At 54.5% G+C, this 69,745-nt stretch overlaps 1 protein-coding gene across 6 annotated transcripts; it reads left to right on the top strand.

Moving 5' to 3' along the window:
• Positions 1-11,029: 11,029 nt before the first annotated feature.
• Positions 11,030-57,100, top strand: CAPN8 (calpain 8). Of its 6 annotated transcripts, none has more exons than XM_072732649.1 (21): positions 11,030-13,029; positions 13,664-13,911; positions 18,982-19,051; positions 28,481-28,599; positions 29,541-29,674; positions 30,340-30,508; positions 31,692-31,781; positions 33,798-33,883; positions 35,992-36,066; positions 36,624-36,784; positions 39,177-39,352; positions 44,006-44,217; positions 45,250-45,286; positions 48,650-48,718; positions 50,187-50,244; positions 51,011-51,075; positions 54,235-54,303; positions 54,620-54,698; positions 55,140-55,256; positions 55,970-56,028; positions 56,832-57,100. In XM_072732649.1, the coding sequence occupies exons 2-21, from the start codon at positions 13,675-13,677 to the stop codon at positions 56,853-56,855; spliced, it is 2,106 nt and encodes a 701-aa protein (XP_072588750.1). In that variant the 5' UTR covers positions 11,030-13,029; positions 13,664-13,674; the 3' UTR covers positions 56,856-57,100. The 6 variants fall into 6 exon arrangements, 3 of the variants coding, with proteins under 3 accessions (XP_072588750.1, XP_025859252.2, XP_072588751.1); XR_011996293.1 differs by lacking the exon at positions 11,030-13,029 and adding an exon at positions 54,401-54,526 and having other exon boundaries at positions 13,550-13,911; XR_011996292.1 differs by lacking the exon at positions 11,030-13,029 and having other exon boundaries at positions 13,550-13,911; positions 54,235-54,526.
• The last annotated feature ends 12,645 nt before the right edge of the window (positions 57,101-69,745 follow it).

The raw sequence follows: 69,745 nt of genomic DNA, 5'->3' as shown, positions 1-69,745 counted from the left end.
TCCCATGGGAGCCCTGGACCATCTGTGGTTTACCAGAGATGCAGGATAGGCATGAACGTCTTTGCAGTTTTGTCTCTGTCAGGCCCTGGGTGCGGGCTGCCGCCTCTGTAGGGACTTCTCAGCCTCAGGTCCTTTGGGGGTCTACTTGGGGCAGAACCACTGCCCTGAGGACACACCCCTCTCAGGTTGACCCACATCTCTCCTTGACTTCTGGAGAGAATGCTAGCTAACTGACTCCAGCTGTATACACATGGTAATGCTCACAACCAAGAATACAAGGTTGGGGGAGGGATGGCACCTGGAGGGATCACTTGGTGGAGAATCTGACTCTTGGTCTGGGGTTGTGGGTTTGAGCATCACATTGCATACAGAGATTATTTTATTTTTTATTTTTATTTTTTAATAATAAATTTATTTTTTATTGGTGTTCAGTTTACCAACATACAGAATAACACCCCAGAGATTATTTTAAAAGGAGAACAGGAGATTGGTTTAACATCAGGGTATCAGGGACTCAGTCGGTGAATCACTGATCTACATGAACAGAATGATGGATATAGTATAGGAAGATTGAAAAAAAATAACGGGAAAAGATTATGCAAAGGTTAAAGAGAAGGAAGCTGGCAAAACTATATTAATAATGTAAAAAATAAACTCTAGGGCAAAAAAGCATTATTAGAATAAAAGAGTCATCTTGTAATGAGAAAGGCTCAAATCACAAGAATATTCAAGGGAGAGGAAGTAACCCTGCATTTTTTTTTTTGGCTTGAATGTTTTGTTTTGTTTTTAAGATTTATTTATTTATTCTCTCCAGACTAAGCCGTGGGCAGAGCAGCTCCCAGGCCCAGGGAGGCCTGCCCCCAGACACTGGGAAGCCGAGAGAAGGAAACTCAGCCAAGATGAGAAGACTGAGGTTTACAGAAGTTAAGCATCTTGTCCAAGGTCAGAGCAATGGACCCCATCTTCCGTGAATTTCAGTGGGTTGTACCAGTATTTCAACTAAATTGGCCCAGTTGAGAGGAGTGGGAGCATCTCTCCCTTCAGCTTCCCTTCCTACCATTGCATCTTGTCTGGAATGCAAGAGAAACAAAGGCTCAGAGAGGCAATTCTACTCTCCTTGTGGGGGCGAGACCTTCACGAGCCCATTTTTGTGATACAATCCCTTTTGACCGGCTCAACTCCTGTTGGAATCCAGGCACTCCCATAACCTTCTCTGGCTTATTTTGGCAAGAAGGTGGCTGTTGAGATGAAGATGGAATGTTTTCCGTTTGAGGAGAGGCAGTAGACACCATGCCTTAATCGGTAGATGGTCAGAAGTTTTGGCACTGAAAAAAGCAATGAGGTTTGGAGTGGAAGCAAGTGGCACAGCAGAGAAAGCCTTCCTGTGAGCATTGGGATACCAAGTCTGGTTTCAGATCTGATCCTTAATGAATGACCTTGGGCAAGTCCCTGTTCACTCGGTTGACAACATTCTGCGCGCCAGGCATTGTGCTAAGTGACCTAACAACACCGTAAGCCAAACTGGTGAGAGTCCCTTCACCTCTCGAGCTTAATGTTTCATTAGTAACCACGAACAAATATATGATCAGAAACTGGGTGAGGAAAAAATGCAAAGAAAAAATGCAAATGCAAAAAATGCAAAGCACTAAACTGGTGCTTGGTGACCTGAGCTGTCACGGGAGGCGGTGTGGGGCTCAAGGAGGGCATTCCTGAGGGAATAGTTTTCACTGATATGAAGAAGGAATGGAGTGCAACAAAAGCAAAAATAGAGAACATTACACTAAAAAGCTGCACAGCAAAGGAAAAGACAGAATAAAAAGGCCTCCTCTGGAGTGAGAGAAAATATTTGCAAACTATAATATCTGCCGAGGAGCTCATTTCCAAAATCTATAAGGGACTCCTAAAACTCAAGAGCAGAAACAACATATAACCCAAGTAAAATATGGGCAGAGGGGATACCTGGGTGGCTCAGTGGTTGGGCATCTGCCTTTGGCTGGGGGCATGATCCCAGGGTCCTGGAATCAAGTCCCATATCGGCTCCCCACTCTGCCTGTGTCTCTGCCTCTCTATGTCTCTCATGAATAAATAAGTAAAATATTTTTTTAAGTGGGAAAAAAAAGATTTATTTATTTATTCATGAGAGACAGAGAGAGAGAGAGGCAGAGACATAGGCAGAGGGAGAAGCAGGCTCCCCACAAGGAGCCTGATGCGGGACTCGATCCCAGACTCTGGGATCACACCCTGAGTCGAAGGCAGACGCTCAACCACTGAGCCACCCAGGTGTCCCTGGCCTGAATGTTTCAAATCAAAGGGCAGAAAAATATCATTTTATTTTTTTATTTTTATTATTTTTTTAAATTTATGATAGTCACACAGAGAGAGAGAGAGAGGCAGAGACACAGGCAGAGGGAGAAGCAGGCTCCATGCACCGGGAGCCCGACGTGGGACTCGATCCCGGGTCTCCAGGATCGCGCCCTGGGCCAAAGGCAGGCGCCAAACCGCTGTGCCACCCAGGGATCCCAAAATATCATTTTAATTGAAAATACTTTAGTGTGTTTTTCAGATAAAGATGTGACAAATATATCTATATAAAAACTACAATATTTTAATTCAATAAAATTAATAATTTCTTTTTAAAAAAGATTTTATTTATTTATTCATAGAGATGTAGAGAGAGAGAGAGAGAGAGAGAGGCAGAGACACAGGCAGAGGGAGAAGCAGGCTCCATGCAGAGAGCCCAATGCGGGGCTCGATCCAGGGTCTCCAGGATCAACCGCTATGCCACCGGGGCTGCCCAAAATTAATAATTTCTTAATATCATTTAATATCCACTAAAGAAGAAAGATTTTATTTATTTATTCATGAGAGACACACACAGAGAGAGGCAGAGACACAGGCAGAGGGAGAAGCAGGCTCCCTGTGGGGAACTGGATGTGAGACTCAATCCCAGGACCCCAGGATCATGACTTGAGCCAAAGGCAGATACTCAGCCTCTGAGGCCCCCCTGGCGCCCTGCCCATTTTTAAAAATTTAAATTCCAGTATAGTTGACATACAGTACTATATTACTTTTAAGTGTGCAATATTCAGCTCTTCTGTATGTCAGCTGGTGCTGGGCACAACAGGTACACTACTCAGTCCCTACCACCTGTTTTAACCATCATCCCACCTGGTGACCTCTGGTCATCAGTTTTCTGTAGTTAAGGTCTGTTTCTTGGTTTGCCTCTCCTTTCTCATCATCTTCATTTGTTTTGCTTCTTAAATTCCACATATCAGTGAAGTCATATGGTATTTGTCTTTCTCTGACTTACTTCACTTAGCATCCATGTTGTTGCAAATGGCATGTAATACCCACCTTAAGTTCAGTTTTCCCAAATTGTCTCCAAAATGTCCCAGTTTGTTCAAATTGGGATACATAGAGGGCTCATGCATTGTATTTTCTTTTAAAGATTTTATTTTTATACCCAGTGTGGGGCTCAACCTCACAACCCTGAGATCAAGAGTCACCCTCTCCACCAACTGAGCCAGTCAGGTGCCCCAGATAGTATTTGATTGATAGGTTTCTCAGCTACCTTTAGATCTATAACAACATTGCCCTCACCCTTTATCCCCCCATGACATTTATTTAAGGAAGAGACTGTATTGTTGTCCTGTAGAATTTCCACATTTGGGAGATAGCTGATGGAATCCTCATGGTGCCATTTAATTGTGTCTCTAGCCTAGTGACATGACTGGGGGAGGTCTGGCTGCCCAGAGTACATCTGGTGATGTCTAGGCATTTTCAGTTGCCATGATTACACAGCACAATTGGCATTGGTAAGCGGAGGCCAGAGATGCATCTAAACTGTAATGTACAGAACAGCTCCCCCAGCAAGGAATTATCTGGTCCAAAACATCAATGGTACAGATATATTTTTAAAGATTTTATTTATTTATTCATTAGAGACACATACAGAGAGAGGCAGAGACATAGGCAGAGGGAGAAGCAGGCTCCATGCAGGGAGCCCCATGAGGGACTCGATCCTGGGACTCCAGGATCATGTCCTGGGCTGAAGGCAGGTACTAAACCGCTGAGCCCCCCAGATGTCCCTCTTCTAAACCTTTTATTGTCTTTAAAACGGCAACTAGATTGAGGGGTTTGGTTAAATTCAAGTTCACTTTTGGGGGGATAACAGAATTCCTCCCTCACAGGTGGACCCGTGTTGCACATCCTGTTGTATCACACAAGAAGGCAATGGCGTCCGTGCTTAGCGATGTGCAGATCGGTAAGCAGGTCTCGATGTGCCAGCCTGGTCCACCCACTGTCAAGCTCCTCGTTAACTTTTCATCTTGAAGTTTTATCGTCCATTGGTGACAGCTGCTTAAATTTCATTAAGGGTTTAAGATGCTGATGCTTCCAATTCTCTCCCACTCCTCTCATCAGCTGCAATTCTTCTATAAAGAAAGCATCGCCTTTTCAGATATTTTCCCTAAAAGGGAGGACAATATATGCACGGTGCTTTCCCTTTATCAATTTTCAGAATGCGCTACTCACTTAAAAATAAGTTTCAATATTCTTTGTCAGGAGAATCAGCTAGCAGCCACCCTCTGAGGAGTGAAGCAGGCAAGTGTGAGTTACTATAGAGACAATGTTATCTCGAGTACTTGGTTCTAAAGGGATGCCTGAGGCCTGTGGAGATGAGAGGGGCTCTAGGGGGCAGCAGAGACCATCAGCTCCTGCAGCCAGCCCACCCTGGCTCTGGAACCTTCTGGGGTCCCTCACTCTGGAGCACTGCTGCTTGCAGCCGGCCGCTCTGCTAGCGAGAATCTCAGTTGCTGTGAGAGGATATGTGTGGGTCGTGGCTGCAGGGGGGACTAGACGCTGTTCCTGGTGTCCCTGACCCTTGTTCTCTGTGGCTGAAAGAGAAGAGTCTCACCTCCAGGCTAGCAGCAAGAGCCCAGCAGCCCTGTGGGGACTCGTGTTGAGGAACCAGCCGCCCTCAGTTCAACCCTCCAGGTGCATTCTCCGTGTTTTCAAGTGATCCTTCGTCTCTTTAAACCCAGCAATTGCACTGCTAGATATTTACTCAAGGGATACAAACATAGTGATCGGAAGGGGCACCTGCACCCCAACATTCATAGCAGCAATGTCCACAATAGCCAAACTGTGGAAGGAGCCCAGATGTCCATCGATGGATGAATGGATAAGGAAGATGTGGTATATATACGCAATGGAGTATTAGCCATCAGAAAGGATGAAATCTTGCCATTTGCAGTGACTTGGATGGAACTAGAGGATAGTTTGCCGAGTAAAATAAGTCAGAGAAAGATAATTACATGATCTCACTCAAGTGTGGAATTTAAGAAACAAAACAGAAGATCATAGGAGGAGAGAGGAAAAAATAAAACAAGACAAAATCAGAGAGGGAGACAAACCGTAAGACTCTTAATCATAGGAAACAAACTGAGGGTCGCTGGAGGGGAGGGGGAGACGGGGTCACTGGGTGAGGGCACGTGATGTGATGGGCACCGGGCATTATTTAAGACTGATGCATCACTGACCTCTACCTCTGAAACTAATAATACATTATATGTTAGTTAACTGATTTTTTAAAGTGTCAGTATAAAGTCTTAGGAAAACAAGTGGACTTTTAGGGAAGACAGACCGGGGTTCAAATCCTGATCTGCTACTTAGGAGCCAAGAGATGCATCTGCCTTTCCTCATTGATAACAGGCAGTTGTTGATGGCTGCTGTTGCACAGGGACGAAGGGCTCAGCGGGGGGCGGGGGTTCAGTGTGTGGTGTGAGTGTGCACATGCATGCATAACTGCGAGGGGCACCCCCTCACCCCCTCCCGGGGAGCTCAGCGGGCTGATGGTTACATTCAGCTCAGCAGAAGCCCATCTCCTCCAGACAAGTGTGGCTTGCTTAAGTGCATAGTGCAGCTATGTGCTGGGCTTCCCGTGTCCTCTGTGTCAGATGAGCAAAGGCCTGCGGGTAAAGTGATTTCTCCAGGTGACATGAGGATGGAGCAGAGAGAGGCTGAAATCTGGGTCTGCTCTGGGTCTGGGGCTCTCACAGGCTGCATTGAAGCTACTATGTCTAGATACTTCTAGTTTTCTCCAAGCCCTTGGTTTCAGTCATAAATGCAAACCTTTTCAGACCATCACCAGGAAGTAAGAGCCCTCTGGATGCACCTGCACTGAAATCTCTGTAATCTTACCCATGTGGGGGCTGGATCATATTCTGTCTCTCGCTAATCTAAGGGTGCAAGACCTGAAGCTTGAGTGCAACCCCTCTGTTTGGCGAGTTATTCGTTCATCACCCATTTATGGGACATCTGTCGTGGGCCCAGCCCTGGGCCACAGTGGAGGGGCAGAGACTCGGGGAGGAACAGTACAGTTTCCACATGCGAGGATTTAGCTCCGTGGGACAATGATTATGCTTCTGCGTGGGGCACAGGACGGCCTCTGCGCGGGAGCTCTTCTGCAGAGGTGCAGCTGAATCTGGACGGTGCGCCAGGGCGGGGTGGGCAGGGAGCAGGTGTCTGTTCTGGTCGGCAGGGGCACGGCGGGGCTTCCTCAGCGTCAGTTCTTCCCGAGGAGCCCGTGATGGGCCGTGCTGGACTCAGGTGGTGAGTGTCCTGACCCTGTCAGTGTTCAAAACTGGAGTAAAGATAATCCTTGATTCATGACACACTCTCATCATTAGTCCATGCATGGCTTTCTTTAATTATGTTATTTTTGATAGTATAATGAACTCCTCTGTGTCCCCTACCCCACCTAAGAACATAAAGAACCTACAGCTTACATTTCTATACACTTTTTCCCATCCCATCTCCCCCTCTTCAAGATGGAAAGGGCCACCATTGTGAGCTTTGTGTTTATCTTTCTTTTTTGGTGTATTTTATCATTTATTTATCTGTTTTTAAACAGTTTATTTTTGGGATCCCTGGGTGGCACAGCAGTTTGGCGCCTGCCTTTGGCCCAGGGCGCGATCCTGGAGACCCGGGATTGAATCCCACGTCAGGCTCCCGGTGTATGGAGCCTGCTTCTCCCTCTGCCTGTGTCTCTGCCTCTCTCTCTCTCTCTCTCTCTCTCTGTGACTATCATAAATAAATAAATAAAAAAAATTAAACAGTTTATTTTTAAGTCACCTCTATACTCAATGAGGGCTTGAACTCACAGCCCTGAGGTCGAGTTGTGTGCTCCATTGGCTGAGCCAGCTGGGCACCCCAGTGAGTTTTAATTCTTATCTTTGCATGGCCATGTTTTCCCCCCACATTCAAAGTTGTCCCACTAAATGGGAAGAAGCTTCCTACACGGCGGGGTTGGTGGGGAGAGCTAACACGCTTTCCTCGGGACTTGAGCCTGGCAGCTTCCTCAATATATTTCATGCTGAACATTTAAAAAATTCCTCTTACAAACGGATCTTTGAGTGAAGATGATAATTCAAGAAAGCACATCATGGGGACACCTGGGTGGCTCAGTGATTGAGAGTCTACCTTTAGCTTAGGGCATGATCCCGGGGTCCTGGGATTGGGTCCCACATCGGGCTCCCTGCATAGAGCCTGCTTCTCCCTCTGCCGATGTCTCTGACTCTCTCTCTGTGTTTCTCGCGAATAAATAAATAAAATCTTAAAAAAAAAAAAAGAATGCATGTCACATTTATCCTTCAGCATGTCATCACACCACCTGCAGGGTGCAGATCCCCAGTGCAGGCAGGCATGGGCACTGCCAGCTAGGTAGCAGCACAGCCTCCAGCCGGGAACGAGGGGGCTAGCTGCTGCACCCCAGGGGCCGAGCGTGAGAAGGCTGAGAGGCTTTGAGGGCGACAGGCCGAGCCCGGACCTCGTGCCCCAGCCGCCCATCCTCAGCCTGCTTGGTGACAGGACCAGCATGCCTGCCTCCAAAAGGTGAGCTGGGCCAATTCGATTCTCTCCCGGGACCCCTGCTGAGGACCACGAGGCATTGTCTGCTTGTTGGGGGTGGGAGCTGCCCTTGAGAGGCCAGGAGACGGAGTTGGAGCTGGAGAGGCCGAGGTGGGGAAGCCAAAGCCTGCCTGGAGCAAAGACAAGGAGCGCTCCGAGGTGGCCAGCCGAGAGCGGGGCAGAGGTGGGTGGTCGACCAAAGCGAAGACTTGCTCACAGAGGGCAGCGGGAGCAGGACCCACGAGTCCTGGTGCTCAGGCTGCTGCAGCCCCATGCGTGCAACCCTCAGCAGATTCCACGTCTGATCGGCAGCATCACGGCTCGGACCCAACTTTCCACCCAGCCTGAGCCCATATCCGAGCCTGCATGGCGGGACGTGACTCAAGCGTCCGACCTTCCTCCCTGTGAGAAGTGAAGGCTGATTGCCTTCCTCCCAGAGCGGCCTGGACCTCAGGCTTGTTGCTAGTGGCAGACGAACTGGAGGTGACAGTGTGCCACGTTGGAGACCAGGTCATACAAGGCACTGTGGTTTCCTCTGTGGTCGCTGTGGTCTCTGTGTCGCTCCCACTGGAGGAAGGCAGCCGCCATGTCATAAGGACACTCAGGCTCCCCGTGGAGAGCCCGCAGAGCGAGGGGGGCACCTCCTGCCAGCAGCCACCTGAGTGCACCATCTTGGAAGTGACCCTCTGCCTTTCAGGCCTTTGGTGGATGGCCACCCCAGCCAGCATCAGCTCCAAGGAAGACCCTCGGGCCGGAACTACTCAGCTAAGCTACCCCTGACTTCCTTGCACAGAAATCACAAGAAAATAAATATTTATTGTTCTAGGCCACTGAGTTTGGGGTAACTCGTTAGCAGCAATTGATGATGAATACACATGCTGATTTGTCTCACCTTCAGTGGACACTCCCTAGCGCAGCTGGGTTCTTATGCTGCCTGGTGGCCACACCGTGTCTCCTGGCCTTTTGCTGACCTGGGGTCACAGACACTATTTCATACCTTTCAAATCTCCAACACCTGCACCTCATTCTCACTCTCAGCGATGTTCTCAATTCCTAGTCCTGCAGGTAAATGCTACAGCCAGCAGAGGAGAACTTCCACGGTCCCAGGGTCACATCTACCCTCATGTGCACACCTGCCTTTGGCCCTGGGACAGGGATGGACTCTGTGCTCCCAGCTAAGACCAGCCTCCCCCTTGGGTCTAGATCTGAACACCTCTTGCCCACTCAAGGACACCCCTTGTGCAATTCTTTCTAGAAGGAAAGAGCATTGACCTGTGTCCAAATGCTACTGGTAGTCAAATAAGATGGGGATGAGGAGTAACCACTGGTTTTGGCAACATCAAGGTGGTGAGGACCATTGGCTCGTGGTCTCCATTGAGCATTGGACTGAGTGACAAGCAGAGAGGCCTGGAGGACAGAATTTGGCTCTGTGAGTGTCTCACATCTCTGGTGCAACTGTTGCAACAAGAAAGGGAGGGATGGGGCTGGGGTGAGGGTGCAGGACAGGTGAGGAACAGGAGACACTGAAGTGGTTTGTGGGCTGAAGGGAAGGGTTCAGCGGAGAAGGTGGATGATGCAGGGCATCCACAGCCACTCAGCAGCAGGAACTGAGGGCAGGCAGTGTGTGACATAGTGACGCGGTGACAACATGAGCAGCTCCAAAGTACGCAGTGCCCTGGATCTGGGTTGGTCGCTAGGTGACACTCTCAGTCGGTCCCCCAGCTGGGCTTAGTTGGGACCCTTCCGGCCAGGGCTGGGGGCTGGGGTGTGTGATCCCACAGAGATCCCACAGACCAGGAGAGGGGTGAACCCACACTCCTGACCCTGCCTTCTTGCTTGAGGCTGGTGCCCAGGGTTTCGCCTTCAGCCTGGCAATCCTGGGCATGAGGGGATACTCACTGTCCTGGGCAGGAGGGACCAGTGTTTGCGTTAGAGACCACAATTGAGCGTGTGGATCATAGCGGGTCTTCTCCGACATACCATTTTCTCTTATGTTTTCTATTGAAATGAAATTCACACACTATAAAACTCTCCAGCTGGAAGTATTATAATCCTGTGATCCTCAGCACACTTCTTGTGCTGTGCAACCATCCCTGGCATCTACTTCCGGAACATTTCCAGCACCCCAGAAAGAAACCTCATACCTCTTTGTAATCAACCCCAGTTACCCTGTGTGGCTAGTATGTGGCAACCAACACCTGCTCTCCGTTTCCATGGATTTGCCCATTCTGGACGTTCCTCATAACCGGAACCATACACCACGTGGCCTTTGGGAACCAGCTCCTCTCATGTGGCACGATGTTTTCAAGGGTCACACGTGTTGCCACTTGGCTTCGTACCTCATTGCTTTCTATGGCTTTTCATCCCTTGCCCGGATAGAGCATGAGTGTCCAGCCTTCCATCCCCTGATGGACACTGGGGTTGTTTCCGCTCTTGGCTGCTATGAATAATGCTGTTCAGGGCATTTAAGTCCAAGTTTTCGTGTGGCCCTGTGTTCACTGCTTCCATTTCCTGGGGTGGAAGGGTACCTGGAGTGACCGTGTAGTGCTAGGTGTGGCATTTGAGGATTGTCAGACTGTTTCCAAAGGGCTGCCCCACCTTACATTCCTGCCAGCAACACCTGATGTCAATTCATCCGTTGCTCACCTGGGAAATCCGCAGTGGGGGCGCCCAGGAGAGAGGATGCTGTCAGCTTATCCATCCCTTTCCCGAGTTATAGTTGTGAGTGCCATAAGCTTCATGAACTGCAACTGTCTGAAGAGCACATTCAGGCCCTTGGATGATTTATGGTCCTTGCCGAGAGGACGATGCAGCCTGGATCCTTCTGTGGCTCAAGCCCAGCGCCCTGGCTCATGGCTGGGCATGCCGAGGGAGCCACGTGACTCAGGTGCTACCAGGGGCCAACCTGCCAGCCTCCCGCCTCTGCGGGGGACCCTGGGCTTCCTGGACGGCGCCGGCGGTGGCTCCTGTAGGGGTGTGGGACGTGAGGCTGTGCAGACGTCTGTCCTGGATAACAGAGCTCCCAGCACAGGCTGTTTCCTCCCGGGCACCAGCCGGATCCCTGGGAGGTGGTCGCCGTCTGCGCAGGAGGGGCCGGTGAGCGGAGCGCTCCTGACTCTGCGCACTTGGCTTTCCTGCCTCGGAACTGAGGGCCCCGGGAGCAGCGGCGCAGATCTACCTGCCCGGACGGCGACTGGGCATCTGGATGTGACGGCAGGTAATTCAGGCGGGTGGGGGAAGGAGCCCCTCGTGGAGCTGGAAGCTGTGCTTCCTCTGCTGTGGGCAGGATGTGGGACTTGCTCTAACGGGAATGTGCCGGGAGGCTCAGGGAGAAGCAGAGCCAGGGAACCCAGCTGTGCCAGGGCCGTGGCGGTTCGCTGACCCCTGCACGAAGATGCCTGTCTGGCCTGCCCGCTGCACCGTGTCCAGCCGTGGGGTGTCTCACACCCCCGTGTGCTCATTTATTCACCAAGTATGTATTTGGTTCTCACGACACTCTGGGAGCTTTCCAGGCGCCAGCGATGTGGCGATGAGCAGGACACACACAGACAGCTGTCCTTGCAGAGGTCAGAGCCTGCTGGGTGCAGGGGCGGCAAGGAAATGATTGAGGGGCAGGGGTCGAAGTTCGCAGCGAGAGAGGGTAAGAAGGTGTGTTCGGGGGCATCCAGAGCACCTTCCCTGGGTCCCTCGGGGTCTGGAGGAGCCCATGTTCCTGGGCCTGAAGGAAAGTCAGGAGGGGGCAGGGCAGTGAGGAAAGGGCCTGTCCACTTGGGGTCAACAGGCCGCGGGGCCCCTCCCATCCTGTTTTCCTCGAACAACAGGCCACCCCTGGGGCTTTCAGCTCTGGAGCAGCAGGGCCAGACTCGTGTTAGAAATGACTGCTCATATTCCCTGTATGAGTGAAACCATATAATGTTTGCCCAGACCTGTCCCCTTGCTCGGGGCTTTGTGCAAAGACTGTCCCTGCTTAGAAGGTGGAGCGGGTGCCACAGCCGTCAGCTGCCCAGAGCCACCCCGGGTGTGGTCCCCGGCCCCTGCATGGCATCGTCTCTGCAGACTCCACACCCCACCTCCGGCCCACTGACTCAGAGCTTTCTTTGGAGGGGGTGGTGGGAGGGTCTCGGGGAATCAGAAGTTTAAGCAAGTGCCCTGAGGGATTCTTATACACATTATATGGGGTTTTGGGGATTGCTATAATGGATGATCATGAACACGGTGGTGTAGAACAACAGGAGGAAGTTCTGTCACAGTTTTGGAGACCAGAATTCTGAAATCTGTTTCACTAGGTGGAAACCCAGGCACCCGCAAGACCACGCTCGATGCAGAGGCTCTGGGGGAGCTTGTCTGTGGCTTCCCGCAGGTTCCTGTGGTTGCTGGCATCCATGGCCCATGGCTGTGTCACTCCAGCCTCTGTCCGCATGGACGCATCAGCATCTCCTTCTTGTTCTTGTCACATCCTCCTCGACCTGCGTCTCAGGAGGACACTCATGATTGCATTTAGGGTCACGATAACCTCCGTATTTCAGGAGCCTTAATGTAATCTTTTCTGTAAAGATCCTTTCAACCTTCTCTTTACAGGTTCCAGAGATCAGGTCCCACATTTTTAGGGGACCATTTCTCAGGCTGTCATGTGCACTAAAGTTCAAAAGTCCCCGATATGCTTGCTGATGGCTGCTGAGGGCACAGTGGGAGATGGGTGGAACAGGAGCAGCAATTGGGAGGCATAGACTTCCAGGTATGATGAGTGAGTCTGGGACAGAGGTGCAGCATGAGGACCATAGGCGACAGACCTGTAATAATCATATGTGGTGGCACAGGGTGACCACGTGTGGGAACATGTGTGATGTGTACCCTGGTGGAGTCCGTCCATCAGACCCCTGAAACCCATGTAACATTGTGTGTAAACTATACTTAAACAGCAAAAGTTAAAGGAAAGATCACTGATGGGATCCATGTGTTTAGAGAGGACCAGCCTGGGAAATTGGAGCTATGAGAGAAGTGACTAATCCTGGGCCACCTGTCCCTTCTGAGAGCAGAGCCCGTGACCACTGAGCCCCGGGCCTTCCCTCCTGGCCTGTTCCCAGGAGCAGCAGCTGATGCATCACTGCCCAGCCCTGTGAGGTGGGTCCTACTATTATCTTTCATTTTACAGATGAGAAAATTAAGGGGAAGTGAGGTTGAATGACCTGCTCAAAGCAACAGAGCTCATTGGGGTGGAGCTGGCCCAGAGACCCAGGCAAGGCCCTTGCTGGGCTTACTTTGGTTTGCTGGGTGATCTCTGGTGTTTCTGACTCCCTAGCACGTTTGGAAGTGAACTCACCTGGAAGGAAAGCGGACCCCCTGCCCGCTGCCAGCCCCTGGCCCTCATCCCACTCAGAGCCACCACCCCCGTGCTCGTGCCAATCCCTGTCTCAGCTGCAGGCCCTGTCTTCCCATCTCTTCCATCCTGGTGGCTGGGGCCAGGGGGCAGGGGAGCAGGCCCAGGGTGGGGATGGCTGTGAGCCCAGCAGGCTTCCACAGGCGGGGCCCTGCGAGGTCCCCAGCCTCCTCATTGTTTGCTGAAGTGCTGAAGGGGAAGGCGGATGAGATTCCTTAGCACCTGGGTACTATTTGCTCCTGCCGTGACTCACCGCCCAGTGGATTAGGCTCCCGGATAAAGGTTTGCCACTGCCTCCCAGCCCAGTGTCAGGTATCAGGTGTCAGGTGTCCAAGGGCTCCTCACGCTCTGCCTGCCTGTCTCCTGTCTCCCCTGCAGAGCCCACGGATATGTCAGCCCTGGCGGCCAGAATAGCCAAGCAGCGGGCAGCCGCTGGGGGTCTTGGCTCCCACCAGAAACCCATGAAATACTTGGGCCAGGACTTCGAGACACTGAGGCAGCAATGCTTGGATGCGGGGGTCCTATTTAAAGACCCGGAGTTCCCAGCATGTCCGTCAGCCTTGGGCCACAAGGACCTTGGACCACAGTCCCCGCAGACTCAAGGCATCGTCTGGAAGCGGCCCCCGGTAAGCAGACTGGCTGCTGAGTGTCATGTACGATGCAAGTCTTTGATTCTGGTGGCAAATGGTTGAGGGAGAACTCATGCCTCCAGATTGGAGTTCCTGGGTCCCCCCTTGAAGCTTTTTGAGAGGTGGTGAGAATGGAGGGAAAAGCACCCGGGGCTCTGGAAGGAGGCTAGCAAGGTCTGAGCCGGCTGTGCCTGTGGGGCCATCCTTGCTCAGGTGACCCCTGTGAGTCTCCACTTTCTCATCTGTGAAGGGGTGCTCTAGGCAGGGGTGGAGAACTGTCCTCCCCACACCTTGGCCCATGACCTCCTGCTCCAGGACCCTCGTCACCTGACTTGACCCATGGGATTGGAGCCCCTCTGTGGGGTGGGTATGAGACCAAGAGAATCAGGGGCTCCGTCTGGTGTCCAGCACACAAAATGAGTCACAAGGGCCCATACTCAGTGGTCTTCTTGACCACGATGGGAAAACCAAGCGCTGGGACCTGTGCCCTTGGTGACTGTGGAAGAGGGAGCATTAGGAAATGGGCTCTTTGGATGTGGTCAAAACCACCGGCCAGCTCCAGCTACCTCTGCCCCTTCAGTATTACACCACAGGAGTGACCCCTATCCCCTGATCCCTGTCCCACCACGGCCTACACTCCTGTCCCCTGAAACCCGTGGTGTGGGCACAATCAAGGCTGGGAATCAGTTTTATATTCTACAAGAATTGGTAGCCACATTCGGTTTGAGTGGACGGGTTTTCAGGCCTGCGTTTTGTGTGGGGTATTGGTTGCACCCTGTTGGGGAGGGTGGTTGGGGGACATGGGGAGTGGGCTGTGGTCTCAGCTCTGATGGACACAGAGAGGGGGCAGGCATGTGAATCAAGCAATGACACCTTGGGAAGAAAGGTGGGAGTATTCCACAGGGCCAACCTCAAGCCGTGGCCCTGGGGTGTGGGGAGGATGCACTTTCAAGGAATTGGGGGGCCCCGCAGGGCCTGAGTGGGGGAGACAGGGCTGGGGGCTTCCACCTGGCCCCACTGAGCCCTTGCTCCCTTGTCCCCTTCCTCCCCAGTCTGTCTCTCCTGCTCTTTTTCCTTCCTTTTCTTTCTTCTAATTGTGATAAAATACACATCATGGGACACTTACCCTTAACTGGTTGTAAGTTTGCATCGAGAACAGCTACGCAGCTGTGTGGCCATCATACCACTACCTCCAGAATATTTTCCATCTTGCAAAACGGAGCCTCTGTCGTCACTAACCACAAGTCCCTGCAGCCCCATCCCCAGCCCTGGTGACCACCGCCCAAATTCCCGTGCCCGAGAGCATGGCCGCTCCAGGGACCTCATGTGAGTCTCACAGCGTCTTTCTTTTGGTGACTGGTTTGTCTCATTTAGCAGGATGTCCCTGAGCTTCATCCGTGTGGTGGCAGGTGTCATTCCTTTTTAGGGCCGAATACTATTCCTTTGTGTGCATACAGCATATTTAAAAAAAAAATCCATTCGTTAACCGAGGGGTGTTTGGGTTGCTTCCACCATTTGGCTATTGTGGATCACACTTTTATGAATATGGTGCTCAAATATCTCTTTGAGACTATGCTTCCAATTCTTTTGGGTGTATATTTAGGAGTGGAATCGCTGGATCATTTGGTGACTCTGTTTTTGATTTGTTTTTTAAAGAAACAAAATGTATCTTTTAGTTTCCTTTTACAAAAGTTTTAATTTCCAGGGATCCCTGGGTGGCTCAGCAGTTTAGCGCCTGCCTTTGGCCCAGGGCACGATCCTGGAGTCCTGGGATCGAGTCCTGCGTTGGGCTCCCGGCATGGAGCCTGCTTCTCCCTCCTGTGTCTCTGCCTCTCTCTCTCTCTCTCTCTCTATATATATATATATATCATAAATAAATAAATCTTTAAAAAAAAGTTTTAATTTCCAGTTAACATGTTATACTAATTTCATTAGTTTCACGTGTACAATGTAATCATTCAGCAATGAGCCGGTGCTTGTCACAACAGGTGCACTCCTTCATCCCTGTCACCTGTTTCCCCGTCCCCCCACCCCTCTGGTGACCGGCAGTGTATTCTCTAGAGTTCAGAGTCTGTTCCTTGGTTCCTCTCTCTCTCTCTCCTACCCCCTTAGTGTGTCTGTTTTGTTTCTTAAATTCCATATGAGTGAGATCATGTGGTATTTGTCCTTCTCTGATTAACTTGTTTCACTTAGCATTATATACTGTAGCTCCATCCAGGTTGTTGCAAATGGCAAGGTTTCATTCTTCCTTATGGTTGAGTAACATTCCACTGAGTATTTATACCACCTCTTCTTTATCCATGCATCTATGGATGGACCTTTGGGCGGCTGTAGATAATGCTGCTCTAAACATTGGGATGCATGTAACCCTTCGAATCAGTATTTTTGTATCCTTTAGGTAAATCCCCAGCAGTGCAATAGCTGCATCATAGGGCAGGTCTATTTTTAACTTCTTGAGGAAACTCCACACAGTTTTCCAGAGTGGCTGCACCAGCTTGCATTCCCACCAACAGTGCAAGAGGGCTCCCCTTTCTCCATGTCCTTGCCAACATCTGTTTCTTACTGTGTTGTTGATTTTAGCCATTCTGACAGGTGTGAGGTGGTATCTCATTGTGGTTTTGATTTGTATTTCCCTGGTGATGAGTGATGTTGAGCATTTTTTCATAATCCATTGGCCATCTGCATGTCTTTTTTTGGAGAATTGTCGTTCGAGCCATGTGTTCTTGTTTAAATTGTGTTATTGGCTTTTTTAAATTTCACTTGCTGCATTTGAGGGTGATACCTGACCTGGCTGGACTCCAGGGCTTCACACCAGCTGCTCAGATGTGGTGCTACTGACTCTGCTTCCCACAAAGGTGTGAACTTTGACCTGTCCTTAGGGGAAGGCATATGGGATCGGCTAAATGTGTACTCATATATTTTCTGAAATCATAAAATTCCACATCCTGCCCCTTCCAGGTGTTTTTTTTTTTTTTTTTTTTTTTTTGCCTGTTTTTAAGCTGCTGAATGGAAGGTGTGGTTGGGCTCTTGTTACGGTTGAAGGCAGGCTTGGCCAGATTGAAGATCTCAGGGTCAAGCTTGGGCTCTCAGGACAAGCTGTTGGCTATTCGTGATTCTAAGGTGATCTTCTCCTAGCGTTGGGCAAGAGCAGCAGCTCTCTGACAGACACCATGTGGCCGGTGAGACTAGGGGAGCTCTCCGCAGAGCTTCCACTCTCCATCCTCGGCTTCCTCCTGGTGTTGGGTCCATGCCCAGCTGGGCCTGGGGTGTGAGGGATGCCCAGCATGTGTGATGTAGCCCTCAACGATACTCTTGTCTGCCCAGCATCTGGCAGTTGAGCAGTTTACTAATCTCAAGGAGAAATGCAGAGAGGGGAGTGAGGTGATGCCAGCTGCAGAGTAAGAACCCAGGAAGTGGCCAGCTTAGGTTAGGGGAGATGTGGAGGGTGTAGCGTGGCAAGTTAGGGGACCGGCCTCCTTTTGGGGCTGCAGTCCTTCCTCCAGCCGCTGCCTCTGGACTGATTTTGGGATTCTCAGTTCAGCTGTACTTGTCAGGGCAGAGCGTGTGCAGATGTGGGTGCAGAGGCCCCATGGAGCTCTCTGGCTGGGGGGACACAGCAGGACAGTGGGCAGGCGGCATGTGGTTAAATTGCTGCAAGAGCCAGAAACTAACAAACAGAGCTGAAGGTCACCACCAGATGGCTGGTGAAGTAGCTGGTGGGACATAGAGTGAAATCATGATGCTTGCTCTGTGCTGGGAATGGACATACTAGACACTCGTGATAAAAATGGATGCACATGTCAATGTGCTTTTACATGAACAATTTCTGGAAGAATATGTAGGAAATGTGAACAGTAAGGAATCTGAACACAAGGGATTTCCATGTTACCACATCATTTACTTAAACATTTTTTAAAAACCTACGTGCATATGTGACTTTTTCAACAAAACACAAGTGAATGAGTTTTTCTAATACTTGGAAGAAAAGAAAGGCAGCCCAAAGGAACTGTTCCCATCCATTTAGGCAGGAGCTGGAAGGTTTGTGCCACTATGGGGTCCACCACCCAGGCACAGCCCGGGGTCCTGGTGCCAGGCACCTCTCTGTGCCCTCTGGTGCACATGGTCAGCCACACCCAGGGGCCTCTTTGCCCCTCAAGGGTCCATGCTTGGCCCGACAGGCTGCCTGGGTGCTGGGCAGATGCCCCTGTCCTTTGGGAGCTGAGCTGGAGTCCTCTCTCCTCCAGGGAGCCTCCCAGACGTGCCCCCTCTTGGGCATTTTTCATGTTCCCCCTTTGCACTCGTTGCTATGACATCCTGTGAAGGTCAGTCCTGGTTTCCCACGTAGCTGGACGTGCCCGGAGTCTAAGGACTATTCCTTCCTTCCCTTCCCCACCTTGCCCTCCTGCCTGGCTGCCATGTGCAGTGGTGCCGTGTGCGGAGCCGATGCCTGACAAGTCCTGCTGGGGAAATGGGAAAGGAAGTGCCTCACAGGGCCCAGTGGTGCTCTGGGGTGATGCAACCTTGCCAGGCGTGGGTGGAGGAAGTGCAGGTCATGTGTATGAAAGCACCAACCTGGAGCTCTCCCCCTGGGGGCATCGGCACTGGGGACACCTCAGCATCTGGGGTCATCTTCATGTTGTTAATGAGGCAGTTAATGAGTGTGCACAGCATTTAAAGTGTGAAACATTGATCAAATCTCTGTGTAAATAGGGGCGTGGGCCTCTGCCTCTACCCTTCTCTCACCACTGTCCACACCCACACTCCAGGCAGCGTGCACAGTAACAGATGCTAGTGGGCAGTGAGGTGGTGGGCTGCGGCCGCTCCTCTGCACCTCTGGACTGCTCCCCTGCCCTGCACCCCTGCCCTGCGCCACTGCCCTGCACCCGTGCTCTGCACCCTGGCTGCCCTCCCTTCACTGGGCTGTGGAGTCCTCAGCAGCAGTGTGAGGGGTGCGCAGTAAGAGGCCTGGCCCCACCACAGGCTCAGTTCTGACCAGGAAGTTCCCTGACCCCTGTTACCACCAGTGCTGGGCGTCTTGTGACCTGTGTTTGTCCCACTTGCTTTCAGGAATTGTGTGCCAACCCCCAGTTTATCGTTGATGGAGCCACGCGCACGGACATCTGCCAGGGTAGTCTAGGTGAGTGACCGGGGATGGCCCTATTTGTTGTGGGAGGGGGCAGGAGTGTGTGTGATGAGTAATGTGAGATTAAGCCGTGAGACTTGATGTCACATCTGTGATGTTCCGTGTGGGTCTGTGTTTCTGAGATGGTGCTCCTGGCCTGGGTCTGCGACCCTGGGACTATTGCTTCCCCGGGAAGATCTCTGCAGGCCTGCACGAGAGGAAGGGACCAGGGCTGTAGGCGCGCCGTGGACAGCGTGCTGCACTGTGCTCTGATGGTAGTTGGCTGTAGGCGGGCATAATTTGCCCGATAGAGTGGCCACATCTACGTAATTGTGGGCTGTCACCAGAGGTGCTTTTAAATATTTTATTTATTTATTCATGAGAGACACACAGAGAGAGAGGCAGAGACACAGGCAGAGGGAGAAGCAGGCTCCATGCAGGGAGCCTGATGTGGGACTTGATCCTGGGACTCTAGGATTACGCCCTGGGCCAAAGGCAGGCGCTAAACTGCTGAGCCACCCAGGTGCCCCCAAAGATGCTTTTAAAATGAGTAAGAAAACAAGGATCCATTTTCCAGCTGAGCTCTCCCACAGCCGAGCATCCCGGGAGAAGAGCGACCCCCTGCCAGCCTCCCGCATTCCCTCGCATCAGATGCACCCACACTTAGGAAACCATTTATTCCGCCCTTTTGGTAAGTTCTGATCTCAAGCGTGAGAAGCCGATATTCCGTGAGAGCAGTCAGCACCTGCTCCGACAGGCCTCCTGCCCCCAGGGCTGCTCGGTCTGGGGTCCAGTCCGTGCCAGTCACACGACGCTGACGATGCTGACGCCTTGGAGGTCAGTGTGGCCCCAGTGGAGTTCCCGGGCTCCCGACCTCCATCTAGTGGTGGCGGCAGGGCCGGACCTGCAGACGCAGGCAACTGGGAGCCCATCCTACCTGGTGCAAATCAGCGAAGCACACAAACGCTCAGTATCTACCCAAGCCCGAAAACCCTTTCCCTTCAGGAGGGTCCCCGCCTTTTGTTCCTCCTTGTTCCAGCCTAGAAAACCTGTTCTCTTCAGCCTGCTGGAAGCCTTTGTGAAGTCAAAATCCTTGGGCATTTTATTTCAAATGCTTCCCGTGCTCTGGCCTGGCCGAGTGAGGTGGACGCCCCCTCCACCGGAGCTTGCCGAGCCTCGGGAGAGTTGGGGGCACCCTCCGTGGGCGTGGGTCCTGGATCCCAAGCCCTTGTGCCATTCAGGCCATTGGGGGCTCACGGGGGCACGGGGGCGGCGTCCTGCTCCTTTTCCTTCTGCCTTTTAGAGCTAATGCTCAACTCAATTAACATGTGTCTCGGGGAAACACAGCTTTGTTTTTTTTTAATTTTTTATTTTTATTTTTATTTTTTTAATAAATTAATTTTTATTGGTGTTCAATTTACCAACATACAGAATAACACCCAGTGCTCATCCTGTCAAGTGTCCCCCTCAGTGCCCGTCACCCATTCCCCCCCACCCCCTGCCCTCCTTCCCTTCCACCACCCCTAGTTCATTTCCCAGAGTTAGGAGTCTTCATGTTCTGTCTCCCTTCCTGATATTTCCCACACATTTCTTCTCCCTTCCCTTATATTCCCTTTCACTATTATTTATATTCCCCAAGTGAATGAGAACATACACTGTTTGTCCTTTTCCGATTGACTTGCTTCACTCAGCATAATACCCTCCAGTTCCATCCACGTCGAAGCAAATGGTGGGTATTTGTCGTTTCTAATGGCTGAGTAATATTCAGATGCAATGAAAAGCCAGGACACCTGCACCCCGATGTTTCTAGCAGCAATGGCCACAACAGCCAAACTGTGGAAGAAGCCTCGGTGTCCATCAAAAGATGAATGGATAAAGAAGATGTGGTTTATGTATACAATGGAAACACAGCTACGCTTTTCACAGCTTCTTGTTACAGATGTTTTAACTTTGGAAAAGCTGTTTAATAAGTGCTTTTTAATTGTTGGCTTGAGTAGAGTTCCCTTGAACAGTTTTAAGCAGGGAAAGAAGAGAGTTTGCAGAGAGGCCTGGGTGTTGCCATGGTGAGTGTGCGCACCCAGGGGCCAGGAACGGGCCTCCAACTGGCTGGAGGGGAGCAGGGCCGCCAGCAGGTACCCCGGGCTGAGGGCTCAGCGGGTAGAATGGCGGCTGCCTCTGGGTGTGGGGTGGGGGGGGGCGGGCAGAGCCACAGCACCTGTGAGTCATCCTGCGGTGGGTGGAGGCCCCAGGGGAGGCTCCCCATGAGACCTGTGGTGCTTGGCACGGGGAGTCAGGGAGCGCCGCCACCAACAGTGTTCAGTGCTTTAGAATCTGACACCACACAGTGGGGGCCACCCGGCTCTAAAACACTTTTTTCCTCCTGCTTACAGTTGGTCTACCATTTTATTACTGTTTTGAAAACACGCTCTTCATGCATTAAAATACCCACAAGGTGTGCTGTGAACAGTCAGCTTCCTACTGGCCTCCCTCTTCTGACTCTCACTACCCCTGACCGGTCTTTTGTCCTTTCAGCAAAATCAAGCAAATCCGAATTCTCATTTTTCCTTTCAGTTCTTCCTTGCATCAGAGGCAGAAAACTGTGGACGCTGCCGGGCACCTCAATATTGTTTGCTCTTGTTCGTCTTAGCAAGGTACCGTGTGGCTCTTTCTGCAGAGCGCCTGAACTGCTCAGCCCCGCGCTCTGGCCCTCTCCCCTCTGCTAAGGGGCCTCTGAGTTAGTTTTCTCTTTGGCTGTTACAGCCCGTGTTGCAGGGAGTGTGGTCCTGTGGTTGGGGTGCTGGTCCTCGCTCCTGAGCAACCGCTGCTGCAGTCCTGGCGGCATCTTCTCCCTCCAGCTCAGCCAGGCCCTTGTCTCGGAGGTGGGAGCCTGCGGCACCCATCAGAGGTCCTGCTCACCTAGAGTCCAGGTGCTGCCTTCCCTGGGAGCCTGAATTCTAGGGAAATCAAGCCTGGGAAGTCTGTAATGCTAAAGATTTGGCTGCTCCAGATAGTTGTGTGGAAATTGTGGATGATGAGTCCCTGTCAGGCTGCTCGGTGTCTATGGGAGGGCAGCGTGATTTTGGCTTCACACCGGTCATCAAGTGGGCGTATTTTGGCAACCCGCCGCCAAACCCAAGGCGCCTGGGTCGGCAGGGTGGGCATTCGGGAGGGGCACCCTGCGGTCCCAGCCTCTCCGAGCTTCATCTCCCTGGGGGACCCCCAGCGCACCCCACCAGCGCGGCCTCCTAGTTGTGAGGACAGCTCAGGGTTCGGTGACAGGGTAGCCAGGGTGCCTAATTCCTTTGGGACGCGTCCACAGGTGCCCATTCCCCACGCATGTTCTTGCCCAGCAGGGCTCTCAGCAGTCCCCTGCTGCTCAGGACCCCACATTCTGTCTCTGCCCCGCACACCGGCCATGTGTCCGTCCCCCCATCTCGAGGACTCTGGCCTATGTATGAAGCCCGCGTGTCTGGCTTTGTGGCCCTCATACGGGAAGTCACGCCTGCACCTTGGCCAGGACTCCTCTGGTCACTGGAGGTTGAAGTCCAGCCCTGTAGCTGAGGGAGAAAGGGGAACTTTATCAGCTCATCCAAGTAGGCCTGGAAAGGGGGCAGCCTGGTTGTTTCAGGAGCGGAGCTCTGCCTGCTGGCGTCAGCTCTGCTGGTCTTTCGGGGTCGGCCTCCCTCCGTGTTGGACAGTCTCCATACAGCAGGACACGTGATCATCCATGCTCCAGACTTTATTTATCCTGGCGATGTTGGGAAACAACTCTGGTTTCACAAGCTCAGAGAAAGACTCTGGGTCTCTGCTCACTGCTTGGGCTCAGTGACTTCAGGGAAGGCCACGTAGTCAGTCCAGCCTCGGTCCTGGGCTCACTCCCAGGACTGCGCGGCTCCCCCAGCACCAACAGGGGAGAGCTCTACATGAAGGGGCAGTGGCAATGGGCAGAAGAATAAGGAAAATATGCCAACATGAGGAGAGCGTGGAGGGGACTCAGGTCTGCGATCCTGCCCTCTCCCTACTCTGGGTCATGTCTGCACTGCCCTGCAGCGTACCGGAAACACCTCCTCAGGGGCCCCTGTTCTATCTCTGGGCCCACCAGCAGCAGCAGTGTTCAGCTCAGTGTCCCAAGTGGAAGGGGCACACATGGGGACACCTGCCTGTGGCCCCTGGCTCGGTTGTCACAGCTGCCAAATACCGCTCACCAGGTGTAGTGATGGGGGGTGTGCTGACCCCGGCTCTGCTCCCAGGCAGCGGGAGCTCCTGTGGTTGGTGGGGGCGGTTAGTGACCCTGGGGTCCTGTGTGCTGTGTGGGGCACCTGTCCCGCACACCCCTGAAATCCAGAGCACCTGGGGCACGGCCGGGCTTGGTGAGCTTTGCCAAGTTCTTGGCGGGTTGCCCTGAACCCTTTGCCTCACGACATCATAAATCACACATCAACAATGTGCCTTCCGATATCCCGTGTTCTCACCGGCTTTCATGCTCCCGTCGGCCGTGGGCCGTGCTGGCTGTCTGCCGCACTGGCCGCTGGTTAAAACTGCTCTCTCTGGGGCTGCCCACGGCCCGTCCGGGGTCCCTGCCCCCGCCCTCCCCCCTGAGTTACACGTCTTCTGGGTCTCCTTGTTCTTAGACACTGTACTCAGATACTGTCCCCAGCCCAAAGCGCCTCGTTGTCTGCCCACCCCCTGGGCATTGTCGCCTATGAGCTCACCTCGCCTCATCTCTACCTCTGAGGCTGGAGGGCCACCCTCACATCTGTGATCCGTGTGGAACATCTGATGCACCTCAAGGATCCCTTCACGTATGTGCCCCTGGAAACCTCAGGACCCCCTGCACTGATCTGGGTGTACTGCCCCATTTATGATCACCTGTCAGGGCATCTGACAACCTGTGCTGGCCACCCCAGAGCACTCTGTTAAGGGCCACCATTGGCCCATGGGGCAGGGAGCATTGCAGCCTCCCCCAGAGCTAGCAGGGAATCTTTGTGTCACCTTTTTATTTCTTTCTCCATTAGACCTGGCTTCTAGCCTTTTCTTGTGTTTGGATCCAAAGGATATTGTAAGTAAATGCAGTAAGCGGATGACTTCCTTGAGGCTGGCTCTGAGATGTGTTTACAGAAACACCAAAGTTATAGGATGCTCTTTATCTGCAGGTTCGGTCACCTGTGGTCAGCGAGCAGGTGATGATGATCTCAGGGCCAAGGATGCCAGAGGCCAAGTCTAAGCTGGAGCCGCATGTCTCAGGCTGCCAGGTGTCTGTGCTCCTGGGCGGAGCCTGGGGAGAGGGCAGAGGGGTGACACAGAGGAGGCTGGGGCTGCGGTGCAGGGCAGGGAATCCAGTCCAGCTCCTGTCTCTCAGGTTCAGAAGTGTCTAGCTTTGCCTTTGCAGGTGAGCAGGCAAGGGTGAGGGCAGGGATTGGCATGGTTTGGAGGAAAGGAAGAATGGATTATAATCACAGGGCTCGGAGAGCCTGTAGGAGGTCAAGAGGTCACCCGGCACCTAGTGGGTGGATACCTAGGAGGCTGGGGAACACCTTGCAAAGCACAGGACAGCCCCCCAACCCAGAACTGCACAGCCCGCAGTGCCAGCCAACTGGTTTGGGAGATTCTGCTGTAGTTGGATTCACTCATGTCACAGGAGCTTCACTAACTAAGGCCGTAGATCCAAGATCCAAATCTGGTTCTGGTCTTACGTGGTACTAATAGATGCCGGGTTCTCTCTCCGTGTTTGCGCCATCAGTGGCAGAATGGCCAGGTCCTAAGATCTTCTCCTGAGTAATCAAATACTCGTTCTCAAATCCCTTCTGACAATTTCATACTGATGAGGTTTCCTTCAATTAGCATCTCACCCTGGGGTCTGGGTCCGTGACATGTCTGCGGCCCATGGCCTGCTGCCGGTGACCATCAGTGTGGCCGGCGAGTTAAGCAGGGGAAGCCACAGGTGTGCATGTTTTAACTGCAGCCAGAGGCAGGATGATGCAGGAGGGCAGGGGGACAGGGAGGGTGACACCTGGGATTGCTTGGCACCAAGGTCAGAGCTGAACAGTACCTGCTTGTGAACCCGGCCTCGGATGCCCACAAACAGCAAAGGTGGATTTTTACAAGACAAGCACTTGTGAGCCGGTCAGAATCTGCATCAGGTTCAGACGTGCAGTCGCACAGCGTTGCCTGCTCCCTGGGACCGCTCTCCACTGGCCACCTGACTCCCGCTGACCACGAGTGGGAGGGAAATGCAAACCAGCGGGCCGATTGTAGGTGTTCCTGCTTGTCTCCGCTTTTGGATAAATGTTCCTCATTCGATTGACCTTTTGGGTTGATTTTTTTGCTGCTTAAAGACCTGCCCCTCTACAGCCTCCCCATGATGGTGCCTGGACACGAGGAAGGCCAGTGGGAGAAGGACGACACCAGTGGCGTGTCTGGCCATCTCAGCTCTGATGCAGTCTGCCCTGAGGGGTTGTCAGACTGGCCCCCATGCCTCCGATGCCGGTCTCTGTTTCTGGGATCACCTGGCTGTACGTGGGAGGGTCCCACAACCCCTCCTCGGGCTCCCAGAGCTCAGAGAAACATCTTTTGCAGGGTTTCTATAAGAGGATGCACTTTGGGGCCAGCCAGGTAGAGGGAGCCAGCACAGGGTGAAGTCTGGGGAAGGGGTGCTGACCTCCCTGAATTTGTGCACCTCCCTGGAAGCTTCCTGAGCCCCCGCCTCTGGGTTTTTAGGAAGCTTCAGGACAGATGCCTAATGGGCGGAATCCTTGGCTGCTGACGATGGGTTCCCAGGTGTGTGTGGGGGAGGGTGGCATTGGGAGATCAGCCCACTCATTCCTGGCTTGTTCTCCTGGCAACCACTTGGGTCACCGAGGGGCTTTCCAGAGCCACCCCGTTAACATAACAAGAGAACCATACTTTCTCCCACTGCCTAGAAACCTGCCTAGGTTTTGGGAGCTCTGAGCCCAGAAATGGACCCAAGAGCCAGCAAGCATTTGTTGTTATAAATCACGGTGTCTGGGGCCAGCTGGTGCCCTTGGTGGGGGTCCTGCTGCCCCCGGGAGGTCTGACTGTGCGGTGTCAGCCCATTCCCCTCCTATAGTCGGGGTCCCGGGGGCTCCCTGGCCTGAGCCTGCAGCCCTGACAGCTCTGGGTGGGATTGACCTGCCCAGTCCCTGCTCCCCATGGGCAGGAGTCCCTGAGGCTATGCCATCTCCCCTCTCCCTGCCCCCAGGCTCTGTGTGGCCACCATCATCCTGCTCCCGGGTCCCCAGTGCCAGGCCAGGCACGGATGCCCTCCGCTCTGGCTTCGTCTTCAGCCTCTGCTGCTTTACTACTGTTCCTGCTCCTGCCACTGCTGAGCCTTCCTGAGGGGCTACTTTAGAAGTCCCAGGACCTGACCTTTGCTCCATCCCTGCTTCTTCCCCTGTCTTTCTGCTGGTGGCCCAGAGGCAGCCCCATGTATCCCTTCCATGTTTGGAAAGCACCCACAAGCTAGAGCTTGAGTTCTTGCTACCCAGGTGTTCAACCTTCAGGCTCTGAATTTGAGATGTAAAGGGAATTTCTGATGTAGCAATTCTGTTCTAACAAAGCCTGACTCAGGATGACTGTCTCTTGGTGGACTTAAAACCTCTCTGACTGAGTGTCTCACTGCTAGGGTTAGGTCTGTTTGGCGTTTACTGGGAGTTCCTGGATGCCATGCGGGCAGGGCCCTAGAGGATCAATATTTAAGTGGAATTTAAAAATCACTTTATTATTTTAATAACTGATTAAACCCACTACATGTATAACCCGAGTAAGGATAAGAAAAACAAAGCTCAACTGGTTCCCCGACTGCCCCTGAGGTCAGTGACCACAGGCCCCCCATTCTAGCTCTAACTCACGGCTGGATTTTGCTGGAAGGTGGCCAGCGAGGAGGAACTTACCCATCAAGATTTTCTCTGGTTTTTCCGCCCACCTTATTCACCACCAGAAACCTTTTTTTTTTAAAAAAAATTTTATTTATTTATGATAGTCACACAGAGAGAGAGGCAGAGACACAGGCAGAGGGAGAGGCAGGCTCCATGCACCAGGACCCCTGGGCCAAAGGCAGGCGCCAAACCTCTGCGCCACCCAGGGATCCCACCGGAAGCCTTTTGTACCCAAACAGCCCCTTGGCTGCTTTTGGAAATTAAAACTAGGGTCAAAGTTCAAAGCCGTGTCCCCCCTGAGAGGAATCCAGCAAATGTGCCACGGGCTTCAAGGCAGGTCCCCAAACAAGTTCCTGAAATATTCTGAGCAGCAGAATAAATGTCTTTCCTCCCACGAGGACTGTTTGGAAGGGAACATGCTTATTTGGATGCATTCCGGTCCTGACAGTCCACTCACACCTGATGTGGGCCCTGGTGGAAATCCACACACCTGCGCGTGCAGCCCCTGCTCCGAGCCCTGCACTGGCCACTGGCACCAGGAGGACCTGTGAGAGGTCATAAGTGAGCAGATGAAAAGAAAACTGAACTCCGCCAGCTGGGCAGCCCTGTTTGATGTCAGCAACCCAGGGCCATGGAGTCTCCGGGGTGCCTTGGATTCTAATGTAATGTCTGCGGAGTATTCGGGGAGGGCTGCTGGAGGCCGCGGAGCCAGCAGCGAGGACGTCCGTGCAGAGGGCACCCTGCGTCAGCGCCCGTGCCTGTGCCAGGGAGCCTTCCCTCATTACCTGCCTGCGCCCTGGATGCTGGCAGAGGAGGGACCTGTCAGGCCCAGCACCTGTCCTCCTGGGCTCCATGGCCCCGCAGGCCAGGGAGACTCAGGAGCAAATGTGCAAGGGGTCACCGGGGGTTTGCACAAGAACAAACCGTAATCTGTCAAGTCATTCGGATGCTTGCTTATTTATTTTTATTCATCAGGTGTTCACTGGGCCCCGAGGATATGTCGGCCACCTCCTGGGGACTCTGGACCTGGAGTCCACCTCTACACTGGTTCTGGAGCCACCGCGGGAGGGGGGTGATGGGTTTTTAGAAGCAGAGGGACTCGTGGCTGCAGAGAAGGGGAAGGGGAGAGGGGACAGCTGGCACCGCAGTGAGAACCTGCCAGTGTGGGGACAGAGGGCTGCCGGGGCCAATGACCGGTGCTAGTGCGTAACCAAGCTTGACTGGAGGGTGGGTTCTCCGTGGGAGCGGGATGGAGGAAAGCCAAGACACGGGTGGGATCCATATTATTTTCTTTATCTGCATTCTCCACTCTAGTGATCGGGTGCTTTGGGGTGAAGTGGTCAGTATCCAGGGATGATGGAGGGGCAGAGAACTTCTCATCCTAAAGACAGGATGTTCCCTGAGCGGCAGGAGCCTCCCGTGACCTTCCAATGCCGGAGGAACAGGGCCCATCCAACCTGGAAGGGGTTGGACTGAACGGGACGCTGAGGGTCAGACGGGGCAGGGGCCTGTGGCCAGCTGACCAGGGTGTCCCTGCGGCCCGTTGCAGGTGACTGCTGGCTGCTGGCGGCCCTTGCCTCCCTGACCTTGAATCAGGAGCTGCTTCACCGAGTGGTGCCCAGGGGCCAGGACTTCCAGCAGAACTACGCGGGGATCTTTCATTTCCAGGTACTGTGCTCACGGCCCTTGACCCCACAGGCGACCCTTGAATAACGTGGGGGACGGGGTGCAGTCAAAAGTCTGTGTGTCACTTTGGACTCCGCCAGGTCTTCACTGCTGACAGCCAGCAGCTGGCCAGGGCCTCCCTAAGAACACAAACAGTCCATTAGCACAGATTTTGTATGTCACGTGTACCATACTCTGTGTTCTTAGAATAAAGTAGCTCAGGGATCCCTGGGTGGCTCAGCGGTTTAGCTCCTGCCTTAGGCCCAGGGCATGATCCAGGAGACCCAGGATGGAGTCCCACATCGGGCTTCCTTCGTGGAGCCTGCTTCTCCCTCTGCCTGTGTCTCTGCCTCTCTCTCTGTGTGTCTCTCATGAATAAATAAATAAAATCTTAAAAAAAAAAAAAGAATAAAGTAGCTCAGAGAAAATAAAATGTCATGAAGAAAATCATAAGGAAAAGAACACACACTTTTAAGGACTGAGCTGTATTTATTGAAACCAGTGTGTGTATCAGCTGGCCCTCACTGTTGAGATCCGGGTCATTCAGGGGTCCTTTCCATTCCCTTGGGTCCCACCCACAGGTGACAGGATCAGAGACGCAGCAGCTCATGTCCCACTGTCCTCCCAGGGATCCTGGTGCTCCCTCGGTCTGAGAACCACCACCCCCACGCATCCTGCCCTCCCTAGCCGTGTGGCCTTGATGAGGAAAGCCCCTTTGGGGTGAGGGCCCTGAGGCGTCACCCGCTGTGCCATGCGGGCAAGTTTGCTTCTCCACAGACTCACAGGCTGGATGCCATGTTTCCTGTGTCCTCTGGCCTCTGCTATGAGCGTGGTTGGGACGTGATCCTGCCCCAGGAGCTTGGAGCTCGTCGAGGTCCTCACTTGCATGTCCATCTGCCCAGTGCTTTCTGAGGGGACCTTGCCCTGTGTTTGTGCACCCACAGTTCTGGCAGTACGGCGAGTGGGTGGAGGTGGTGGTGGACGACAGGCTGCCCAGCAAGGATGGGGAGCTGCTCTTCCTGCACTCGGAGACAGGCAATGAGTTCTGGGGAGCTCTGCTGGAGAAGGCCTATGCCAAGTAAGTACATGGTTTGGAGCTGAAGCCCCTGTCTCTCTGGTGGACTGCACCTGCTCTGTGCCAAGTCGCTTCAGCACCCAGACCCAGAGGCCAAGAGCTCAGAGCTCGGCTCTGCCCCCATAGAGGGTTAAGGGGGCAAACCCTGCAGCTGCTTGCTGCCTCTGCTGTCTCTTCATACAGACCCCAATGTCAGAATGATGAAGAGGAAGGGCACGGGTGCACTTCCATGGGGATGCCCTACGCAGTGCTCATCCCCCTTCCTGCTGGCCAGAAGACTTCTCTTGGGTTCTCCTGATGCGTGCCACTCACCCTGTCTTGCAACCCCATTCCTCCCCAGCCCTCTTCCCGGAGCAAGCCCCGGGGGCACTCTCAGCCTTGATGGAGGGGCCCCCCATCCCTGCCCGTGCTCCTAATCACCAGGAGCCCAGGAAGCCAGGGTCAGCGCTGCGAAGGCTGCACTTGGCTTCTTCCAGGACTGGGTGGGTGGGTGGCTTGGTGCAAAGCGGCCTGAGATTCGTTCCTGCAAACTGCCTGGAGCACCCTGCTGGCCTAACACAAAACGGGCAAAGCACCCTCTCTTCCCTTCCAGCCCACTCCGCAGCCCAGCTCCAGCCCACGTGGTCCCCTCGCTGGTGGATGATTCACTCTTCTTTCTCTTCCCACAGGCTCAACGGTTCCTATGAGGCTCTCACTGGAGGGTCCACGGTCGAGGGGTTTGAGGACCTCACGGGCGGCATCTCTGAGTATTACGACCTGAAGAAGCCTCCGGCCCGCCTGTTCCAGATCATCCAGAAGGCCCTCCGCGCGGGCTCTCTGCTGGCCTGCTCCATCCATGTGAGCCAGCTTGGCGTCTCTGCTTCCCAGTTTGGCAGGGAGGGGGTCAGAGCAGTGTCTGGGGCTGAATGGGCGGGTCTTACTAGTGGGAGGAAGGGGGAGCAGGCTTACTGTGGGAGCCCCAGCCTCCCTGGCTGGATCCCAGGCCCCACCTCCCACCTTCCACCTCCCACCTCCCACCTCCGCTGTCCCCTGTCTGCTTAGTAACTGTGGGGCTTTAGGAAACAGATATTTGAGGGGCATGCACACCTGATGGGCTGTGAGATCCTGGAGGAAGAGGGCAGTGGTGCTGGAACCAGGGTGCGTGTCCTCCCTGGGGGGCTGGCTGCCAGGCCCTGGGGAAGTGTGGACACTGGAGCTTGCCTGTGGTCCCGCCCCTCTCCTGCCCTGACCCAGTGGTCTGGGACACACGACCTGCAAGATCTCCGCCTAAGTGTGTGTTTGCTGGAGAGATGATTCGGGGCCCAGAGAGAGGCCAGAGGAAGAAGACTCAGGGAGGCCCACTCAGTGCAGACTCTGGAGAAGCAGCCTGGCCCGGAGCAGCCGGCTTGGATAGTTGGTCTTCAGGCAGCACGGGGTCACTCTGGGAGAGTAGGTGACACCTCCAATTTGTGGTGGCACTTAAAGCCTGAAGCCATGCTCCAGCCCTGGCAGCCACACGGTACCTGCCTGGAGCTCCAGGCCTGCTCAGAGGGGCTGTGTGGGGTGGTCAAGGCCACACCTGCACCCCAGGGCTGCATGGGGGCCTGTCCTCAGAAAGCACCATAGGGCCAGCCCTGACAGGGTTAGAGTCAGGGTCAGGGTCGGGATTGTGGTCAGGGTCGCGGTCGTGGTCAGAACTGGGGTTGGGATCAGGGTAGGGTTGCAGTCAGTGTCAGGGTCGTGGTCAGAGTTGGGGTTGGGATCAGGGTAGGGTTGCAGTCAGTGTCAGGGTCGTGGTCAGAGTTGGGGTTGGGATCAGGGTTGGGGTCGGGGTCAGGGTCGGGGTTGTGGTCAGGGTCGGGGTCATGGTCAGAGCTGGGGTCAGGGTCAGGGTTGGTATTGGGGTCAGGGTCAAGGTTGTGGTCAGAGTTGGGGTTGGGATCAGGGTCAGGGTCATGGTCAGTGTTGGGGTCGTGGTCAGGGTTGGGGTAGGAGTCAGGGTTGGGGTCAGCCAGTATCAGTGGACTTCATTCCCAATCAGGTCTCCAGTGCAGCTGAAGCAGGAGCAGAGGTCACCACCCGCCACAAGCTGGTGAAAAGCCATGCATACTCTGTCACTGGAGTCATAGAGGTAAACTGGGCAGGGGAGGTGAAGGGGTAGGTCACCCCTGACAGCTTCCCTGCCCGCTAAGGCCCTTCTCTGGCTACCCCTGATGCTACCCACGCAGGGGTTACTCTTGCTCGTTGTAACCTTCTGACTCGCACCCACTCGTAGACTGATAACACAGCCTGTCTGAGTGTCAACCCTGTGGGCTCCAGTGAGATGCAGGCCCCCTCTGAGGTGTGGCTGTGGGGTGGGAGGAAGGTGTCAGGGAAAGTTGTAGAGATTGTCAGATTCTCTCTTCCTTCTAAGATGTGTATGTGCATCCCAGCAAAGCAATGGAGAACCCGAGGGACCCCCAAGGGGACAAAGGATGGGGTACAATAGTGGGAAGGAATGACAGCATTCCATACTCTCCAGCCCCAGCAGAAAGCATGGGCCATGGCTTTCAGTATTTTTATTTACTATATTCTGCCCACTTTGAAAAAGAATTTGCAGTGACTTATAGAGAAGAGCCAGACACAATCAAAGCATACCATGTGGGTAAAATACACCAGACAATCCAGGAGCAAGCAGTGCTACTGTTGAAAAATGAATTTTGCTTTGGGTTTCCCGATGGCCAAGGCAAAAAGGGAAATGTGATGGGATCTCAGTTTCTGTTACATGTTAAAATGGCACGGATGTTAAAATGGTTCATACGTTTGTGTTTTGCAAACATGCTTTTTAGTGCAGTCAGTTTCCAAGTGCATGTGTGTGTAAGCGTGGGTATGATGGACGACCAAAGGGAAGTAGGACACCTGGCATTCATTGTGTGTGTGGGTGTGTGAAGGGTGAGAGCACCGTGCTCTAGTGAGCATTCAGTAAATAGCAGGGGAAGGTGTGGGTTTCCAAGTGTGGGCTTTGCAGACGGCTGCCTGGGGGCCCATCTCCCCTCTATGACTTACTGGCCTCGGGTGACGTCCCACCTCTGACTCTAGGATTTCTTTCCTCCTCCCTCTCCCCTCCTCCCTTCTTCTTTCTTCTTCTTCTTTCTTCTTCTTCTTCTTCTTCTTCTTCTTCTTCTTCTTCTTCTTCTTTTCTTCTTCTTCCTTCTTCCTTCTTCTTCTTCTTCCTTTCTTCTTTTCTTCTTCTTCTTCTTCTTCTTCTTCTTCCTTTCTTCTTCTTCTTCTTCCTTTCTTCTTCTTCTTCTTCTTCTTCTTCTTCTTCTTCTTCTTCTTCTTCTTCCTTTCTTCTTCTTCTTTTAGTTTTTTATTTGTTTATTTATTTATTTATTTATTTATTTATTTATTTATGAGAGACACACAGAGAGAGGCAGAGACACAGTCAGAGGGAGAAGCAGGCTCCATGCAGGGAGCCCAATGTGGGACCCAGAGATCGCAACCTGAGCCGAAGGCAGACACTCAATGGCTGAGCCACCCAGGTGCCCCTGACTCTAGGATTTCTGAGCCATAGAATAAAGAGTGACAGCACTCAGCTCCTAGGACCCCCAAGAGTTTGGAGTGAGGCGACAGTGCGTTTGAAACACTTCACGCCATGTCTTCTCCAGAGCACGTGCTCAGTGCACATGGACCCCTGTGTACTCTTGGCGTTTGTTTGGAAGCCATTTATTACCATTAAGTCTCCTGTAAAAGAGCCCAGTCAGTCTTGGGCAACTGTAAATGCAAGTTAAAGTTGACACAAACTTGTTTGTGAGCTGGACCCACTGTTCATTCAACCCAATTGTGGAAAATAAAGCAGTTAGCCATGTCTGGAAAACATGTGTTAAAATAAAGGTTTGCTTGTGAAAAGAAAGAAAGAAAGAAAGAAAGAAAGAAAGGAAGGAAGAAAGAAAGAAAGAAAGAAAGAAAGAAAGAAAGAAAGGAAGAAAGAAAGAAAGAAAGGAAGAAAGAAAGAAAGAAAGAAAGAAAGAAAGAAAGAAAGAAGGAAAGAAAGGTGTGCTTGTTTGGGGACATTTGACATGTTAAGTGCAAGCCCTCTGGGGGCAGACCCGGGCAGGGGGCAGCGGGGCCCCAGCGGCTCAGGTCATTTCCCATGTGGACCTTGCAGGTGGATTTCCGGGGCCGTCCCGAGAAGCTGATCAGACTCCGGAATCCATGGGGCGAAGTGGAGTGGACCGGGGCCTGGAGTGATGAGTAGGTTCTGTCTCCCTGTCCTCACCTCCCCCGGTGGAAAGGCATCTTGCCGCAAAGCACGGTCCTCATGAGGCCAATGGCACAGCCAGCGTGGCAGCACTTTCTGTGCACAGCCTGTTCCAGAAGGAGTATTGCGTGGCTGCAGCAGAGAAAAGCAAAGCAGCACCATGTAGCTGGAGCCTTTGCTTCTGGGTCTCTGCTCGGTGTGTGCAGATTTGGCAGCTCAGTCACTGAAAGGTTTGCCTGTCTCCCACCTGCCACACCATGCTGACCCCAACGGGAGGCCGGACCCGCACGATCAGGTGCCTCCCTCTGCACAGACCCTGGCCTCTCTGACAAAGGCCATGCCCTCCAGCTCTGAGCTTAGGAAGTGGGATCCAACCCCAGAGCCTAGCGGGCAGTAGCAGGCAGGCAGTATCACTTGCTCATGAGGGGGCAGGTGTGGCTCTTTCCTGATGAGGTCACGGAGAGCCAGCAGGCTTCCCGCCATGGAGGAAGGGCCACTGGAAGTGGAGAGAAGCCCCTTTTGCTCTGTTTTCAACCTTGCGGGAGCCTCCCTGTGCTGCCCGTACCCCGTGATGGCAGGAGGGCTCTTGGAGGGGGCTTTGTCTCGTGTACCCACACTGCCCATCACTGCCCATACCTGTGTGCTTCCCTTCAGGGGTGTGCCACAGACAAACGTGTGTCTAGGGCTGCAGATGCTGATTCTGCTGCATAAGTTTGAGCAAAACCCAAGACTTCCATCCTGCCAAGTGCCCAGAAAGGATGTCCCAGATGAATGGAATCAACAGTCTGAGTTTCAGCCATTTTAGCTGACAGCTGTTTAGCAAGCTGCCCAGAGGGCTTCTCTGGCCCTGTCTCCTTCCCTGACGCCCCCTCTAAGAGGCTGGGACAGATGTGAGGGGCAGGCGGTGGCGGGAGAGGACCACGTTCCAGCATCTGGAGACACAACCTAGGCCGTATCTAGAGCAGCCGGTGGGGCAGGAGGACTCTGCCTCTCTGAGCCACACCCCCAAATCACCCTAATATCCAGTTAAATTAAACCACTTAATTTCTGTTTTAGTTTCAAAAATCCAACTGGGAGATTTAGGTCAGATCCAGATTCTCCAACTTGTCCCTACCCTTTGTTTATAACAAGCACCATCTGAGATTTGGGTCTGATGGATTAATGTTTCTATGAGGTGAAGGGGTCCTGGGTGCTTCCCTGCATGACCCCTGGGTTCCGAGCACCTGGGCTTCCATGCAGGGAGGGGAGGGTCTCACGTTTTGCTGAAGGCATCCAAGGAAGGGGCTGTTTTGTTTCTTTTTTTAAAGATTTTATTTATTTATTCATGAGAGATACAGAGAGAGAGAGAGGCAGAGACACAGGCAGAGGGAGAAGCAGGCTCCATGCAGGGAGCCCGATGTGGGACTTGATCCCAAGTCTCCAGGATCACACCCCGGACTGAAGGCAGCACTAACCCTCTGAGCCACCAGGGCTGCCCAGGGGCTGGTTTTTTAAGATGGGTCTTGATACTGCTCAGTTCCTAGACTTGCACACATACTTTAAGAAACCTTGATTGGTAAAGGTCAGGTGCTGGAGATGGTGTTTGAATGAAGTAGTGAGTATTGCCACAGAAAGGCCACCAGTGGGAGGGCTCATGGGTGACATGACCTGAGGGACATTGCCACCGACTGGGCCTGAATGCCACTGTCGGTGGCTCGGGACGTGGATGGTGTGTACGTGCCCAGAATGACAACCTGCTGGTGGACGTGCCCATGGGCTACCTGCCCGTGCCCCTGACAGGCACTCTTATGCCTCCAGTCTTGGACTCTGGCCCTGATATCAGGGCCTTGGTATCTATTAGAAGTGGAAGGTTCTTCGGGAGTGAAATTAGGGCAAGTCCCTGCTGCACTGCTGGAGTCCATGTCCTTGGTCTGCGTCCCTCCCTGGGTGCCACCCACCCCATTCATCTGACCTACCCCTGCCCCCTGGGGTTTGGCTCCTATCCATCTCTGGCCCTCGGGGACGTCTAGCTGCCCTAAGCAGCAGGGACTGCAGCAAAACTTTCACGGATGGCTGTCTCTGCCTTGCTTTTTAAAAATTTTAGTTTTATGCTTTCCCCCAGTGCACCAGAGTGGAACGACATAGACCCCAGGCAGAAGGAGGAGCTGGACCGGAGAGCCGAGGACGGGGAGTTCTGGTGAGCGTGGTCTGCGGGGGCTGGCCTTCACAGTCCGACAGGGGGATCAGGAACTCGAAGACGTGGTTCCCACTGGGGGCTTCCCTTCTTCTCCCTTTTGCCCTGTGTGGTCCGACTTCTGGGCCTGCGTGTCCGAAGCATTGCCACCCTGCCATCTGGGTTCCATCGAGGCAGAGAGCACTACTGACCTCTCTCTGAGTTGGGCTTAGCCCCGAGACAGGGTGACTTCCTTCACTGCTGAGTTAGGGCAGATAACAGGGATGCCCCTTGGACAGGGCGTGGTGGTAGGACATCTCTGCTGGGCTGAGTTAAATGGGAGGATGCCTCTGCAGGCTCTGAGGTGCCCAACCCCAGGGGCAGGGGCCATTTATGGCTTGGTCCCTGTGCCTGGTCGTTAGATGTGTGATGGGGGCTCTGATAAAACGGAGACTCCACAGTGGCTGGGGATGTGGACAGCGGCCTTGCAGCCTTTGCTCTGTCCAGGGCCAGCAGGTATACCCCCCTCTCCCATAGCCCTGGCCTGCAGACCCATAGCCCTCTGGTCCCTCTGCCCCCAGGATGTCATTTTTGGATTTCCTGGGCCAGTTCTCTCGGCTGGAGATCTGCAACTTGTCCCCAGACTCCCTGAGCAGTGAGGAGCTGCACAAATGGAACCTGGTTCTGTTCAACGGCCGCTGGACACGGGGCTCCAGTGCTGGGGGCTGTGCGAACTTTCCAGGTAAGGTGTGGGGGGGGATCAGGTAGCTGGGGCTCACCTGCCTTACCTGCTCAAACTTCCCAGGTGAGGTATTGCCCGGCTTGGGGGGAGGCCAGGGCAGCAGGGGGCAGAGCCTGCAGCCCCCCACCTGAGGCCTGAGCTCAGCTAACAGCATTCTGTAGCTTCTGTGCATTCAGGTGTCACACTCCCCCCACCTGTCCCTGCCCCCAAAGATGTACTTCCTCTACTAGGCCTGCTCCTTTCTTGGGCTTCTCCTGGTCCCCTGGTGGACACGGGTTCCCCTGAGCTCCAGCCTCTCTGCTGCCTCAGTAGAGCGCATCCAGCCAGAGAGCGCTGTCGGGAGTGGGGGTGGAGTGGGGGCCTGGCTGGCTAGCCCCGCTGTCACAGGAGCTCCACGACCATGAGGACAGTCTGGCACAACCGTGGCCTCTGCACTGGCGTGGCCGTCGGCCTGCGCAAGGACCTCGCTGCGGGTGGGGAGTCCTCCTGGGTTCATCTGCCAGCACGGATACGTCTGCACACACACAGGCTCCTCCTAGGTCGCAGCAGGCCAAGGCGGCGGGAGGAAGACTCTGACCGACCCCACCTCTAAGGAGAAAGGAAGGAAACTGAAGCCCACCCCTCCCCCTCCCCCTTCCCCCAGCCCCCCAGCCCTCACCCTCCCTCTCTGATGCTGCTGGTTTAGACTGTACAGGCTCCAGACAGAGGAGCTCGGAGCTCTGCGGGGCTGTGCTCGGCCATAATAAAATCCCACACAGACGCAGGCCTGGGTCCTGACCACCGTGTCTTCCTTCGTCCCCCGTCCAGCCCAAAGCTCTACTCCCGGGGGCAGCGGAGAGTGTAGGCCGCTTGCGGGGCTGCACAGCGGAGGGGCCCCGGGAACGTCCTTTCCCTCCTCTCAGCTATTTCTTGATCCTCCTGATGCGCCGTTAGTACCCACCGCGGAAGGCGCTTTGTAAACCGGTGGTGTTCTCTACAAATGGGCTGTATTATTTTTATGGCTCATTCTCTTCTTCCTTTTCTGTGAAGGAGTAAACAAAAAATGTAGAGGTTGCAGTGATGTTGCATTTGGGAGAAATTAAAATATGCTCGCCATTAGCGAGCGCTTAGAAAATGGGCAGGAAATGCGCCTGAATGGCTTTGAGAGCCCGGAGCTGTCAGGGGTGCCTGAGGCATCCACGCAGAATCACCATCACTACCCAACCTGAGCGGACAGCCGTCTGTCTGTCTGTCTGTGGGAAGACCGACTCTTCCTGCCCTCTGGTGATGATGGCAGTGTGCAAAATCCCAGAGCGCGTCGGTCTCCTCTGGAAGCTCCGGAGACTGACCTTAGGAGCCACACACCTGTGCCCTCAACAAACAAGCTGCACGCGGACATTCTGGGAAGGTGGGATTGATGTCATATTACCGTGAACAGCCAGGGCTTCGTGGTCACTTGTGCATGGCTCATTATCTCATCGAGTTTCTCTTATGTAGTGGATGCGAGGACCCCCCCACCCTGGTCTGTTCCCCCCAACCAGGGCACATCAGGGTTAAATTCTTGAGGCCCCTTGTGCAGACGCCTGCCAGACTTGTCTTCAGTTATGCTCTGCTGCTTGACTGCTAGAGGGGCCATGTGCCCTCGAGTGACCCATTTGATCTCTGTGTGCCTTGGCTTATGTAGAGGGAGTTTTAAAAAGTCATCTTTGCTGTTTTGAGGGAGTTTTAAAAAGTTATCTTTGCAGGGAAGCAGTCTTTTAAAATACCTGTAGGTGGTATGGCAGGTATGCTTCTTAATTGCCATTCTCCCTCCTGCATGCTCAGTGACTTACTCTGAGGGAGTGTGTCTTCATGCGGTGGCCATCTGGGGAGGCCCTTGGCTGAGGGACCGAGGGTTCATGCCCAGGGCTGCTTCGGGCCGTGATCTGAGGCAGGGGCCCTTTTTGTGAGGGGACAGACACCCACCAGACAGGCTGTCCATATAGCCTGTCAGCAGAGGCCTCCAAGGACGTGACTCCCCACCCCACGACCTCCCTTCCTCCCCAAGAGGGGGTCGTCTTTCACGGGCCAACACTAAGAACGGGGGCTGTTAACCATGTCCCCCAGGAGACCCAGGGGTTAGTTATGAGAGCCCCAGGGAAGCCCTAGGGCCATCAAACCTTGGATATTCCCAGTCAAGCTTGTCCAGGCCCTCATGAGCGGATGGACCCATGCAAAGTTTCTGGATGCTGTGGGATGTGTCTGGTGGTGTGGGGGCAGGGGCAGGACCCAGCCCGACCACCCTGTAGAGGAAACTCACTAAGGCCTGCTTCCTGCTAGCTGTGTGTTCTCTGGGATGACCAAGGTTCTTCCCTTGTGTTCCTCCTGCCTCCTCGCCCCCATCGGGAAACTACCATCTCCCGGCGACCTCCAGCCACTTACTGGACCAATCCCCAGTTCAAAATCCATCTGGACGAGGTGGACGACAGCCAGGAGGGATGTGTTAGCGAACCCCACTGCACGGTTCTGCTGGGTCTGATGCAGAAGAATTGCAGGCGACAGAAGAGTACAGGACAGGGCATGCTCAGCATTGGCTACGCTGTCTACAAGGTACTTGGAGCTGGGTCACCCTTCATTTCACACCAGATGTCTTTGGCTGGACTGTGTTGGCCAGTAATCAGGGTGTATCTCTCCTATCACTTGAACGTTCCTCCTCTTGCTCCCCTAAATGCCACTCCCAATGGCCTTCCCAAGGCTTGAATTCCACCTTTAGAGGTTCATTCCTCTGCTTATATCTATGCTGTTAACATTCAGTTTTGCAATTCCTTAAAACTTGCCTGTCATTGAGGGCTCAGTGTTAATGCACTTACTCAACTTTCAAGTATTAGCATCTCAAGGGACAGGAGCCAAAATTATGGGGCACAAGGCATTTGGGTGGGGAAGGGAGGCTGTGTATGGGGGGCCAGAGACAGTCCTTTCTTTTCACACTGGGCAACCTTGAGACTCTTCCTGGGACACATGGGCATGGCCGGGGTGAGGGGAGTCACACCGCTGACTTCGGTTCTGGTGGCTCTGGGTGGGGGACCTCAGCTCTGGCCCAGGCTGCAGTGCGCACGGGCCATGACCCCTGTACGACTCCACAGCCTCACAGATGGGTTATAGCAAGGCTTTGGGGGAGTGAGAAACCTCGCCAGGAGCCAATTGTAGTCCCCATTTTTATATAGGCAAAGGCTCCTTATAACAAATTTTGGAGGGGATTGTGGTGGTTGTTTTCATGTAATTTTGTTAAGAGAGAATTTCTTGATGAAAAGACAATTTTAATAAGGCAGAATGAGAGCTGGCTGGAGGCCTGACCCCTGGGGACAAATCAATGCTTGGAAGAGAGGCATTGGCGTAAGCTGCCGATCACCAAGCTCATACCACCTCCGGCCCCTTTTTTTCCTCCTGTCCTAGAACTTAGGGCTTTTGAGTCCAGGTTGTGATGTGTGTGTGTCTTTTGTGGTGGAAGAAGGCACGACGAAAAATAATTGGTGGCTTGATGGCAGGAGAAAAAGATTTTCAAATAAAGAAGCTGCGCTGCGGTTTGCGCCAGCTTGGCCCTCCGCCCCACCTAGAGCGAGCGCAGCGCCAGCCCGGATTCTCTGCTTGTGGGGACACGGCCCTGGGAAGCCCTGAGGATCGCGAGTCCGTGCACCGTGCTTTAGTGAGCGTCGGCTCTGCGCAGCGCTGTGCTGTAAGCCGAGGCACATGCTTCCCGCGCCCTGGTGCTGCTGAAAAACAAAAGTCACCTGAGTGGACTTTAAAGCTCTTGCTGGCTTTACGCAGGGACTTGTTAACCGGGCAGCATCCCATTCAGCAGGCGGGAGGAGCTGCTGGGAGCTGCACAAAGTGAAGGACTTCTAGAGGCACGAGGGGACGTCCTAGCGAGCAGTGGGTGGGTTCAGGCAAGGTCACCTTCCTTGTGACAGCGTGGGTGTCAGGCGGGTCACCTCACGGCTATGACCCTGGTGGTTACAGATGATCTGGGTTAAGTTTCCACCCCTGCTGGAGCTTAGTTAGGTGTCCAGTCTCGTTGTTTGTAGGGGAACCTGGAGTCATAGGGGGCACCTAGGTTCATAGGGGTATGTGGGGTTGCAGGGATCATCTGGGGTCATGGGGGCCCCTGGAGTGTGGAGGCACCTGGAGTCATAGGGGGGCACCTGGGTTTGTGGGGGGCATCTGGGGTTGTAGGGTCATCTGGGGTCATGGGGCACCTGGGGTCATGGGGCGCACCTGGGGCCATAGGGGTCACCTGGCTCTGTAGTGGGCACCTGAGGTTATAGGGGGCACCTGGAGTGTAGGGGGCACCTGGGGTCATGGGGGGTCATCTGGCGTTGTGGGGGGCACCATTCTGTGACCTTGTAACTGACTCCTAAGGCTTTGGGAGTCCCAAGAGTGGAGACCTGTGTAGGTTGAAAGCCTGTCACCCATTAGGGAGCAGCCCTGATGCCCCAAAGGCCACAGAGCCCCATGTGTCTGTGCTGCTCCGTCCCTATAGTCTTCCTGCTGTGACAACAGGCTCAGGCCCGGCAGGCCTGTCTTTGGGGCTTAGAATTGTGTGTTTCTGAGGTGACTGTCCCTCTCCTTCCTTTGGCCTCACTGCTTTGGGTCTGTGTCCGGGCGTGCAGGTCATGGAGGTGTTTGCTCTCATCGAGCCCCCGTTATTACTCCTGCAGAACATGGGGTCCTGGCCATCATATAACTAGAACATAAAGTACAAAACGAGATCCCTTCTTCCTTCGGATTTCTCAGGCATAGATGGCCTCGCAGGTCATCTAGGACTATCCCAGGTTAAAAGTGTGCTACCTGTCTGCAAGGTGTGGGGAGGGGGAGGGTTGCACAGCATTGAGGGAGGGCCATGCTGTCTCTATGACCTGCCTGGTGGGTTCCCCAAGCTCCCTGATGAGGGGAAGAAGTGGCTTGGCGGCCTTCGGAGACGACTGGCAGCAGCGGCCTCTTGCTCTGAGGGACATTGGTTTTCCCACGCCATCTGCTGAGCTGGTGATCCTGGTAGGTGGCAGACACAGTGCCAGTGCCCCCACTGGCCCCCCAGGAGGGGATTGTGGTGACCTATGCAGTACGCAATAGCCTGACCTGAACAGGCAGTTACCGCTCGCCCCGGGCTCCTCTCTGTGTAGGAACAGAGATCTGTTATCTGATCTCTGATTAGAGAAGGAAGCACCAACTTTATCCTTTTGGATCCCGGCTCTTCCCGTGTCTCCTCAGTGACACATCATCATTATCGTACTTGACACCAGGGTTCCTGCTGCTGCTAGACCTCCCCGGCTCCCCACGTGCCTGACTGGTTGAAGGGAGAACCCCAGACTGGGCACGGAGGGGGGCGCTGGCCAGGCTCACGCAAAGTCTGGCCCATGCGTTCTGGCCTCCCCCGCGAGCCAGGGGACATCTCCATGTGCAGGCTGCATCCCAGACATGCTACAGCAGAGTCCCTGGGGTTCTCGCGTGCAGCTGGGATTGGAAGCACTGACCCCCCCTGGGGATGACGGCCTTGACTGCGCGGAGGTGTGTTTGCCCGCTGCATCGTACCCCTGCTTTCTTGGGTCCTCACACTTGGCTAGTACCTGCTCAGGACCCAGTGGGTGCTTGGTGTAAGGACTCCTGGTCTGCCTATCGTGGGCTCCTGAACACATGTCATCAGTCATAGAGGTCACTTGGAGGTGGCATGGAGGATTGGGGGCTCACACCTCTTCGCCATGAGGAAATAATGAATCAAATCTGCGTCATGTCTGGGGATGTGGTTCTCATTGGAAATGTCCCCTTTGTGTGTGAGACATGGTTATGTGCACACATGGTGTGTCTCCCGGGGTTTCATGTGTTGCTGTGGATTCTGTGCTCAGGCAGTAGGATCCCCAGGCTTGTGAAAGCGCCGTGCATGGGCCCACCCAGCCCTAGAGCTCCTGACACTGCAGGGCTGGGGTGAGCCCCACACTCTGGTGTCTAACACATCCCCCAGGCTCAAGCTGGCCCTGGGCCACACTTTGAGGGCCACCTGCCTTCGCCCCTGTCCTGCCTGCACTGTTGCTCCCAGCTGAGTTGGGGCCAGGGGCTGGTGGTTTCCCTGGGAGTGCCCCCCAGCCCCACGCTGGCCCCCCAAACAGGGCTCCTTAATCTGCCCCATCCGGGGCCTTCTCGAGAACTGTGTGGCCCTTTCCTGACCCTGGGAAACAGTGGACTTCCCTTTCTGGGCTCCAGGGAGCATCTTTCCCTGCTGGTCTCCTCCACCTCCCTTGGCTATGGCCTTGCTGGATGCCCCTCCAGCATTCTCTGGCCCAGAATATGAGAGTTTTCAGGGGGTCTCAAGTGTGTTGGCTGTCCTTGGACCCAGGGCAGAGGGGGCTGGCTGGAGGTCCCTGAGGAGCCCTGACCAGGGCACTGGGGGCAGGTGGCCCTGCTTTCCTCCCCCTTGTACCAGATCTGTGATCCTAAGAGGGTCTGGTGACCGTGGGTGGACATGATCCCCTCTGGGGTGGGCGTTCCAGGTCAGCACCTGCCCTCTTGACACAGGCATCTTGAGGAAGATTGGTCATAAAGACACAGCACCACCCACGGGAGGCTCGCTCACTATAATGACCATTATGCATCATTAGTGCATCAGCACTAATTAGCCTGCATCACACACCAGCCACTCCCACCACCAAGCGGAGGGGTAATGGGGTGCATCCTCCTTCCATAGATAGCCAGAAGCCTGGGGGGTGGGGGCTGGCTCCACGCCTCACCTGCCTCCTTGGCCTCCCAGCTTGATGGCCCGGTCAGTTTGCAAAACACTCTCCCAGAGGCAGTGGTGAGCAGGCCTTTCTGGCAGCTTCTGCTTGAGGAGCAGGATTTCAGCTCCCTCTCACCCCACCACTAGCCACAGGGTTGAGCTCCTCAGCTGCAGAGAAGAGTCTTGGGGGTTGATGGTGGTTCCTGAGGACACACCGGTGAAAAGTGCCATGTGCACCGGAGACCCTGCTCTGTGCCCCTTTACTTAACCGGGGTGGGGGCAAGGGGTCTGATCATTGTGGCATCAATGGGGTCGGTGCTTCCCTCAGGGCCTGGTGTCAGAAGTGCCCAGATACCCCCACCGAGGGACATAGATGAGTCCTCCTGATTCTTGGCCCAGTGTTAATAATCAGCCATCCCCAAATCAGACTGTAAGCCCAGCTCTTGAGCCACTGTCCTCCACCGTTTGGAGGGACACTAACCCTGCCCTGCTCTGTGCAGCTGGAGAGCCCCACGGACACACCCCTGGGCAAGAATTTCTTCTTGGGCCGCCAGCCCTTTGCACGCTCCAGCGCCCATGCCAACCTGCGGGAGGTGTCCAGCCGGCTGCTGCTGCCCCCGGGGGAGTACCTGCTGGTGCCATCTACCTTCGAGCCCTTCCAGGACGGGGACTTCTGCTTGAGGGTGTTCTCACAGAAGAAGGCCAAGGCCCTGTGCGCATCCCGTCAAAGCTGCAGTCTCGAGGGGGCTGAGTGCCTGGGTGGGGGGCACAAGTAGCCCAGCAGGTGCAGGGCCCCCTCGCTATTGTGCCATGCCTGGCTCAGCTGCTGTGTCCCAGAGGGAGTCTGAAACTCCTGGTTCCCACGGGTCCTTCACCTGCTGTCCTTGTCCTGCCCCCTTGGGTCTGTAGGACACCAAGCTGTTTGCTTAGAACAGGTCAAGGCTGGAAAGAAGGAGCTCTAGTGACATCTGGGCAAAGGGTTTTCCTCCAGCAGAGATGGCCCTGGGCCCAGGGAGTGGGATTCAGAGGGAGCACCACCACCTTGGTACATGCCATGTACATGCATCCCACACATGTATACACACTGCACACACCACACACATCCACACCACACACCCTGCACACACATCATACACATACATACATATGCATGTGCACGCCACACACTTACCCTCCCACACCACCCCTGCACAACACCATATACAGTGAACACACCCATGCACAGACACTCCATACACACATGCACCCCACATAGATACATGTACACACATCACACACATACACATACAGGCACACACACACCTTGCACACACTGCACATACACACAAATTACACCACACATGTGCATGTTTGCATGCACACATGGCCTGTAGGCCTGCTGGCTCATTGTCCAGTCACAGTGTCTATAGGGATTCACAGAGCTGGGTCCCCAGGGGAGAAGAGAGTGAACGAGTGAGAAAGCAACTCCTACAGACAGGTCCCCTGGGGGAACATTTCAGATTTCATGAAGGGCCACTGGGCTGGGCAGCTCTCATCTTAGATAGACCCCGGGAGGGTGGGGTGGGGGAGTGAAGGGAGGCTGTGGGTAAAAATTCAGTTTGTGTGTTTGGTGCTAGTAGGGATTGAGAGTCTGGGGTGGGGAGCCAGTCTGTCAGAAGAGTAAAATACTTCCTGAAAGTACCTGGCCATTAGCCGAACTGTTTACTGACTGTTTTTTCTTTTCTCTCCTTGCTTTGTGTTCCAGGGAGTTGGGGGATGGGGTAGCTGGAAACCCACATGAGGTAAGAAATCTTTCAGAACAGCCCGCTCGCAGAGTAGGCATTCATGGTTTCTTGTTGATTTGTAAAAGTTCTTTATATATTAAGGATGATAACATTTTATTCATCAGGGCTACAACATGGCTCTGGCCCTTCTCAATGAAGAGGAGACAGCCACAGGGGGGCCCAGGGAGGGGCCGTCGGTCCCCCACATCCGTGAGCGGGACCCTCAGACAGAGCGGGCCTGTGTGCTTGGGCGGTTCTGTGTAGGACTGAGAAGGCTGTGGGAGGGAGAGGTTCGACCCCCACTCTCAGGTAGATGTGCAGCTTTCAGGGGCAGATGGTAGAAGCACAGAAACCCATGAGGGGAAGTTCATCCAGAGATGCCAGAGATGGATCTGGAGCTGTGTACATGGGGTGTAGGGGTGCTGGGGCGAGCACCCGGTCGGGGGGGCTGTGGAGGGGCGAGTTCAGGGCCGATGCTGGGGGAAGCAGTGTGCCGAATGTGGCTTCCTCACCCACCTGCGTCCTCAGCCTGCCGTCCTCCGTCCCGGGTGGCGCATGGGGAGGCAGCACACAAAGGGGCTGCTCCCTGAGGGATCATGCGGCGGCTGCAGGTTCGGGTCCCTGGCTGAGTGAGGTGGGGGGACGTGCTGTGTCCTTGGTTCCTATTCCTGCAGGTGCACAAGAAGCTCTGGGGTTCATTCATTCAGTGTTATTTTAACTCCAGTAAATATATGTATACAATGTCTCTTAGCTCAGTTGAGCCTGGGCTTCAGGTCACGAGCTTACTGGACAGAATTGTCTGTCCCAGCCAGACGGCGCACGGCTGTGCCCAGCAGCGGCCCTGCCCAGGTCAGCATGACACTGGCCCTGCAGGCGCTTTCTGGGCTGGCGACTCTTGAGGATGGAGCTGCCCCGTCCCCACCCAGCTGTGGGTAGAGGCCCAGCCTCCTCTCCGATGTTTCTCTCACTGTTGACGTCAGAAAGGCCCGTGTGCCCGAGTGGAGGGCGTGGATCTGAGCCTGCAATTAGGTGGTAGGAGCTATCCTTCCGATCTCTTTTCTCTTTTCTGGTTTCTGTTAAATCAACCAAAGGCTGGCCCTAGGCCCCCATGCACCCAGTTGGCAGGAGGTCGTTCCTGGTCATGGTGTAGGCTCCCTGTCTCCCCCTCCTAAGTCTCGGGGTTTCCTGAAGCTCCCATCGTTCTGCAGGAAGACTTTTCCTGCGGCAGGTGCTCACAGGCCCTGCTCCCGGGCCGCCCCAGGGCTTCTGCATGAGGTCTGGGGCTCCGACCCTTTGTGAACTAGTTGCTTCCAGGCCTAGCTCCCAGCCTCCCCTTGTGAGGTCCCGCAGAGACATGCAAGGTTCCCAGGATCCTGGGGCCCCCCAGGCTCGTGCTCACATACCCACAGGGGAATGGCATATTCAGGGGACTCAGGACTCAGAACAAGGGGCACCCACAATGCCACAGCTACAAGCCAGATCCCTTTGTGGCAGAAGCACTCGTGCTCTCTGAGCACAGCCGTGAAGTCCACTCAGGAAGCCCTTGAGAACAAGAGCCACCCCGCGTTCACCACTGCATCTCAGACACAGGACCGTCCCTGCCACATGCTGGCGTCCAGCAAATCTCTCGAAAGGAATTGGCACCGAGGTTCCACCCACTCCATCACTCGAACACCTCTTCCGTTCCCGTGGTCTCGTGCAAATCTCCTGTGTGCAGTGCTACTGCCTGGGGGCAGAGTGCCTGCCGTGCACTGGTGTGTGCGCACATCCAGTTTTTGTTGTTTTGTTATTTTTGTTATGTGGTTCGTAATTTTACACGCCCTGCGCCAGTTTAATGAAATCTTACCCTATGTCCAGAGTCTGGATGTCCCACTAGACTCTGGCAGGTAGTGTATCGTGTTATAGGAACAAGACGAGGTGTTTATTCTGCAGCACCTCTTCAAAGTCATGTATGTGCGATGACAAGTATTTATCATTTTTCTTCTAAAAAGTGCAGGTGTGTTCTTGGATTGTCTCATTGCGTGTGCGAGCGGTAGGGTAGACATCGTTGTCGCCACGTTGTGGATGAGGAGGCGCCCAAGGGTGCAGGTGCAATCAGGCCAAGAGCACATGCTCGGGTTGTTGGACCGAAGGGGAAGGAGTGCATGGACTACCATTTGGTCCGGGTCCAAAGCCTCCTGGCCCGTGGTTCCAGCCTGTTACTTAACACCTTTAAACCTCGGTTTCTGCGTGTGTACAGTGTGGAGGGTAGTGAGACCCTCTCCTCAGAACAGTCCCGAGTAGTAAATGAGTTAATCCATGCAAAGTGCCTGGGTCGTGAGCATCCATCAAACTTTGTACTCCTGTTTGCACTGTGTCACCAGGCTGTGTTGGGCCTTTGGTGCTTTTCCAGGCAATGGTTGTAGACAACAGACTTGGCTTTCTGGGAACTCTCTGGGCCATGTGGGAGGCCTGTGACATTGGGGCAGAGCCTTTGTTGGGCTGGGAAGTCTCTGGACAGATCGTTAATGATTTGTAATTTTTAAAAAAATATTTTATTTATTTATTCATGAGAGACAGAAAGGAAGAGAGAGGCAGAGACACAGGCAGAGGGAGAAGCAGGCTCCATGCAGGGAGTCCAACGTGGGACTCGATCCAGGGTCTCCAGGGTCACGCCCCGGGCTGAAGGTGACACCAAACCTCGGAGCCACCCGGGCAGCCCAATGATTTGTAATTTTTTAAAAAAGATTTTATCTATTTATTCATGAGAGACACACACATACAGAGAGGCAGGGACACAGGCAGAGGGAGAAGCAGGCTCTATGTGGGGATCCCAATGTGGGACTCGATCCCAGGACCTCAGGATCACACCCGGAGCTGAAAGCAGATGCTCAACCACTGAGCCATCCAGGCATCCCTGATTTGTAACTTTGACCGGACTTTGATACATATCAGCGGGCTTCTGCTTCTCTGAGGGGCCCCTGGAGCAGGCCTTGTCATTGAGCCACGAGTGAGGGCAGGGTCCTGGGAGCGGGGGCTGAAGCTGTGGAGGGTCCTCCAGTATCCGAACTCCCACTTCTGCTACTTCTGCGAGGCCGTGACCCCAACTATGTTAGAATCTGTGTGTATCTGAGAGTCTGATGAATGCTAAGAAAACACACACTGATGCAATTTCCGGGGCTCACAGACTCCCGGAGGGTCTCTGAGGGGCTGCTGAGGGGCCCACAGGCCAGACAGAGATTCTCTGAAATCCACTCAGGGCTGGCATGATCACCTTCCCCTCAGAGAGGGAGCCAATGCCTGTACTTGGTGGCAGGTGTGTGGTAGGGACGGAGCGGTGGGTGTGAAAGGTCCTTCATTCTCCCTGCGGCAACCCCTAACTCCTAATTGTGCTCTCTGCAGCCACACCCCAGCGAGGTGGACCAGGAGGACAGCCAGTTTGGGAGCCTGCTGGGGACACTTGCAGGGAAGGTAGGTGAGGCCATGGGCGGGACGGTGTCCCTTCAGCTTCTATTTTCCGGGGTCTCTGTAAGCACGAAGGACGAGGGCACTGCCCCTCCCTACCCAGCCCCCTCCTGTCCTGACTCTGGGCTCCTCCTGCACTGAGGGCACAGTGACAGGCCCAAGTCAGGTGCTAGCAGTGTGTGGCGTGTGTGGTGCTTATGGACTTGGGTGTATTGAACTTCCAGGCCTGTGTGGCCAAAAGTCACAGCAGACTCAGGACTGTGAGTGGCCCCCTAAGCACCATGAATGTGTCATCTCTACTGAGATGTACCACGGAGCCTTAGGTGGGTCTCAGTTTGGCTGCTGCAGCAAGTACAGGAAAGGGGCTGCAAACCACAGACACTTGCTTCTCCAGGATCCGGGGGCTGGATGTTCAAGGCCTGGGGGCCGGGGACCAGGGGCCGCAGAGCCTCCCTGTGGGCTGGGGAGAGAGGGGCAAGAGGGGCAAGGCCTCTGGAGACCTTCATGAGGGCACTGACCCCTCTGGGGGCTCCAGCCCGCAGGTGCCTCACTGAGCTCAGGCTCCAGCACAGAGATTTGGGGGCACAAACATTGGGTCCTTGTTGCCTTGGCTGCCGAGGGTCTTAGTGATCGAGAACATCAAGAATGACAAACAAATAGCCTGTGTCCATCGTCACTAGGCACCTGTCTCCCCTGCCTGGCCATGTGGGGCCATGGGTCACTCCCTCTCCCTGCTGTGTGGTCCCAGAGCCAGCCACATATGGCCTCCAGGGGGTCAGGCTGAGGGCTGAACACGGACCCTCAACATCCTGCCCTTCCTGCAGGCAAGGTGGTAGACTCTTTGTCCACAGGCTGTGCACAGGGTCCTGGGGTCTGAGTCTGGGTGCCCGGGTGACTGGCTGGTGAGGCCACTGTACAGACAGTAAGGAGGAGACACGGTACACACGGGCACTTGGAACCAGACCCTAGCCCAGTGCTCTTCTCTGCACCTTGTATGCCTCCTGCCTGAGGCCTGTCCCCATGTGAGAGTTGAAGGCAAACCTCTCCTATGGCTCAGCATTTATCCCAGGTGCACTCGGGAACCTTCCCCAATGTCTCCACTTCTGGTGTGAGGGCTTCTGTGTGGGATGCCACCGGGGAGCAGGTGCTTTGGGGTGAGACCATGTTAGGTGTCCAATCCCAGTGGCTGGATGGTGGCTTTGAACACGGTAGCTGTGAACCCCAAGGAACCACATCACGATGTATTGTGTTGTCCATGGTGTTTACACGCTCACAAAACCACCATCAGCCCCAGCTCCTGGTCCCACACCTCGTCACACTCCTGCCCGGCTGTGGGGGACCGTGGGGAAGAGGAGAACTAGAGGTTCTGAGGTAGTCCCGGGACTCTTGGACCTGCTGTCTGGTCCACATCAACCTCACACCCTGAAAACTTGTTGGGACCTGGTGTAACTCGCATTTGGGTTCTTTTTTCCAGGATTCTGAGATCGGTGCCAATGAACTCAGGACGATTCTGAATGAAGTGTTTTCCAAAGGTACATTCTTCCTCAAGCTTTCCAGAAAGTTCTTGGGAGCCTGGGAGAGGTGCAGGGTGCAGGTTGTGGGGTGTAGGGTGGGGAATGAAGGGGGCAAGGGAGGCCAGGAGAGAGCTGTCAGGCCCTCGAGAGACAGGCTGGGGCTGAGTAGGGAGCAGGCCCTGGCCTTACAGTCTCTGCTCTCTGCTCCAGCCCTGGTTTTTGCTGGGAAGGGGTGAGAGGAGAGGGGGCAGCTGCAGGTGTGGGCCCGGTGAGGAGGAGGCTGCGGGGCTCCAAGCAGGTGCCTGCCTTTGAGCGAGTAGTGTGCCGCGGCTGTCCTCGGAGCCTGCATTTAGACCCGGCTCCACCCCTGCTGGTCCACGGTCTTGCACAAATTATTCCACTTCTCTGGGCCTCTGCTTCCTGACCTACAAATTGGGGATGCTGATTGTCTCACCACATGGGGTGATTCTGAGGAGAGGTGTGTGGGCTTGGAGCGGGCAGCACCTGCACAGTCGGCGGTCCTGCTCTGGGTGGCCCGCATACCAGGTGCTGTGCTAGGGACTCGTGTTACCCCACTTTACTCCCAGCTGGTCCTCAGGGCAAGTGTGTTACGGTTTCATTCCCACCGATGGGGGAGGGACTGGGGCTCAGAGGTCAGCTGGCTGGGCCGCCCGGGGCCTGGTGAGCCGCAGAGCCGGAGCCCAGGCCCACACCTGCTGCCCAGAGGTTCTGTCCATCTTCCAAGGACCCTGACTCCCACCCTCTTTTCCATCTGAATGTTCAGAAACAGACATAAAATTCTGTGGCTTCGACATCGACACTTGCAGGGGGATGGTCAGCTTGATGGACGTATCCTTTTGCGTGTTGCTGTACTCTCCCTTCCCCTGATTTTGATGCATCCTGACCTTCCCCAGTGAGGGTGGAGGGGATGGGAAGGGGCCTCCTTGGCCTGAGCTCGAGGCTGCAGTGCTAAGTCCACCTCCTTTCACTCCTGCTGCTCCGGGACCTCTATCTCCATCTGCCCCGTGGAAGCGAAGGCTCCGTGACTGTTTCAGACCCATTAATCCAGAGACAGCAGATGCACAGCGCCTGTGCCTCTCTCCTGTGGGTCCCGCCTGGCTCCCGCCAGGCTGCCCTCCCTGTGTCTCCTCCCGCTCCCCTCCCCTTCCCTTCCCCTCTCCCTTCTCATCTATCTCCTCCCCTCCCTCTCCTCTCCCCTCCTCTCTCTCTTCTCACCTATCCCCTCCCCTCCCTCCCCCCCTCCTCTCCCTTCCCACTTCTAACCTATTCCCTCCTCCCTCTCTCCCCTTCCCCTCCCCTCCCCCCTTTCCTTCTATCCCCTCCTCTTCCTCCCTCCCCCCTCCCCTCTGTCTTCTCACCTATCCCCTCCCTTCCCTCTCTTCCCCCTCCCCTCCCCATCTCTCCCCTCCCCCTCCATGTCTGGTCTGTCTCCTGAAGTAACACAGCCCTCTCAAAGCCACTACCTCTAGTTTAGAGTTATCACACAAGAAAAAACCAATTTGTTCTGTCTGACCTAATCTAACCCTCACTTTACACTGAAGAACATGTAAGAGAGTGTGGAAGGAATGGGGAGGCTGGGGTGTTCTAGGTGGCAGGTATCATATAAGTGAGGGCCCAGAGGGAGAATGATCCGTGCCTAGGGTGGGCCCAGGTCACCGTCCTCCATAGTGTAGACAGTGAAGGTGATTTCTTGGAAAAATGGAGGTTTGGAGGGTTCTCCTCCGTGTGAGGATGAGGCCTGAGGCCTCTGGGTGGGGGGCATGACTTTGGTTTGCACGGCAGTCATGTAGGGGGTTCTGTAAAGCTCCCATGTGCTGATCCCCTAGGGTGTCAGCAATGGAGAGACAGCACTATCCCTGTGGTCCAGAGCCACAGATGCCAGGGTCTTCAGCCCCATGACCCTCTGAGACTGGCGTGCTTAATAACTTAATTCCTGGGCCATAAAGAAGGGTTATGTATTGATTCACTTTGCTGCAAAATCCCCTGATTTCTGGATCATCTCAAACTTACCAGCAATGTTGCTATGATTTGGGAGCTGTTAGGCCTGTGCTCCCTGCAGCTCCTCACTGTCTGTCCCACCATCTGGATGGTGTGGGTGATGGTTCCAAACCAGGATATGCAACAGACGGCCACGTAGACTTTGGTGAAAATGACCCTTGATCAAGACACAATTCTCATATCTTACCACAGGCCCATTCAAGGGGCAGTTTGATGGGTTTTTATAAATGCACTATGGTGAATTTTGGCAAATATCACCCATTTTAGAGCATTTTCATCACCCCAAAGCGGGTCCCTGCACCCACATTAGCAGTCTCTCCCCATTTCCCCGACCACTGCCCTACACACGCTGATCTGCCTTCTGTGTGCACAGGCTCGCTACCCTGGAGAGCTCACTTACGTGGACCAATGTGTCACGTGGCCCTTTATGTCTGAGCTTTCCACTCGGCACCGTAGTTCAAGTGTGTTAGCGCTTCCTTGTCCGTGGATTAGAAACATGGTTGCCTGCATCCCACTGCTGGAGATAAGACGCTGACTCAGCTGGTGTGGGACAGAGCAGGGTCGTCGCGGGCCCTTCCATCTGGCGCAGGGCCCCCGTGTCGTGGGAAGTACTCTAGAACACACAGGAATCCAGGTTCTGGTCTTAGAGCTTTCTTGGTGTATAAACTTGCAGAGAAGTTAGTCTATGCTCTGAACTTCCATTTCAAGTCTTGGAACGTGGGGTGACAAGATGCAGCCCCTATGGTCGCTGAGCCATGGGCAGGGAGACCCAGAGCACCAGTTCCCTTGGTGGATGGGTGAATGGTTCCTGTCAAGTCGGGGTTTGAGGCTGTGGTATGTCCCACACTTGGTGTGGATCATGGACACAGGAACACATACTTTTTTTAAAAAAATTATTTTTTACATATTTTTAAAATTTAAATTCAATTAATGATCATATATTGTACTATTGATTTCAGAGGTAGAGGTCAATGATTGATCAGTCTTATATAACACCCAGTGCTCATCCCATCACATGCCCTCCTTCATGCCCAATCCCCAGGTACCCTACCCCCCCCCCTCCAGTGGCCCTGTTTGTTTCCTGTGATTAAGAGTCTCTTATGGTTTGTCTCCCTCTCTGATTTCACCATGTTTTATTTCTTCCTCTCTTCCCCTAGGATCCTCTGTTTTGTTTCTTAAATTCCTTGTGTGAGTGAGATCATAAGGAACATACATTTTCTTAAAGGAAGAGGTGTACGCTCTTGGGTGTTTGGCTTGTTGGACAAGGTGGGAGGGACGATCTACCTCACAGTTTTGTACCTGTAAGACACTGGTGGTTATTGATTAGTTGTGATTATGGAGAAAAGGTGCGTTTAGAGCCTTCACTCCACAAGGGTACGGACAGTGCAAAACCAGATCCCCATCATCTAGCGCAGGGCTCCGTTAACACCGGTAGAGTGTTGGCTGGAGGGAGAGGCCCCCAGAACCCTCCAGGGCTGAGCAGTGGTCTGCAAGCCAGCCATGTTCCTGTAGGAGCTCTGAGCCCCTTCGAGGCCTGCTGAAAAATGCATGCAGACCCTGCAGCTGAGAATCCCAATCTCGTACTCCTAGAGTCTTTTCTGTGAATATATGTCAGTCTCACCAACGAGTTATTTCAATTACCAGTCATGGAGATTTAAATCTGGAAGTGACCTTCCAGCTCTCCTAGGCCAGCCTCTCAACCACCAGGGTGCCCTGGGGGCTGAATCTGAGGAATGACCTGCTCCGAGGTCTCTGGGCTGGTGACCTGGCCTTGTCTCTGCACCTGCTCTCACAGGGGGGCCGTCGGGGGACCCTGACTCTTTCATCTTAATTTGAATTGGTTTCCCGTCACCCTTCTCACCGTGATCCTGGGTAGTGGGGTTCCTGCTAACTGCGGACACGATGTGGGGCATGTGGGCACTCTCTGTGGTCAGAAGAGAATCCGTGTGGGCCGGGGCGTGCGGGTGTGTTGGCCTTTACCATGCCTAGAGCAGCGGCACGGGCCTCCTAGGGCTGGCGGAACTCAGGACACTGTGGCTGAAGCTTCGCAAGTACCTGGTAATGCTTCTCTCCCTGTGGGTGCCTTCTGGGCTCTTGTCCCTCCTTGTCTTGTTTCCCACCCAGTCAGACCAGAATCCGAAATATTCAAACCCAGCACAAAACCCAGATGCATAGTTCAGGCGGGACGAGGAGGCACCTGTGCTGAGCCCTTCACGGAAGCCCTGCCGTTCAGTCCCATGCTCCCCTTTGTTCTGGAAACTTCTCGGGAGGAGTTAGGGAGGTATCTTTCTCTCAGGGAAGCAGTGGGTGGAGGGCATAGCTCTGGCGGGGCCCCCAGCGGTGTTTTCTCCCTGGAATCTCTGTTCTGCTCCAGGAGATCTACCGGGAGACCAATGACAACCACTCGGGGAGCATTGACACCCATGAGATGAGGACGGCCCTTAGGAACGCAGGTGAGAACGCGTCCTGCAGATAAGGTCTCCACCTGGATGTGCTCATTTTAAATACTCTGAATGGGAAGGTGGCAAATGATCGTCCACGGTAGCTCTCTTCTGTGGACACCAACGTGATGGCCTGGGCGCCTTCCCTAGCCACGTGTTGCCGGGTCCTTTCCCAAGGACCTTGCTGCTCCCGTGGGGGTGCCAGGCAGGAGAGGTCCGGCCCCAGTTTCTCTGCCTTTTCTCGCTGTGGCAAACACCACACGCAGCTGGTGTGGGAGCCTACACTCGGCTCCAGAACAGAGGCTAACCCTAATGGGGGTATCCACAAGGATGGCGACAGGGCAGACAGACGCTCCAGCGTCCCGTGGAGGTGGCCTGGCTGCGTCAGCCCCGAGCCTCACACACACAGAGCCGAGTCCTCTATGCCACCGTGACCCAGGTACCCCGATGCAGGTTTCATGCTCAGCACCCAGGTGCAGCAGACCGTCGCCCTGCGGTATGCGGACAGCAGACTCAGCATAGACTTCGATGACTTCATGGCCTGCGTGACCCGCCTGGAGTCCCTCTTCAGTGAGTTGCTCTGTCCCTTGGCCCCACTCATTCCACTGCAGGACAGTGGCAGAGCCAGGCAGGCCCCCCGGGGGAGGCGAGGCACAGCTGGCCACGCCCAAGGTCAGAGGCTGCCCTTTCTTGAAGACTCAACACGCTGCCATGTCAGTTGTTCACCAGTGATGTTGGCTGGTGGTCACGGCCATGCTGAGTGAGTCCCGCCCACGGCTCTCAAATGTCTGTTATTGTCCGTTCACATCTGTGCCTCCGCAGGGATCATGGGCCGAGCCTGTGTCACTTCCCGGGAGGGGCTGGGTCACCGGGCTGTGGGGGGTCCTCAGGGCAGGGAGAGGCGATCCTAACAGGGAAAGACGGGGCTGCCAGAGATGGAGCTGAGAGAGTGGTTTACCCACCAAGGGGGAACCACAGTCTGTGCATAGCGCAGCCCCCCACCCCCCGCCCCTGCCCTGGTGGAGAGAATGACATTCTAGAGCTGCAGGGGGTGGAGATGGTGGGGGGGAGCATCTTCGCTCACAGCAGCACATTCCCCCACTGGGGCAGGGGGACATATGCCCCCAAATCCACATGAAGTGCTCAATCTACATGGAGCTTCTCAAGTGTCCCTGCAGCCAGGCAGGAGCTGGAGGTCAGGGAAGGGGGCTTGTGGGGGACAGATTGTCACAGGCAGCTCTCTGGCAGTTCTGAGTCTCATTTCATTCCACTTCTGGTTCCAGAGCTGTTTAGGCTCCTGGACAAGGACCAACGTGGCACCGTCCGGCTCTCCCTGGCTGAGGTAGACCCCTGGGGTTCTGGAGAACTGCTTGTTGATGGGGCTTGGCTTCTGAGGCTTGTTCTCAGTGACCTGTCTCACTTCTGCGGGTGACTGTGAATGTTCTTGGGCCGGCCCTGCGGGGAGAATGTGACAGCCCTGTGGTCTTCACAACACCGGCGTTGGTTATTACTTTGAAGATAAAGCTGCAGCTGCATTTCAGATCTTATTGGGATGCCAGCCCTTGCTAATTTTTTAAAAAGATTTTATTTATTTATTCATGAGAGGCAGAGAGAGAGAGAGAGAGAGAGAGAGAGAGAGAGAGAGGCAGAGACACAGGCAGGCTCCTTGCAGGGAGCCCAACGTGGGAGTCGATCCCGGGACTCCAGGATCACGCCCTGGGCTGCAGGCGATGCTAAACCACTGAGCCACCCCGGCTGCCCCAGCCCTTGCTAATTTGAATGGGATTGTGGGCGGTGGGTTCAGTTTAGTGTCTGACTTCTGGGAGCAGATGTCTTAGATTAACATAGAGAAGGTGATCAGAAACCAGGAACCACGGGGGGTGGGGTGATATATCTCCAGTGACCTGGGGAAGGTTCCTGGAGGCAAGCAGCTGGGCTACAGCATCAACCCTGAAATCAAGGGTGTGCCTATGTATATACACAGGCACACACGTTTTCTGAAGTCCCTCCTAGGTCCTAAACCACCTGTCTCTAGGGCTCTTCAGGGTCACTTAACTTGTCTGAGTTAAGCACTTCCAGATGCTTGCTGGAGCTTGGCTGCAGCACAGGCCACGCAGAGCTCACCCTGCTGTCCTTCTGTTGCAGTGGCTGTGCTGCGTGTTGGTCTGACCCAGGTTGTGGCCGCTGGTGTCGCTCCCTGCCAGCCTGCCGGCCACCTCCCCCTACTTTCACAATTCTGCAAGTGAGGACCCCTGAGTGGCAGTCATTGATGGTTTTCCTCTTCCCTGCCCGTCGCTGTTCTGGGGGTCCCTGCCTGGCCAACCCACACAGTCTGGGGGCCCAGCCTCTCGTTCAGCAGCATTTGAGCTGACCCAGAGCCCAGCAGAAGTCATTAAAATCTGGTCCCAATGGTCCTTGGTTTTGTCTGGTGATGTGCAACGTGGGAAGGGGCTGCCTTTCATGCTTTAGGAAAGAGGTTTTGGAAAAAAGACGGCTGGAGCTGCTGAGGTGGAGGTGTGGGTGGGTCTCTGGGGCGGGTGGAGGAGGTGGCCACGGGGGAGCTGCCTTTGGGTCCACAGGAAGGAGCATCTCTAGTCCTCACAGGGTGGGTGGGGGTGGGCTGCTCACTGCCCTTCCGAGGAGGAGGGGCCTGCCTCCTTCAGTGGTGGCCCAGGAAGTCAGCACCTGCTGAACGGGAGGTGGGTCCTCCCTGCTGGACACCAGCATCTTCGCGGTTGTTAAAAAGGTGGAGGCTGAGCCACTGTGTGTCCTAACAGCCGCTGCGTGTCCTTATAGGCAGACGGGATGGAGCTGGCTTCCCCAGTGGCCTTGGAAAGGTGGGGGTGACACACTCAGCCCGCTCGGCCTGCTGTGACAGGCCACAGACAGGGGTCGTTTCTCACCATCTGGAGGCCGGGTATCCAGATCCGAATGTGGGTGGCAGGCTCTGGGGAGGGGCTCTGGGTGGTGCTTGCCTGGTGGAGAGCAAGAGGGGCTCTCACAAGGGCGCAGATCCCACCGCCGAGCTCATGGAATCCTAGTTTCCTCCTGCCACCTTGCCTCCTGCAACTACTGCTTGGAGTCGGGCTTCACACAGGAACGTGAGGGGGACACACAGCCCCTCACAGGGAGCTACTGACAGAAACCACGTACTCGCCTTGGCCTCTGAGAGTCCGGCCAAGGATTTGTCCACTTCCAGAGCTAGATGTACAACGTTCTTCGGAGCCTGATGCCCAGTAGGACCAAACACTGGCTCTCCCGGGGCCCAACCTCGGGATGATCAAACCTTGGCGGGCCCAGACACTTAGCCACGCAGGCGCCTGCAAAAAAAAAAAAAAAAAAAAAAGGAATCTTTGGGGCACCTGGTTGCTCAGTGGTTGAGCGTCTGCCCTTGGGTCAGGTTGGGATCCTGGGGTCCTGGTATCAAGTCCTACATCGGGCTTCTCGAAGGGAGCCTGCAGCTCCCTCTGCCTGTGTCTTTGCCTCTCTCTGTGTCTCTCTGAATAAATAAATAAAATCTTAAAAAAAATAACACAGACACGATGCCGACATGATCACAACCCAACATGACGAAGGGGGCAATTCACAGACCCTGGCTGAGTTGGATAGATCTTCACATTCCATCTTGTGTGTGGTGATGAAAGCAGAGACTGGCTTCTTCCTCTTTGTCTGTTTTATTGTGTTTTTACTGACACATGGACTTTGTACCTTTTATTTTTCTTCTTTGCTATTTATATGAGGTTGGACAGCTTACGGAAACACGTGGCTTTCATACCACGTTGGAACATCTGGGTCACCAAATGTCTGTGAGGCTCGCTGAACATAACTGAGCACTTACTATGTGCAGGGAAGCAGACGGAGGTGATCCTGGCCCTTGGGTGAGTCTCTACAGCCTCAAGACAGAGACTCTGGTAGAGACAGGGGGCTCTGACACGAAGCGGCAGGCACAGGTGGACACAGGAGAGGGAGCTGCGAGGGCACAAGTGAAGAGTACAGGCTCACAGTGGCCACAGTCCGGCAGAGACAAGAATCACAGCAGTTGTCTGAAAAGAAATAATGAAATGTAACAAATCATTAATCTGTATTAGGTTATAACCAGTAATAACATGCATCACAAGAGCACTGAGATGCGCCAGGAGGCAGCCGCGGCTTCGTGTAGGGCCAAGTGGGCAACAGGACCACATGGGAGCCATCAAAGCCTGGAGACTTGGTGGCGTGACCCCGGGGGTGGGTGCCCTGGGAGGGGAGCCCCTACCGCGGTGAGGCCCCACAAGTGCGATCCCCTGCAGCCAGCGCTCTTGTAGGCAGAACCCGATGTGGATGCTGGTGGCCACTGGCACGGCAGACACGGACCCCAGGGGCTCATCCTGTAGACCAGAGAGTTGCTTGATCATCGCCGAGGTTTGAGTGGCCACAGATATCAGGCACCCCTAGCTCTGGGGTGCGGCGGCGGATAGAACCGCAGAATGGCTGTTTGTGTGCCAGTGGCTTGAGGGGAGCAGGCGATAAGCAGAGGCAAACAAGGGAAACAGTATCTTCAGGGCGCAGGTGCAGAGAAATAAAGCAAGGAAACAGGAGGCCATGTGCCGGTGCAAGCAGCCAGCGTCAGGGTTCGGCCTCAGATGGGAAGGTCCGTACCCCCAGGTGCGGACAGATGTAGGCCTGTTCCCTTGTCTGCAGGGGAGGGGGGGCGAGGGGTGCTCTGCGGTGCTCTGAACCCAGCATTCTGTGTCTGGGCAATTATAGGGTCTGGAAGAAGTAGCTCCTGGATTGATGGAGGTGGCAACCTGGGCCTGGTTCACCCGCAGGTCTTGGAAGACAGTGGGAGCATGCACGACAGGGTCCCTATGGGCGGGCAGTTTCCATGAACTCACCCCTGTTTGGCCTTCCCTCGCCAGCTAACAATAATAGCTAACGGTGGCTGAGTTTTTCTAAATTCCAGAATTTCTGTGAAACGGGTCATGCATCACTTCATTCCATCCCTGAGGCTCCGGCTCTGCTGCTCACAGGCCGAGTGGCCTAGGGCCACCTGGTTATTGCTTCACTTTCTCTCCCTAAATTTTCTTACTTGAAAATGGGAATAATTATCGTACTTACCCCATGGGGTTATCTTTGGCATGAAATGAATTGGCGCACGTGTTCAGAACAGCACGTGGCAAACGCTCCATAGGAGAGTCCCCTTCCTGCCTGCAGAGCCTCGCCATGGGCTCTCCTGGTGGAGAGAGGGGCCAGGGGGCTCTGGGGCCCTTCACAAGGGCACTGAACCCCACGGGGGCTCTAGCCTCAGGGCCTGGTCACTGCCACGGATGCCTCGTCCTGAGCCATCTCAGTGGGCACAGGGATTTGGGGGCACAGACATTTGGTCCCTGGCGCTGGCCAAGGAGGAACTCAAACTGTGACTGTTTGCCCGAGTCCACCGCCATGCCCTGGGTTCCTGGGATGGTTCTCTGTAGTCTGGTCCCCACCCCAGAGGTTTGCTCCCCATCCCCTTCCCTTTGGGCACGGTTTCCAGATGTTCTTTGAGACTCTCCAATGGAGAGTGAAGCAGTTGATGCGTGAACTATTAACTAACAGATTTCCCAGGGAACCGAAGGGAGAGGATGACGCCGACTGTACAAAGTCACCTTCCCAAGGCCAGCATCACACCCCACACCCCGATGCCCCTTCCTGCATGCATATCCTGCCCCTGAGCAAAATAACTCATGCAAAAGTCCCCCCTCAAAGCATCCTACCCCCACCCCCAACAACCTATGATGCAGCCCAGACCCCCAAATGCAGCATTTAATAAATACCAAGCCAGGGCATGAGCCCCTGCTACCAGGGCAGGTTGTATTCTGGAAATCTCCTATAGATATGAGGAAATAGAGAAATAGAGGTTTTTTTTTTTTTTTTTAATGATTTATTTATTTTTAAAAAGAGATAGAGCGGAGGGCAAAGGAAGAGAGAATCTCAGGCAGACTCTGTGCTGAGCGAGGAGCCTGATGTGGGGTGCAATCTCAGGACCGGAGAGGTCACAACCTGAGCTGACACCAAGAGTCAGATGCTTAATAGACTGGGCCCCCCAGAAAAAGAGATTTTGTCTGCAGGAGCCCCGGGGGAGCTCAGGCCACAGCCCAGCGTCCTGGGAGAAGCCGCCCCTCCAATGTGTTCTGGGCCGTGGCCTTGGGAAAGAAGAGATCTTGTCTTTTTTTTTTGTCTAACTCGTCTGTATTTAAAATGATCACATTTGATGAATTCTATGTAAATGTGTCCCTTGTCACATAATATTTTTAAACATAATAGAATTTACTTCTAAATGTTTTACATTTTGCCTCCGATGGTGCTCTTGGAGGCTGGATTTTTCATCAACCTGGAGACTCTGGGCTATGAGAAGGGAGCAGAAGAGAGGAACGGGTTCTTGACATTACCGGGGCAAAGGCGACTGCTAAGTGCTTTCCTGGGGTCAGGAAGCCACCAGAAGAACACCTCCCTGGATGTCTGGATGGACTCTGGCCTGACGTAGGAGAGCTGACACCAGGGCATGTCTCGGCGCCTATCCCTGCCCCTGGAGCTGGACGTGCCACACCGCGGGTCTCCCTTCACAGCCCAGCAGTATCCACCTGCTCCCGTTTCACGGGTGAGGACACTGGGGCTCTGCCGGGCTGCTCACTGCGAGACGGAGCTTCAATGTTCACCCAACACAGCACCTGGGCTTTTACTCACACTTGTCCTGACTTTTTTCTGGAATTTTGTCTAAATTTCTGTATCTCTGCAGTTTCTAATACCTCATTTTTATCAGGTTTGAGAAAACTAAACTTCTGCCTAAAGAGAGAATGATCTTGCCATTGAGATGCCCACTTGTGTTACGGGCGGGAAGTCTCTCCACCTCTCTGCCAGGTGTGTCAGAGCCCAACGGGCTCAAGGGACAGGGCCCAATAGTCATGCTTCCTAGAGATTCCTAGGAACTCTTCTCACTGTTTGAAATTACTGATTTATTTACTTAAGTAAGCTTTGCACCCTACGTGGGACTCAAACTCATGACCCAGAGATCAAGACTCACACACCTGACGCCAGATCACTGAGCCAGCCAGACCCTCCTCCACTCATCACTTGTGTTTGGCTGCGGGCGATGTTGGGGATGCTTGCTGAACTGAGGCTGAGCAGGAACATGGGTGGTGTCTCTGGGCTCTGCCAGGGTCTTTTTTTTTTTTTTTTTTGAGATCTTGTCTTCTTAAGACTGCTTAAGAGACACCAGGGCAGTGGGCAGCTCTTCTGGAAAGGCTGCCCTGGGGTCAGGGAGGCGAGGGCCTAGAGGGTGGGATGCCAGAGCCTAGCCCCCAGGGAGCAGAAGAGTGCTCCTGGCTGCAGGAGCCCCGGGGGAGCTCAGGCCACAGCCCAGCGTCCTGGGAGAAGCCGCCCCTCCAATGTGTTCTGGGCCGTGGCCTTGGGAAAGAAGAGATCTTGTCTTTTTTTTTTTTTTTTTTTGAGATCTTGTCTTCTTAAGACTGCTTAGTTGCTCATCAGTTGTCCATCTCATTTCTAGCATCCAGATTTTAAGTTTTTTTTCCTAAAAAAAAAAAAAAAATCCCTCTGAGGGCAGGGAGTATATGAGAAATCTGTATACTTTCCCCTAATTTTGCTGCACCAAGATGGGAGAAGGGGAAGCAGAGCTGGTTCTAGACACCGGTGAGGGAGGCCAGGGCTCCAATGTTGGAAACTGAGATTGAATTGAGGGAGCACTGGTCCCAGCTGACTCTTGGCTGTTATATTTCTTCACTTGTGTTGAGCACCTACCATGTGCAGGGCAGCAGGCTGTGGCTGCAGGGAAGAGCAGCCCTGGTTATTGGTTTTAGGCTTCTGAGCTGACAACCTTGCCCAGCATCCTTTGTCCTTGCTGGTGGAGATCACCACACGAGACAGAGGTGAGAGGCCACCTGCTTACTGTCCAGGCGTCCGTGCATGCACATGGGGCCTGGCCCTAATGAAGGCCAGCACGGAGGTCTTCCAGGAACTTCTGGGAAAGACTTTGTCCCTGACAAAAGAGAAATGTGGAGAGGCTGTCCCTCCTTCACATGGTGTGGCTGCTCCAGGCAGGTGGTTGGCTGCTGTGGAGCCACGCGGAAGACACTGGGCAGGCCCAAGGATGGTGGAGTGGGGCGCGGCGTGGCAGGAATTAACAACTGGAACTCTGTGTGTCTCCAGGGTGCATGACATGAGACGACAAATGTCCTCGCTGTGGGAGTATCCTAAACATATGTGTGGAAAATAGGATCTTTCCACTTTGGGGTCAGCTCCCATCAGGGCTGCCCCACCACGCCTGGCTGGGCCTCGCGTGCAAGTAGATGTGTGCTTGGGAACGGTTACACAAGTCCTAACCCTCTGGTGATTTCCTCAGTTTCTGAGTTATTTCAACTGCATCCCACCCACCATAGTTCCAAGCACTGCAGACTTTCTTCTTTTTTGACAAGTGGGAAATGGCTGGAAATCACCGTGAAGGTGATGTGTTTTTAAAGTGGAGTAAACACAGTATGTTTGTTACCAGATGGGCACTCAGCCTTTACCTTCTCTGCCCTAATTGCAGTTTGGAGATAGGGTGCCCTCTTGAGGAGCCCATGTATGGCCCCACCTGAACATCAGGCCATACAGTTGTGTCTCTTACCCCTGAAGATGGAACCTTCATCCCTCCACAGGTTGGTTGGATCCTAGCAGTTACAGGTGTGATGGGAGGTCAGGATGCTGCCTGTGGCCCTCGTGGACAGTGTGCACACCCTTCACAGGAGGAGTGTTTGCAGGACTTCCCGGAGCTCCCAGAACGTACTCTCAGGAGTCTCAAACCCCTCATCCCCAGGGAGGGCGTCACAGATTGGTGATGGGCAAGTGGGAAGTGTGTTTCCAGGGAGCTCTCTGGGGGTGTGTGTGGTGGCCATGGGGCAGCCGTCCCTCCTGCTCTGGCTCTCTCCTCTTCAGGAGGTCCAGAAGCTGGTTCGCAGACCCTCCTGTTTGCAGAGTGCTGGGTATGGTTTAGCTCTGCATCCTCCAGTGTGGCGGCAGATGCATGTGCTCCAGCCAACACGTGGTAATCCAGTGGGTTCTGTCTCCAGGGACCGCAGCGCAGGTGGGACCACTCACAGTGTTTCCTGGAGTTTTCAGACTCTGGGCATCATGACAACTCCCTGATCTTCATGGTGACAGACATGAGAATCCGAGGGCTGGTGCAGGCCTCCCCAGTCTCTCTCCTCTGGCCCTTCTGAGCACTGACCAGGGCCAGTTCCTGCCAAAGTTACCCAATTGGGAATTGAGAGGACACAACCCACAGAGCCCCAACTTCTGATGCCAGTTCCAAGCTCAGAGGTTCCAAAAACTGCCTTGGGTTTGATAATTCACTGGAAGGAACATTATCATATTTATGGTCTATTATGGGAATAGGATTTAGATTAAAATCAGCCAAGGGAAGAGATGCAGGTGCAGAGCCCCGATGGCCCCAAGTGTGGAGTGTCTGTTCTCCTCCCCACGGAGTCAGGAACGCTTCCTCTTGTGCATGGGGTACAGGCATGGGACCCAGTGCGGAGTCCCATACCCTGGGGCCGGCCTAGACCCCACCCAGGCCTGGAGCTGGGCACATCCCCCCACCCTGAGACACAGAAGCACCTGCTGTCCCCCTCGGGCGTGGGGTCCCTCTCTAGGCACCTCAGTCCCAGAGGAAGTGCCTCTACGCCTAGCCAGGGTGGCCAGTGTTTTCCCCTCTGTTACTGTATATTTTCTCCTTTGGGTTGAGACTGTGACAAAGTCAATTAAATGAAGAAGCCTGTCCAGTTGGGTTGAGGAATTAGGCAGAAAGTCAGGCTATGGGAGCATTTGTTTTTAACAGAATATTAATTCAGCGTTTCAGTGGTGCACAGGCTGGGCAATGGGTCTGGTCACTTGGAGGCCTGGGTGGGCACCGTGTTCATAGCGTGGTCATTGTTTCCTATTCAAGGCATTTGTAGTATAGCCAGTGAGCCTTCTTGTCCAATTACTGTGGTAAATGAGAAGTTATTCCCAAAGGATCTTATCTGGTCCAACAAATGGACGAAATTATTGAATTGATCAACATCTAAATTAAAAAGTCTGAGAAATAGGGGATCCCTGGGTGGCTCAGCGGTTTAGCGCCTGCCTTTGTCTCAGGGTGCGATCCTGGAGTCCCAGGATCGAGTCCCACGTTGGGCTCCCAGCATGGAGCCTGCTTCTCCCTCCTCCTGTGTCTCTGCCTCTCTCTCTCTCTCTATGTCTATCATAAAAAAATAAATAAATCTTAAAAAAAAAAGTCTGAGAAATAGAGTTCAAATTAATCAGCTTGCAAACAGCCACCCCCATGGATAAGATAACACTCTGGCAATGGCCAGTGATTGGAGATGGATTATTATTATTATTACTACTACTACTATTTATATTTTATTTTTGAAGACATACTATTTTTGAACAATAATAGTGTTTTCACAACAGCTCCTGTCTGAGGAATTCCAAGCTGTCCCAGCAATGTTCATTACTTAAAGACTTTCTGAGATGGAAGCAGACAGTCACTGCTTCCTGGGGCTTTCTGATTAGGACGTGGGGCTGAGGGGTAGGTGGGACCTTTGCCCGCTGAGCAGGTGCAGGGAGTGGGATGCGGAGCTGTGTGCAGTTCTCTCACCCTGCTCCTCCTGGGCACACAAAGCTTTCTGGTTCCTGCTCGGGCCTGCAACCCATCCCCCTCTCGATTCCTGCCCCGTCTGCCCTAGTGTCCACTAGCCTCCGGGGCCCTGGCCACCCCAAGCACCAGGTGAGCTGTCAGGTGCCCCATGTGAGGCCCTCTCGCAGCTGGTCCTGCGTCCTGCCCTCCCCACCTCTGGCATGAGTGTTCCCACATTGGTTGCAGTCCCATCTTCTGGCCGTTAGCTTGAGGCCTAACTCGTACTGAAGGCACAGGGGGCCCCTCCTCTCTCCCTAGCTCTGCTAGGAGGTGGTTCCCTTGCCATCAGGGAGACCCAGGGTGAGGTTCTGACTGGCAAGATCACCCCGGGGAACCCCGGGGCTTACTGGGGAGCCAGAGGCCCATCTGGGGCCCAGCTGAGGGAGGTGTTGCCTCCTGCAAGGGTGGCTTCCCTCCCCGAAGCCCCCAGGTAACAGGTGTGGGGATTCTGTGCAGGTGTCCAGGGCCAGGCTGTGAACACCATGTGACCACATTCCATAGGGCGGGAGCCAGCACAGGCCCCTCCGAGGTGTGAGGAGGACAGGGCATTGGAGCCCCTGACTGGCCTCTCCTAGCCTCACCCCCACAGAGCTGGTCACAGCCTCCAACGTGGCCCTGTCAGTCCCTGGGCTCTGCTGTGGGCTGGCCTGCTGTTCTAACCCCTCTCCCAGCAGAAGCCTTGAGGACTGTTCCCCAGGTGGTCCTGCCTTCATGCACTGTTTTCGCCCCTGCATGGGCAGGGGTAGGTGTGAATGGGGCGGGGGCAGAGGGTGCAGCCTGCGGGGAGCCCTGAGGTCACGCTGGGCTTGGGATGTCCCCTGAGCATGTGAGGACCCTGCAGGGTGGAGAAGGGGAGGAGGGTGTGGCAGCAGGGCTGGAACAGAGGGCCTGACGGCAGAGGGATTTCGGGTGGAGCAATAGAATCAGGGCGTCAGGGCGCCCAGGCTCCGAGGCTGGAGACTGAGACCGCTCACAGAGAGGCCGAGGCCGTAAATCCCAGTGTTCCCCCAGGCAGGGGCATGCGGTGTGCTGGAAAACCACCTGGGCTCAGGTGTCGCATCCCAGGCGTGCGTTAGCCGGCTGGGCCGCCAGTGGCGGGGGCTTCGACAAACTTAGTTCTGGAGGCCGAGGTCTGTTTCCGGGCGAGCGCTCCCCTGGGCGGCGGAGGGCGGTCATCCTGCTGCGTGCTCTCGCGGCCTCCTCTGCGCCAGCTCCAGCCTGAACATGAGAGAGCACAAGCTCTGTGGGGTCTTTGCTTGTAAGGGTGCTAATGCCAACACGTGTGCCCCACGTCACGACCTCAGCCTGCCTCCAGACACCATCACATGGGAGGCGGGGGCTTTGTCATGAACTGGGAGGTGGGAAGAACTTCTCTCTGTGATCCTCCATGGCCTTCCTGGGCCCCGGCGGCTTGACAATGAGGAGGTTGTCAAGGCCTCTGCAATGGGCCGCAGAGCTATGACTGCCCGGAGAACTCTCTAGGGCTCAGCCAGGAGCCCTGGGACCACAGAGCCTCTGGACTTAGCATCTCTTTGGGTATATTCTTCTCTTGCTTTTGGGAAGCAGCTATTTGCAGAGGCCTGTAGAGCTTTCTCCTTTGCTTTGCAAAAAAATATTAAGCAAACACTTAAGGAATATGGGCTTTATAATGATGAGAACAAACATGAGGGATGCCAGCTACCATGGAACAGAAGTGTTTAAGAGAAGGAAGATAGGAAAAAGATGTAGAGAGTGCCTGCTTGTCTTGAGCAGGTCTTCTCATGACTTGCTTGTCTCACACTTCAGACTGTGGGCTAAAGCCCCCAGTCCAAGGCCTCTGGACGGCAACTAGGACCTTCGGGGCCCAGGTGTTTTCAGATAAAGTGAGGGCCTCCTCCTCTCAGATTCGTAGAAAGGCAGAACAGATGGTATGCCGAGACCAGAGAGGACCACCTCTGCTGTGTTCCGAACTATGTGGCAGGCCAGGTCACACCTGAGAAAAAGATGGGGGGCCCTGGGGACAGCCTCAGAGACTTGCCACACTTGGCATGTCCAGCAGGTGTGCGGGGCTGCCCGCCAGGTAAGGGTGCTCCATGCTCCCCGACACACACATACAGCTGGCCCTGTGCATGTGCAGCCTAATGGTAAGCCACGTGGCAGTAGGGCCTGGGTGTTGGGGACAGTGGGGTGTGCACATTCCAGATGTGGCCACGGCTGACCTGACCCCTCTGAAGTGCCCGTGGTCCAGGTAGACAGAGACTGCAACCTAGAGAGAGTTGTCCCTGGGCGCAGACAGCCCTTGGGCAGGAGCTGGGCAGGAGCAGGGAAGGCACTCTCCTGCCTGCTGGAGGTGGGCCAGGTGTTCTGAACGGGCCTGGGCAGCTGAGTGAGAGCCTTGAGGGAGGGAGACAGTGGTGGCGGCTTGACCACCAGAACCACTGCTGGCCAAATGAGTGGGGATTCTGGTCTGTGCTGCACCTGTGATGCCCACAGACACTAAGGTGAGACCAGGCAGCGTCTGTGTCACATTCATTCTGAGCAGCAGTGGCTGTACATTCAGGCCACGTTAGTGGAAGGGACCCCACCTGTAAGGGGGGTTGGTGGAGCCCAGGGGGGTACTTCTGCAGAGGGGAGGGGGCACCCCATTTGGGGAGTGACGGGCTGAAGTCGGTGCGATACATGTGTGGTGTGTCCCCAGAGGCCTCTTGTTCTCCTAGTTGAGCTGGCTCATGGCTGAGTCCTCCCTGGGCATTGCTGTCGGCCAAGAGCATGTCTCCTCCCTGGGTGGCCTGTCTGGACAAGGAGATGGCCGGTCACTGTGAGGTGGGAGGACTGAACTTTTGCTCTGGTGAGGCTCCCAGCTGCAGAGGCCCCTGTGGGATTGCTGGATGTCTCTGCCAGGGGTCACTGGGGCTGCAGTAGGCCCTCGCTGGCCTGGCAGAGAGGTCGGTCTCAATAAACCCCCTGCCTGCTCCTGGGAGCCCATGCTAGGGCAGCCCCAGCCCTGCGGTCTCTCCATCACTGCACTGCTTCCTACGTCGGAGGAAGGACAGTGACCAGGGCCTGCCGGCTGCCTCAGGACCCTTGTGTGAGCTCTGCCCTGAGCACTCTTCCAAAGCCTTGGAGATGTGCATGGAATGTGCCAGGAGCCCTGAGAGAGCATTGTGGTCACCAGGAGCCTGTGTCCTGTGTCCTCAGCCCTGTGGCGACTTTTAGAAAAACAGAGGGAGCCAAGTCTAGTCTGACTTGGAGACGTCTGGAGCTCTTTGTTGAGCCAGAACACCCACCGTCATAGGAACAAGCCACACTAGACCCTACTTCTAGCCAGAGAGCAAGCTTTCCTAAGGTCTGCATACAGTCCAGCCCTTGTAGTCGGGGTTCTCCAGAGAAGTGGAGTGAGCCCTTGTGTGTGTGTGTGTGTGTGGGGGATTTAGAGGTAATTATTCCAAGGCACTGCTTCACCATGGCAGGCGCTGGCAGCCCTACCATCTGCAGGTGGCCACGGGCTGGGGACGCGGGGACATTGGACAGTGCACCCTTCTTCCTGGGGAGCACATCAGCCTTTCTTCTCTGAGGGCCTTTGACTGATGCACACACAGTTTATGGAGGGCAAGCTGCTTTTCTCAGTCCACCGGGGTCAACGTTAATCTCATTTCAAATACAGAACGCCCTATGTGCTTACGCCCTGATGTGCTTGACCAGGTATCTCGGCACCGTGGCCCAGCCCTCTGGATGTCACACCAGCCCTCACACCTTGCCATCCCGCCATGCTGCACCATCTCTGTTTATTTCAGGAGCATGGATGTTGTGCTCACTGTCTTCATAGACCATGTCCACAGACCACAGCCACACCATGTCTGTGGGCCACGGCCATGTTCACAGACCATGCCCACGGACCATTCCACATCCACGGACCATGGCCATGGGGCACGTCCATGGACCATGTCCACATCCACGGACCATGTCCATGGACTATGGCCACGTCCACGGACCATGGCCACAAACCATGAATTATCCTCGCATGGGGTGTTCTCTTTGCTGTGACTTCAGTTGGTCTGATGTGAGTTGCTGACCCTTGTGGCCCTAGGAACCCTCAACGATGACTATTGGAGACGGACAGTACTGTAATTGTGTGTTGGGAGCCGCATGCCAGGAAGGGGTTAATGGATTGAGCAAGGCCGACCTGTCTCACCCTTGTTGTTAAAGGCTTGTGGCTCAAGGACGCATGCCATTGCTAATTAAGGGCGCATACCTTGGCTATCTATTCAAGGGCACATACTATCGCTATATGTTGTAAAAAGACATGTTTGAAGAACTAAGCTTAAGACATCCTGCTTGATATACGACCCTGCTCTATAAAAGAGTGAGTAACACAAATAAAGTTGGCATTGTG

Source organism: Vulpes vulpes, chromosome 13 (genome assembly GCF_048418805.1).
Source record: "Vulpes vulpes isolate BD-2025 chromosome 13, VulVul3, whole genome shotgun sequence".
NCBI classification, from domain to species: Eukaryota; Metazoa; Chordata; class Mammalia; order Carnivora; family Canidae; genus Vulpes; species Vulpes vulpes.
The sequence above is the reverse complement of the archived record's forward strand: the minus strand, read 5'-3'. Positions and strand labels throughout refer to the sequence as shown.

Bases quoted from the DNA above. Each gene is read 5' to 3' on its own strand.
- CAPN8 (XM_072732649.1), top strand. From the start codon at position 13,675: ATGTCAGCCCTGGCGGCCAGAATAGCCAAGCAGCGGGCAGCCGCTGGG. The intron at 30,509-31,691 runs GTGAGCCAGCTT...ATTCCCAATCAG, and splicing joins TGCTGGCCTGCTCCATCCAT to GTCTCCAGTGCAGCTGAAGC. The intron at 54,304-54,619 runs GTAATGCTTCTC...GTTCTGCTCCAG, and splicing joins TGAAGCTTCGCAAGTACCTG to GAGATCTACCGGGAGACCAA.